General features: G+C 43.1%; 1 protein-coding gene and 9 non-coding genes across 10 annotated transcripts in view; 2 read left to right on the top strand and 8 right to left on the bottom strand.

Moving 5' to 3' along the window:
- Positions 1-2507: 2507 nt before the first annotated feature.
- On the bottom strand, positions 2508-2579 carry Trnaa-agc (transfer RNA alanine (anticodon AGC)). Its single transcript has one exon. It is a non-coding gene; the product is annotated as a tRNA-Ala (tRNA).
- A 4544-nt stretch (positions 2580-7123) lies between these two features.
- Positions 7124-7195, bottom strand: Trnaa-cgc (transfer RNA alanine (anticodon CGC)). Its single transcript has one exon. It is a non-coding gene; the product is annotated as a tRNA-Ala (tRNA).
- A 5130-nt stretch (positions 7196-12325) lies between these two features.
- Trnat-agu (transfer RNA threonine (anticodon AGU)) lies at positions 12326-12399 on the top strand. Its single transcript has one exon. It is a non-coding gene; the product is annotated as a tRNA-Thr (tRNA).
- A 5814-nt stretch (positions 12400-18213) lies between these two features.
- Trnaa-agc (transfer RNA alanine (anticodon AGC)) lies at positions 18214-18285 on the bottom strand. Its single transcript has one exon. It is a non-coding gene; the product is annotated as a tRNA-Ala (tRNA).
- A 2021-nt stretch (positions 18286-20306) lies between these two features.
- Trnaa-ugc (transfer RNA alanine (anticodon UGC)) lies at positions 20307-20378 on the bottom strand. Its single transcript has one exon. It is a non-coding gene; the product is annotated as a tRNA-Ala (tRNA).
- Positions 20379-29705: 9327 nt separating this feature from the next.
- On the bottom strand, positions 29706-29777 carry Trnaa-agc (transfer RNA alanine (anticodon AGC)). The gene has a single exon. It is a non-coding gene; the product is annotated as a tRNA-Ala (tRNA).
- Positions 29778-37963: 8186 nt separating this feature from the next.
- On the bottom strand, positions 37964-38035 carry Trnaa-agc (transfer RNA alanine (anticodon AGC)). The gene has a single exon. It is a non-coding gene; the product is annotated as a tRNA-Ala (tRNA).
- Positions 38036-47883: 9848 nt separating this feature from the next.
- Trnar-ccg (transfer RNA arginine (anticodon CCG)) lies at positions 47884-47956 on the top strand. Its single transcript has one exon. It is a non-coding gene; the product is annotated as a tRNA-Arg (tRNA).
- Positions 47957-52247: 4291 nt separating this feature from the next.
- Positions 52248-52352, bottom strand: Trnal-caa (transfer RNA leucine (anticodon CAA)). Its single transcript has 2 exons — positions 52315-52352; positions 52248-52293 (listed from the first exon to the last, which is right to left on the bottom strand). It is a non-coding gene; the product is annotated as a tRNA-Leu (tRNA).
- A 13268-nt stretch (positions 52353-65620) lies between these two features.
- The window catches only part of Trim27 (tripartite motif containing 27), a 19393-nt gene continuing 13548 nt past the window's right edge, over positions 65621-71465 (bottom strand). The window contains exons 7-8 of the mRNA XM_075970124.1: positions 71217-71243; positions 65621-66451 (exon numbers count right to left, since the gene is read on the bottom strand). Of these exons, the coding sequence (XP_075826239.1) occupies positions 65856-66451; positions 71217-71243 (623 nt within the window). The 3' untranslated portion in view covers positions 65621-65855. The remainder of the gene's footprint in view (positions 66452-71216; positions 71244-71465) is intronic.

Here is a 71465-nt window from a genome sequence, read left to right on the forward strand (position 1 = left end):
CTTTAGAGGGTTAACTAAGGAAAGGCCTACACCTCAAACATGGGTGGCGCCATCCCATAGACTGAGGTTTCAGACTACATGAAAAGGGGAAAAGGAGAAATGTAGCTGACTCAAGACAGGGATTGCTCTTGTGTGTTTATAACTGTTTAGTAGTTAATGGTTTATCAAGAAAAAGAGAATGAGAACAGAGAGGATGCTGGGCGGTGGTGGCCCAAGCCTTTAATCCCAGGACTTTGGAGCCAGAGACAAATATATATATTAGTGTGTAGCTCTGATTGGCCTAGGCATCTTTATGTAAACCACACTGGCCTTAAACTCACAGAGATTTGCCTGCCCCTGTCCTCAGAGGGTGCTAGGATTAATGGCATGTGTCACCATGCCCAGTCCTAATACAGCGGTATTAAGCAGGCCTCTATGGAGGAACAGAACTGACAGAATGCCCAGCATCTTAGGATTTATTTAATTCCAGATGTAATGAACTTGACAACCAAGATTACTGAACATTGTGATAACACTACTTTGGTCCTCCAGCCCAGGGTCATCATGCAGCAGCTGAAAATGGGGAGAGGATGCTTAGAAAACTAACTCTGGGGTTCTCTGTCAGGTGTTCTGGGTTCAAACACCAAACATCCCAAGGTGGACACAATGGATCTATAGCTAAATTTCAAAGGGTTTTCCTTGTGTGTTTTCAAATATCGGTAGACCAAAGAAAACCTTTATCACATTGATCATCATATTTAGTGTTCTCTAAAGGAACAGAATGAATAAAATGTGTGTGTGTGTGTGTGTGTGTGTGTGTGTGTGTGTGTGTGTGTGTTGTATTAAAGGGGATTTATTGGCTTGTCTCACAGGCTGTGGTCTAGGTAGTCCAACAAGGACTGTCTTATGCTGGAAAAACCCAAGATCTGGTAGTTGCTCAGTTCTTGAAGTTGGGAGGTCTAGCAATCCTAATCTGGCTCAGGAGACCTGGAGGATTCCTGGGGAACAGCTGGTCTTGGGTCTACACTGAAGTCCAGGAGAAGTTGGTTCTAACACCAGCGAACAACAGGATAGATGGAATTTCTCAGCAAGAGTGAGGGCAAGCCAGCAAAAAGCAAAGTTTGTTTTTTCAAAGTCCTTTTATCTGGGGTGCCACCAGAAGGTGCCACCCAGATTTGGCATGGGTCTTCCTACATCAAATAATCTGATTAAGAAAATCCCTCACAGGAGCGCCCAGCAGCTTGTGGTTTAGTTGAGTCCATATGCAGTCAAGTTGACAACGAAGACTAGCTATCACAATCGTACTCTACTGATGGCCAAGAAGGGACAACAAAGGAAGGCAGGGTGGGGAGTGGGATGAAGTGAAGGGGAGTAAGGAGTTACCACCGCCTGAGGCTAGCTACCAAGCCATTGAGGATAACCAGGTCTGTAATCCCAGATCCTTGGGAGGCTGGGGCATTTGGACCTGAAGTCAGAGGCTTGCTTGGGCCATTAAGTAAGACCTTGTCTCAAAATAAAAAGTAAAAAGAGGGCTGAGAATCCAGCTAAGAGATCGGAGATGGAGTGATTTCCGACAGGCACAAGACCCTAGCTTCGATCTCCTGCCCCACCCGCACCCCCCAAGTAAAACAAACAACACCAATAACAAAGAATGACACGAACACTGTTGAGCAGGCATGTTGGTGTCTGGCAAGTGCTGGTTAGACGGTAAAAGAATGACACAACGCAAGGCACAAGAGAGGAAAGGGTCCGTGCACGCTTAACCTGTGATGAGGAGAGCTGATCAGTACTTGGCCGGTTGTAAATTAGCTATTTACATCCTTGTATCTTTACTACTTCAGGGTCGCACCACCCAGACCTGTAATATTGGTCAGTTGTTCGCAGCACAGGGCTATTTAACCAGAAGCCCGGTCTAAGACTCAGACCTTAGTCTCCTCTTTCCTTAGGGTTAAGTTGCTCAAGCATGAGACCCTGCATGTCCAAAATGCTGCTGTCAGATGGAAGGAGGAGCCGGTACCCATTGTTGTCCTTAAGAACTTCACTAACCCCTACCCTCACCCCTTCACCCCCAGGTTTAAAAGTGGGGTTTAACTACAACCAGGCAGGCCGCCAGTAATGGTTGCTATAGGCTTGGTTGGGAGTGGGGAGGGAGGGGCGCATGAGCAAACTTTTCAAAACTCCCTTCCCTTGTTAATGTCACAGAGTGCCTCGACTTGGAAGCTGAGAAAGTTCAAAGGATGTATACCCCTTTGACAGAGGGTCTACCAGACAAAGCCCCTTACAGAAAGAAGTGTTACAAAATCACTAACTAAAGTGCTGAGTTTTCCAGTATGAGAAGTGAGGAGCGGGGGAAGTAGAAGAACCATCCCTCCGTGTTCAGAATCCGGGAATCTATTTGCAGTGATCACAGATATGACAAATGAACACTTTATCACAGGTATCACAATGCTGCTTTGTGCACAGCCTAAGTTTAGGCTAAGGAGAAAACTTGAATTCTAAAAGTGAAGGCAGATCGTTCTTCAAAAGCCTGGAGATGCTGGGGATCGAACCCAGGACCTCATGCATGCTAAGCATGCGCTCTACCACTGAGCTACATCCCCACCGTACAGTGTTTGAAATTTCCAAATCATCTTTATAAAATTCTAGATTCATTTTAGACTTCCTAGCTTTATCTTTTACTTGAAGTAACAAGAACAAAATCTAAAAAAGGATTCTGTTATCAGGGTATTCTAATTAACCTGCATTTTTGCAGACACTCAGTAACGGGTATAAACAATCTGGGGCCAGAGATCTCAGTAAGTGTCCCCGATTCTCCCTTCTTGCGCCTTCATCCCCTTCAGTACTAAGATCCCTCAATAAAACACGCACCTACGGATGTCCTACGGTCTCTGCATTCTGTTCCCGGACTTCGAAATCCAATGAAAATTAGGAGCCTTGGAGGACATGGTTCTCCAATGACAACCAGCCTCCCTGACTCAGCCCAGGGGAGAACGAAGGGGTCAAGATATTAGACTGCCACCCGCACTGCTCCAAGCTTTGTCCAAAGGATGCCGATGAAACCTGTAGCACTCGGAATCTCAGACTCCTCCATCTTCAGAGCGGGCAGGGATGAAAGCGCGCTTCCTCGCCCACTCAGTTTCTCTTCTCTGGGGCTTTACTTACTGTGCACAGTGGCTCTCGCACCTTCGGAACGTTCCCACTCAGGAAGTCGGATCTTATTCCTGTTGCGAGAGTTTAGGGAAATCCCCATATACACAGATCGCGGTGTGGGCAAACCGCGAGGATGGGAGCACCAGGGAAACTGAGGCAGAACTAAGGATTCAGAAGGCAGAGAGAACATCAGGAGAGAACAGGAAGACAAAGCCGAGGCTAGAAAACCTTGCTTGGCAAGACGCCAGCTTTCCTCCCATTTTTCCTTACCAAGTGAACCTAAATTCGGTGTTAAAGTAGACAATTTTGACAAAAGTGACTGGTTTAAATTAACTGCGCTCTTTTCCGTTTCCTTTTGCGGATGACTGTTTCACTAGGAAAATCATGACCTGGGGCCGTTTGCAGCTTGCTGTAGGCTGCCAGTGGTGGCTCTCCATGTAATCAATCTCAGCCTTGAGAACCAGGATTGCCACAAGAGTGAGACCCTACTATAAAAGACTTTATGAGATGTCGTCCCAACCACCTTCAAATATTTCAGGATTAAAAAGAAAAATCCGAGGGAAGAGGCGTGTGCTTCATTCTAGCAACGCTGCTAGATTTTTAACGACTGTGACCTATGAACTCTCTCTCTCTCTCTCTCTCTCTCTCTCTCTCTCTCTCTCACTCACTCACTGTGTGTGTGTGTGTGTGTGTGTGTGTGTGTGTGAGAGAGAGAGAGAGAGAGAGAGTGTGTGTGTGTGAGAGAGAGTGTGTGTGTGTGTGTGTGTGTGTAGGGAGGTGGGGAGTGCATGACACATGGACCCGGCAGGGGATGGGTATCTGATTCCCTGGAACTGGAGTTTTAGATGGTTGTGAGCTGCCATACAGTGTCAGAAATCAAACCCTCTGGAAAAACAGCCACGCTCTTAACAGAGCCATCTCTCCAAGCTCAGTTTCTAAAAACAAAAGCTAACCACTCTCTTAGCTGAAATTATACAATGTACAATTTGACGGGTTTATACAAATGTGTGTACAACTGGAACCATCATCGTGGTCAAGGAAGTTAGCACACTCATCAACTCCAAAACTTCCCTTCTATTTTCACGCATGCGTGCACTTATCTAAAGAGCGCTTGATTTCTGCTCTCAACGTTTCCAGTGTAAAATACAAAGTCGTTAGTCGTTCTCTCACAAATCTTAAAAGCAGGACCTCAAGGAGTCTTCTGAAAGAATTGCACACTCTGCACAGGCTTGGGGAGTGTGGAGTAACCCCAATTTCTCATAGTACACAGGCTACCTGCCCACTGTTGCCTGACAACTCACAAGGCTTCCTGGATCCCCTATCTAGACTGCAAAAGGCAGGATATTAAATGCACTGAGGATGAAAATATAAATAAAAAATTGCACCAAGAGGTGGGATTTTGAGTGGCTCTGTTTTGGAGGGTAGTATTTTCCTGTTTGGAGCAGCTTTCCCAGAAAGCTGTGACTGAGAATTGGGCCAGATCAGTAAGTTTGTGTCATTGTGTTTTGAAGACAGTTTTAGTTACTCAAAAGTCTCCACTGAACTGAAAGAGGAAAGGGGGGGCTATTTAGGTGAAGTAGACGAAGTAGACTGAGGTGTGTGTGTGTGGTGTGCATGCATATGTGCATGTTTGCACACAGATGCACCTACCTAAACATAAGCATGTAGAGGTTAGAGGTCATTCTCTATAACTCTCTGTCTTATTTTTTTATTTATTTATTTTATTCATGTCTATGTCAGGGAACAGTTTGTAGAAGTTGCGTCTCTCCTTCCACGTGGATCCCAGGGATTGAACTCAGGTCGTTGGACCTGGCAACAGGAACCTTTACCAGCTGAGCCCTTATTTTAATTTATTCATATTTATGATTTTACATATTATAAGGAGGAATTATTCGATGGACTTACATCTGAGCCCAAGTGAGGCTAAGGACCTGGTAGTCACTTAGTGCAAGTCCTTAGCCTCTGAGACAGGGTCTCTCACTGAACCTGGAGCCCGTCATTTAGGCTAAAATAGCCAAATACAGACGCGTGCTACCACGTCTGGCTTTAACATACATATGGCAGAATCCAACTCAGGTCCTCACGCTTCAGCACTTTGCCCACTGAGCCATCTCCCCAGCTCCAATATTTTCATTTCTTTGTCTTTTGGTTGATTGTTTTTGATGTGGATTGTTTGGCTGTCCGTTTGAGACAGCATCTCACTCTGTAGCCCAAGCTGGCCTTAAACTCATTCCATCAGCCTCCTGGATGCTGAGGTTGTAGGTGGTAGGCTTCCTAGTCCATTCTCCACTGAAGTAATATGTGAGTGATGAAGAACTGATCACATGCAAAAGCAGAAAAGGCGCATCCTGAAGATGAGGGGCAGACAAGGTAACAAGCTACATGGCAAGAGAATCTTTTGCAAAGGTCAGAATGCTTTAAAGTTAAGCAGAGTCTAGAGATCAGTATTTTAGGACTCTGGGAAAGGTGAATGGAAGACTGGGTTTCGTGTAACTAAGTGTGATGGGCAGGGGAGTGGCTCTTGGTTGTTTCCTAACAGTCTTTCCTTGGTTTTCATTATTAGTTTTATAACTTTGTTTTGGTCAGGCAGCCATGTACCCCATCACTGACGGTGACTGGTTGGCCACGCAGAGAAGCCATGCTTCTTAACACAGCAAAACCAATACCCTTCCTTTTCAACAAAATATTTTATAACTTGTTTTTTTATTATCCTGGAATAAAACACAGTTCTTTTAAACTAGATACATGAATTTTCTCCCAAACCAACAAATCCCTAGCTAGTACGAGAAATAGAAGCAAAATAGCTTGGCATACAGAATTAAAAAAACACATGAATGCTTAGAATGACTGTTTAGAAAACAGCATTGTATAGCCATGTTCTTGTGCCTTTAAAGACATTGTCTATGGATGGAGCAAATACAAAGAGGTGCAGATACTTGGTGCTGAATTAAAGCCAAGAGCACGCTCAGGCTGATTTCCAGTGGAGTCAGTGATTCTTAGTCAAGTTGCGAAGCATATTTCCACAAGTAAAGACAAGTTTGAAAGTAAATTAAAGCAGAAGTTGTATTCCTGGGTTATTTACTGATGAGAAAAAAATGTTTAGTAGAAAAGGAACATTGAGGTTACATACACGAAAGCTTTAGAACTCGAACTCTCTGCTCCAGTTCCTGCCTTATTGCGTAACCGATACAACACAGAACCCAGAAGCCTGAGAACGAGTAACTCAGTGTCCAGAATCCAAGCTCATTCGGGTTCTCAGGACCGCAGTCGTTTATGGGTTTCCAGCAGCTTGCTCTACAGCTGTCTTTCGGTGATATGACGGTGTTGGCGGGGCCTGAACCTAGAGCCTCCTGCCGGATAGGCAGGCAAGCCCAGCACCTGTGGACTATGTCCCCATTCACCTGGCTTTTAACGTTTATTCTAGGTTGCTCAGGCAGGCATTGTTCAATAACTTTTGATACTTTTGCCTCCGTCTCTAGGAAACTGGGGTTCCAGGCATAGCGCCACCATTTCCTTAGCTGTCTCACACTGAGCATGCTCAGCTGTCCTGTGCAGAAGCCATTAATAAGGCCAAAGTCACAGAGTGAGGAAATAAAATGGTACCTCCAATGTGTGAGAAATTCTCAATTTAAGGGACCGCTGAATTCCTATATACAATTCCCAATAATAATAGCAATGGATGATATTAGTACGTCTCCCATTCCCACTATTTCCCCAAAATAAATTGGAGTCATTTTATTTTTACTGACTATCCCCTTGCTGGGCTGCGGTGTACCCTTCTTTCCTTTGGGATGCTCTCAGTGGATGACTTTCCTCCTGTGTTCAACAACCACCTCAGAGTTCTAAGAAGGTCGTGATGTCTAGATAGTTATATAGAAACGAAATAAACACGAGGACACGAAAAACTTACAGAAGCTTTCAGGGCAAATAAATTTATCTGTGAATATTTATTTTTATTTACACATATATTTTATTCGAAAAGAGTAAAAACTACTGGAGATGCCGGGGATCGAACCCGGGGCCTCATACATGCGAAGCATGCGCTCTACCACTGAGCTACATCCCCCAGTACGGTTAGTGGTCGTACACAATTCCTATCTTTTAAAAATCCCCGCGTATTATACAGAAGTGTTGGTGGGGTGGGAGCCTAAGGATAAATTCCAGCTGTACCAGAGCCCCCAACCCCAGTCTCGGAATCGCCGAGAGTAAAACAGTCTCAAAACCTTCCGCACTGCCGATTCTTTTGGTGACCAATGCGCATTCCAAGTACAGGCAGTAAGGACTGAAGGAACAGGGATTCCCACCTCCTATTCTGGAGCATTTTCTGCAACTCAAAGGCCCAAATTAACAAATGTAAATAGGCCTGTCCCGGAGAAGGAACTGTGAAAATGTTATAAGATGGAAACATGAACATCTGTCCAGGTCTTTGTCCACACCGGCAAGGGCTAAGCCCACCTGACCTGCTCGCAAAGCACGAACCTGTGTCCTTCAGCGTCACCAGGGATCCTAGAAGGTTCTGCAGCCCATCGAAGGGCTCCGGCTGCAGCAACCTCACCCAGGATCCTAGCGACCAGGAATTCGGACAGGTTCAGTCGCCACTGACAGCCATTAAAGGCCACCTCTGCCCAAGGCTCCGCTACCGCAGCCGCAGACACAAAGGTTCGGTTTCTTGGTTCAGCAGAGAGCAGTGGCTTTTCATTAGGAGAAATGAGCATCAAAGACACGGTCTAAGAAAGCTCTCACTAATGTATTGGACTCCGCTAAAATTTAAAAGTGGCCTGTGAAAAACTCAAGACAATAAGACATGCCCCAGGCGGAGAAAAAAATACTGTTCGCTCACACTTGATAAATCTGATATCCCAACTATCCAATGCCTGGTGGTGAAGGTACCTCCGGAGCATCAGGAGTGCTGAGTTTGAAGAAGACTGGACCACATACTGAGTTTCAGACCAATCTGGGTCACAGAATCTGATCCCTGTAACAAATTAAGAGTTGCCATGACTTAGCCTGCTCTGTTGACTTCCACTGTGTCTGAAGTTAAGGACGCGTGCTTGAGTGCTGGTCTCTAAGTCCTTCACAGCCAAGATTACCCGGAACGCTATGGCAAATTCTCTGAAATCACATACATAGCTTTTCATACTCAGACTTTTATCTATAGCTTTACAATTGACTGATAAATTTTGCCCGACGCCGAGGATATACCTCTGTGGTAGAGTGCTTGCCTAACATTCATAAGGCCCACTCTTGGCACCAATACCCCTTACTGCAAAAATAAGCTTTGTCTGAATCCATTGTTGCATGGTGGTCAAAATTCCTTCCACATTTGCATATTGGCATGCCATCATAAGAAAAACTTGCCCCCCCCCCTTCCTTTTCTTTCTCTTTCATATCAATGTAGGCTCGGGTATTCTTGTTGTATTGTATAGATCATTGCCTTTTATTGTCCAATAACTCGTTTCATTCTTTGTGTTTCTGAAATCTACAGTAGATCCTGTGACCTTTTGAGCACCCATTATATTCTGAGCACCTCCTTATATTCCAGCATGGGATGATGTTCTAAGCTCAGATTGTACTTTCCCCATCCTAGCCCCTCTTGCAATGAAAAATTCCGCCAGAACACTGTTTTCGTTTTAGTGGTATTCATACTAAGTAATCAATATATAAGGCTGGCTCTGCTCTTTGTGTGCAATTGTTCCTGCACTGTTTCAGTAAACGAAGCTAGGATGGAGCGGTCCTTTGCCTTTGGGGAAAGTTTGTGTATCCTCTCTCTCACAATAATACTGGCTTCTAACATCAGCTTCATTCCTGCACACACACACTCACACAAACACACACACACACACAATTAAAATTACATACTAAACAGAACTCAAAATTCAAGTGCGGTTCTATTTTTATCTAAAAGGCAGTTGTGTCAAAGATCCACACAAACATCCACTTGGGCTCACCCTCTTTTTCTATTGTGTCATAGTTTTACTTATTCTTTGACAACTTCATACATGTATACAATGTATTTTGATTTCTATTTCATAGTGTTTTATTTCTTTGTTTTTTTTCTTATTGGCATTCAAATTTAAAATAGTTTCCCTCTCTCTGTGTGTTGAATCAATGTTTAAATATTAATGTGAAAGACATAAACACAGTTCCAAAAGCAAATCTATAGAGAACTGTCCAGTTACTCGAGTTGCAGATGATTACAGAATCTAGGGATGCCTTCAGGTGGGCCAGTGGGGGGACCCTTTTGGCATCACCTTGAGAGTTGACTTCAGGGCTAAGAGTGCAGCACCTGGACCTTGGCATTGTTACCCTTCCCTTGGTGTGGTTTAGAGATAGAACGCAGTCTAACAGGTTCGGAAAGAACCGAGCTGTGTAAAAGGGATCTAGGTAACCCACCTATTTTAGGTTCTGAAAACTTGCAGATAGAAAGACCATCCTGGGGTATTTATGAAGCAGGTTTTGATGTGGCTAGTGTAGCTCAGGAGAGGCATGCCTCTCATGCTGAGGCCCTGAGTCCACAGCTCCTCCATCTGCAAATCTGTCTTTAGGCTGAAGACCTTGTGTCCGGATTTCCCATCTCCAATTCTTAGTTTACTTACACGTCCGCCATCTTTCTCAGCATGTTTCCTGTTCCTTTGAGATTTAAAAAGCTATTTTTTGCTTATTTATATAAACTTGGCCTTTTTTCAAAAGGTGTAACATTTTTTATTTTAGATATATTACTTGTCTTGGAAAATTATATGCTCTTACCATGTACAATATGATAGTATGGAAAACATTCTATATATATAGAGAGAGAGAATGTACATGTACATATGTATATACACACACACACACACACACACATGAAGTTCAAAACGACTTAATAGAGTTATCAATATATGTGTCTTCCCTCTTGTGCTGACCTTCCTTCTTCCGTGTGTCCTTTCTGTGAGTGGTTGAGAGAAGGGTTGGGGGAGGGAGAGAGGGAGGGAAGAAGAAAAGAGGTAAGAGAAGGGGCAGGTGGAGGAGGGAAGGAGGAGGGGGAGAGGACAGGCTACCAGAGGCCTTGTGGAAGCTCAGAAGAGGGTATGGCCACAGGGCCACACTTAGCTGGGGCACTGGCTTTGTACTTCTGGATGATTCTACCATTCCCTACTAGCATCTAAACTTGTGATCCTAGCAATAACTTTTATGGGCCCACATAAGTTTGATCATACAGCTCAGTTATGAAGTAAAACTGCTTCTCTGTGTCACCCAAATGAGAAGAAAGTATTTTAGAAAGACAGAGTAAGATGAGGCTTGAGGAAAGATAACGAACCTTCCATTTCTAATATCTGACACTGTGGAAATGACAACGGCTTGGTCTTCTCTATGTAGGAAGAATTCACTATTGGTGATACCTACATTATCACTACTCGATAACAGGACACTTTCAAAGTCTCCACAAACTATCTTCTGCTTACATTTTACACTCACTAGCAGTCTGTGTTCAAAGAGTTTACCTCATACTTTCATGAATTACTGTTTCTTAACGTCTTAAGAACAGTCTCCTCATCTAATGTTGGGCCATATAGATTCACACGGTTGGCTCTTCAATTACGTTGAACCGTCATTGACTCTAAATGAATTCTGGGGTAATACTGGTAACTTCTTGTATTAATTAAACATCAGGGGAAGTCACTCCAAATCATTTGCCATCTGTCTAAAAACATTTCTCTGGCTGCTGAAATTAAACAAGATTTAAATACCATATCATGGAATACTGTTTGTTTGTTTACTTGTTTGAATAACAACAGTGGCTCATCCTTTTAATCCCAGCACTCAAGAGGCAGGCTGGCCTGTGAGTTCAAGGACAGCCTGGTCTAAGGAGCAAGTTCTGGACAGGCTCCAAAGAGAGAAACCATGTCTTGAAAAGCCAAGATAAATAAAATAAATAAATAAACAAACAAACAAACAAATAAATAAATGATAAAATCTTGAGTTGGGTAGTGGTGGGGCAGGCTTTTAATCCCAGTGCTTGGGAGGCAGAGGTGGGCAGATCACTGAGTTTGAGGCCAATCTGCTCTATAGAGTGAGTTCCAGTTCTGGTTGGAATAAAAAAAATGTCATTTTTTTTAGTTTTTTAGGGTATTTTTTTGTATTGGTTATTTTTTGTGTAAGTTTGAAATTTGGTGACTGATGCTCAAGCTGGTAATGTTTATATATCTTCTTTCAGCAAAGTTTTACTGACCGTGAACCCTCAGCATTTTGAAGATTGTGAATGACTAAAGTCCTAGCTTAATAGAAAAATGATCCTCAAGAAGTTTTTCTTCAGTTTTCTTAATTTTCTGAGTTGTGTCAATCAGCAAGGCCTGTGGGATTCCTGTCCCACTCTCTCATCCAGGCATCCTCTCCGCACCGCCAGGGGGCGCTCTCGTCAGCACTGAGGCCTTCAGGGCGTTCCCATGGGGAAGGTCGGGGCAGCAAATAGTTGATACATTGAAAAAGACAAGAGGGGGGGAGGGAAAGGAAAACTGACAACAAGAAATGAAATAAAAGCTCTTTCCGGTGGGGAGAGCACTGTGGCTAAGACCTGAAGGTTCTTGGTTCATTCCTAAGTCTTGGCAAAGCCGGTTTTTAAGGCCAACTTTACACATCAGATTGTGAGATCTTTCTTCTGTGAGATGGGAATTCCGAATGTTTAATCCAACAATCCCCTGTACTGTTGGTATCCTGTAGTAGGCTGATGCTCAAGTCTTCACCCAGGAATACTATAGCTTGATTTTGAAAGGATTTTTCTAACTCAGTAATGCTGTCTTTTCCTCTCCGTTCCACCCTCTCTTCCTTCCGTTACTTTTTTGTTTTTGAAATACTGATGATCCAGCTCAGGGCTCAGTAATGAAGACATTTGTAATTCAGTAATGAGCTTGACAAACAAAGCCCAGCCTTATTGTTTCAACTGTGCAGGCATTGATAAGGCAAAGTTAGAGTGTGGTGCACAGATATCTGTGACTCTGAAAAGGAGGAGAAGCAGCGCTCAGTCAGTACGGTTCAAAGGGCCCACCCAACTCGACAGGAAGCTATCACACAGCATCTCCAAGGAAGCTGAGCTGTCACTGTCCCCCAGTCGTCTGTACACGAGGAACAACACTATTCTAATTTCAGGCACTTACAGTGTTTGTCTGCAGCACTGCCTACCTATACTCTCTCTTAGGACGAAACCACTTTGCTTCATAAGGGCTCTGTGGCTTAGCTGGTTAAAGCGCCTGTCTAGTAAACAGGAGATCCTGGGTTCAAATCCCAGCAGAGCCTCAAAGTGGACTCTGGATAGTTCAGCTTTTAAAAGTTGGGTTTATGATGTTGTTTTACTACCAGCCCTACCACACACCCTACTATGTCCATAACTATCATCAACCTAAGGCTGTACAAACAAAAAACAAACCAAATTTGAAGCACTAGGCCCAACACAGACACCACTGCAGGAAAAAGCAAAAGGTGAGTCAGTGCCGTCCTGGCTTTGTGGGTGTTTATTAGAAGCGTTTGGGTTTTGTTGTTATTTGGGGTTTTTTGTTTCTGTTTGTTTTGTTTTGATTTGTTAAAAGTTTTCCAAATTAGATATTCCACTGGGATTTTCCCACTCAGCATTATCTTTATTATTCTAGTCATAATTTCATATAAAGAACTAAGAATGAGTAACTGAAATTTAGAAAAAGTCTGTAGACCTCACACATGGATGTTAGTGAAATGTCCAAAAATTGTTGTAGTAGAATATTATGAATGTTGATTTAATATGACTGGGTCCACAGCCTGTGTACCAGCCCAGTATGCCCAAAGCAAAATGAAAATACCAGTTCTTGTTCAAACAAAAATTGAGTTCTTTCTCAGTTTCCCCTCCCCTCCCCATCTCTGCTCTCCTGTCTCCCCACCTCTCTCTCCCTCTCTCTTCCTCTCTTCATGTCTCTTTCCATTGGTGAATTTAACTTTTGGCCCAAGACTGCCTCAAGTGTTCTCAGTCCCTTATTTCTGACTGAGATAAGCTTCAGGTGTTTATTATTTCTGAGGACGTGCCTGTGAGCGTCACTCACGAAGAGTGGGCTTTGTTAGATCCTTCCCAGAAGAGTCTCTACAAAGGTGTGATGCTGGAGACCTCCTGGAACCTCACTTCTACAGGTAAGAATGAGAGCTTTCTGTCACTTTTTAACTTAAGGGGACAAACCTTTCTTGGAGATTGTGAAGTAACTTTTGAGTGAGTAATATCTTCAAAACAAATCTGAATAGTAGGTGACCATCAACTGTGAGAAACCCTAAGATAGAACATAAAAGGAGGAAGGCCTAGTACACACACACACACACACAGTGCAGCAATGGGGCTCCAGCCACATGTATGAAGCCCAACCCAACTACACAGGAAATGCTCAGTGTGGCCATGCCCTAAATTTCAACACAGACAGTTGTGAGCGTATGAAACAAGTGTATTGTTTACAATCTCCTGATTTTCAGTAGTTTGATACATAGCAGTAGATAAACTGTGACTTTTCTCCAGTATCTTTTGTCTTGTTGACAATTTTGTGCACAGAATTAATGACAACCAAAAGAAAAAATGTTGACACAGAGCACATTCCGGTGCCCTCCTTATGGGAGGAAGGGATCTCAAAGAGTCACAGGAACAGACCTTGACATGGACTGACAAAGCGGAAGGAAGAAGGATGTCTTTTAATGGAGCATCCACAACTAATGGCAAGCGTGCAGGTGGAAAAAGAACTGAGTCTGGGTTTTATTTTGGAAATCAGGAATCCAAATCCTTCCTATCAAGCCTGAGAACAACTAAAATTGAGACCAATCACATATGCTGCTCAGTAGATCAGTCTGTTTGTGTGGCTCAGCGGTGGACTACAGGCTAAGCTTATGGGGACTAAAGTGATTTTGGACTTCACATTGTTTTTCTTTCCATCAACACTGTACATACCTCAGTAAAATATCCAAGTTTTCTATCTTTAAAATGTCTTTAGTCACATTTTTTTTCTTACTCATATCTAAAGCAAATCTATCCCTGGGCAGACTGTCTTTGAACGTATTTATTCCAAGGCTAGTTCCTGGCACCTCCAAGCCTTGCCCCGTCAGCACACATACAGGGCTGTATTCCTACAGCCCCCAGTTCGAAGTCTTCTGGAGTCTAGGAAAGAAACATGCAGGCAGTACAGCTCAGGGGTGTAGAGCAGCCTTCAGTACGAGAGGTCCCGGGTTCGATTCCCGCACAATGAAGGGGGTGCTGCGCCGTTCATCTTTGAAAATGCTTGGCTGTGCCTCTGTCAACTGTGTGACTCTAGAATGGGGAGAAAACACCTACTTCCCCTCCTCCCACTTCAGTCCCTCATTCACGGTTGACAGTAATTGGAACCAATTGCCAAAAGTATAGGAAGAGATGGGGATGCATGTACCTGAAATCCTAACGCTTGAGAGGTGGAGGCAGAAGGATCAGGGAATTTGAGGTCATCCTTTGCTACAGAGTGAGTTGGAGACAAACCTGAGCTACACATAACTGTCTCAGACAAACAAGGCTGGGACGCACAGTCACATCCAGGCCTGAGAGATGAGAGAATGAGAGAATGACTTCTCTAAAGGAATGCTATGATTTTCAAATTCCGAAGGGAAAAAAAATGTCTGTATGAGTAGAGATGAGGTCAAACTCGCTCATCTATGGGAACTCCAAGTGGTTTCAGCTCTGGGCTGAAATCAGTGATCTGGCCCTATAATCTGAAAGGTTCAAATTTTATGTGCAGAATGATTTCTCGAAGTCTACACCTCCACACTATTCTTCTGAATTCATCTCACATAAATCTCCGCAATAGCTGAGTAAGAAGGGCCAGAATTGAATATCTTTGATTTTTTTTCCCACTTTCACCAGAACAACCTTAAGTTCAGCATACTAAGCCATTAATGAAACCCTACCTAGCTAGGCTTGGTGGCACAGGCCTATAATCTCAGCCACTTTGGAGACTGAGACAAGAAGTTTGCAAACTCAAGATCCGCCTGGGCTACTGAGTGAGTCAAGGCCAGTCTGGAGAACTTAGTGAGATCTTGTCTCAAAATAAGAGGTAAAGAGAGGCCTACGGGTGAAGTTCAGTGGTCGGCTCAAAGTCCTATGTCCAACCCCCAGCACCAATAACATTTTTCACTAGTTTTAAAAAAAAACCTACTTAAATTCAGTTTCATTAACATCATAGGAAAGAGACTTGGGATTCTGTGGAGGTTGGCAGTCATGTACAGGAATATAAACTCCGTTCCAGGACAGAGCAGTTGCTACCTCAGTGCTGGCTGGCCTAAGGCAGTCTAACCTTATCTGCTTTGTGTTTTCTATGACTTTCTTCACAAATCTACCTTTCTTTGAAGGCACTTTATGAAGGAATTACAATTACATGGTTTTATTCTTTTAATAATAAAAGAATAAGACTGCTGCCTGTTGTCTCTCATGGGTTTTCCCATTGCCATGTTTTTGGCAAAGTCATCCACTGGGCTTTGGAGATATACACTGGTAGACCTAGGTTCACTTCCCTAATAAGGAAGAGTGTCATTTGTTTAGACAGTGGAAGGCAGGATACTTCCCAGCACCAGAAGGAGAAAATCATTTTTTTTAAAAGATTTATTTATTTATTATGTATACAGTATTCTCAGTACTCTGCCTGCAGGCCAGAAGAAGGCACCAGATCTCATTACAGATGGTTGTGAGCCACCATGTGGTTGCTGGGAATTGAACCTTTGGAAGAGCAGGCAGTGCTCTTAACCACTGAGCCATCTCACCAGCCCCGGAGAAAATCATTTAATTAGAAAATTAAATTTAATTTAAAAATAAAAAAATTTTGAAGTTGAAGAAACTTTGGTAATTTTTCCCCCTTGTGAAGAAACCTTCAAGGGAAGGCTTACCCCCAAACTTGCTTTGGTTACGATATTTCATCATGCCAATAAAAACCCCAACTAAGACACAGTCTCTTCTAGTACAGTGTTGGAGACATCAAGCTTCTAAAATGGAACCAGATTTCCTGTGTTTGGAGAAACCAGCAGTGTGTTATAATTCCTAAAGGGTAGAGTGAAGTAGAAATCAGTTATGTTTCCTTTAGAGTTTCCTTTTCAGAGTTTTAACCAATGAAAACCACAGAACTCCTTCTCTGGGCAACTCTGTCTACCCCTGTCACACTCTGCTGATTAAATGATTTGGGGCAAAGACAGAAGAATGAACTTCGGTTTTTTCTGAGTCTCCTTTCCTAAACGTGTCCGAGGATTTAAAGCAGAGACCATTACTGTGGCCCATTCCGCGTTCTGCCAAATCGCAAGGTCACCCTTCCCACCTTGTTCTTTATCACCTTGTCTTTGTAAGGCAAGGCCTACGGAACTTGACTAGCCCGGGTCACAAAGATCTGCCTGCCTCAGGGAGAGGCCGGTATGCTGGGTAATTTCTCCATTTTGATGGACAGCAAACTTTAGGGACTCTCCCAAGCTATTAAAACCTGTGGGAATTAGGTTTGTACATGTAACACAACTCTGACCATTGTACATCTCCAGAGAACCAACACTTTGGACACTCTTCCCAAGTGAAGGGAATAACTCAATATGGGAATCTTGGGGCCTCGGCATGGATAATGCCAAATCCAGTGGCCACAGGCTGGACCTCCTGGTAATCCCCAGTATTTTTAAACTGCAAAATTCTCACATCATCACACCAGTCCCAAATCACAGCTTCAGGCCATCAGCCCAGCAGAACTGCTAAGATATCAGCACAAAAGAAAAGAACCAGGAAAGACGCCCAGGGAACTTTGATACATTTGGCTTGAGAAGCTGACTCCTGAGGGGCTGACCAAGAGTAGTGAGGGAAAGACACACAGACACACGTGCAGAAAAGTTGGGATCCCCTGGGCTGTGCTTACTTTGATGGAGCACATCTTCTTCTCAACAACGGAGGCTCACCGAGTAGTTTAGGAACAGCACAAGGGGAGAGTCAGCTAGCCTTGGTAGAAAGTGTCTGGAGGCAGGCAGCCTCTGGTATAAACACCCTGGAGGAGCAAACTGCAGCTGCTAGTTTTTGCACACACTGATCCATCGTTAGTAGCACCTGTATAGGCACACTCTATAAATGTTTGCACTAGGATCAGAGAAGCCTTCGCCATTCCCATTCAAACATGCCAAAGGGATTGTGGTGCAGAAATTGTGGTGGGGCAGCCTTCACTCGGTAAGTGTTGTACTTGCTTCTGAGACCCACACAGAAATACAAGGGAAGCATTTCAGATCCCGAGGGAGAACTTAAAAGTGAATTAAACTTTTGCAATAATCTCCTCAGTCCTAGTCCCAAACTCCCGAACAGATTCTCGAACCGCAGCTGGCGCGGAAGTACAAAGAGATATTTCCTACTATTTCCAACACTTCGGGACTTTTATCTTTCTTTCATTTCAGGCTACTGCCATAAACATTAGGAGACCAACCTTTCCTCCCATCGCGGAAAACTCTCAGCTGAAGATGTGGGAAGACTCTTTTCTTGGGGCAGCCTCCTAAAGACTGGTGCCCCAGGGAAAAGACTGGTTCACCGAGTCTGGATACGTGTCGGGAAAGTCCTGTTCAATTGCGATCTTGGGGGGGGGGGGGGCGGCTAAGGAGAAGCGGCCCCGGGGACAAGTCAAGCAAGAAAAGCCGGGATGAGGGCTCCGAAACGGGTTAGGTTGACTTTTTACATCCACCAAGTATCAAGTCGGGGTGGGGAAAACAAAACTCGCGGGGATTTTCTTCTGCCTGTAGGTCTACTCATTATATCAGGACAGGATGCGGGGACAGTGAAGGCTAAAGGAATTTTCCAAAAGTCTTTTCTCCCTTCTTTCGGTCTCTTTCTTCCTGGTATCTTAATAATGAGAAATCACACCGGGGAATGTGACTTCTAGGCTGACTTGCTTCCTGCTTCTCTGCTTTCAAGAGATCTTGAGTTCGCAGTTTTACATGGTCTCAAAGTTGTTTCCTTGCGGAGAAGCAGTCATGTCCTGGAAAATGAGGTGCCATTGAAGAGATGAATCTCTGAGTGGGAGAAGCACAGCTAGGAGCGCACAAAACATGAGAAGTGTAAGAAAAAAAAAGTAGCCACCACACCAATGGAGGTGCTGGGGATCGAACCCAGGGCCTCGTGCATGCTAAGCACGCGCTCTACCACTGAGCTACACCCCCGCCGATAGGTACTGTTAGAATGTTGCTTCTTACTATAGTTTACACCTTTGCTTTTAGTTTGGCATTCCAGTGTTCTGGTTTGACCCCATGGAATTTTGTTTTTTTAAATTTTTGAATTGTCTGCTCTAGACAGAAAGAGGTGTTCTACACGAAAGATCTCCGACTATTCTTCCCACCGTTGTCACATTCTGCAAGGCAGCAGATCCCAGCGCCCCTTCAAGGAAAATTCCAAAATAGAATCTTGAAGTGGGTCTTCAGAATCTCCCTTCTTACAGATCTGCCGATGAGGCTCGAAAGGGAGTCAGGAATTTTTTGAAAAGGAGCCCATGGTTGTTCTGAGAAGTGTTGGGAGATAGGAAATCAACTAAAAATAAGGGTTAACAGTCTGGTCTACAGAGCTAGTTCCAGGACAGGCTTCAAAGCCACAGAGAAACCCTGTCTCGAAAAACCAAAAAAAATAAAATAAAATAAAATAAAAAATAAGGGTTAAGTCTACCACATTTAAGATCAAATTCTATGAAGCTCCTGGAAGAAAAATAAACTAAAACGTCTTGACAGGACTGGGACTAGGGTCCAACAGTACGGTGCCCGACCGCACTTGACTAAGACGTGCAAGGCAGATGGGGTGGGGGCAGGGGCAGAAGCCTCAGATAGAATCTCCCACAAAAGGGAAATATTTGTATGTGACAGCATACATGACATACTCTGAAAAGCAAACACTGTAGACAGCACTGTAAAAAGAAGTCTAAGGAAATAGAAGCACCGTGTCCGCTGTTTGCATGACTCCGGCGCACAAAGACCTTCATAAGTAGGGATAGTAAAACCCTTATCAAAGGCCGGCAAGAGTCAGGTATGTGTGTCAACGATAGGGTGCTTGATGAGAAAGCTCAAGGCACGGAATTCTATAATTCTAACAGTGTGTGTGTGTGTGTGTGTGTGTGTGTGTGTGTGTGAGAGAGAGAGAGAGAGAGAGAGAGAGAGAGAGAGAGAGAGAGAGAGAGAATGAGAATGAATATGGGTGTATTGCCTGAATGTCTGTCTGTTCCTGGTGCCCACAGAGGCCAGAAGAGTGCATTGGACCTCCTGGAACTGGAATTTACAAGGCTGTAAGTTTCTGTGTAGGTGCTGAGCACTGAACCTGGGTTCTCTGAAAAAGCGCCTCGTATTTTTATCACTAAGCCGTCCTCCCAGCCTCACTACAACTTTTTTTTAATCCAGCAAGATATTTTGTAGATATTGACTATATGATTCTAAAATGTGTGTAGAAAGTCATGATAATTCTAATAACTGTGTATGGAATTAGAACAACTGAAAACCTCTTACGTGATGTAACACAGGACCAGTGTGTATGGAACTAGAAAGCTGAAATTCTGCTAAGCCATAAAACACGGAACCAATCTAGCTAGTTTCTGTTTCTACGTTTGAGTAACTGCAATTACTAAAATTGTGTGGTAATTGTGGCGACTGGACACACAGGACGGAACAAAACAGAAAAATGAAATCACACGGAAATCCCCAACTATTTTTATACAGAGTAGCAGAAGAAATTCTGTTGAGGGAAATAGGCTTTTAAGAAATGGTGTTGGCAAGTTAGGCATCTGAGGAAATGAATGAATGAATGAACTCTAACATCTTATATGAGAATTAAACCTAAATGGATTGTGGGTATAAACTTAAAACTTTTAGGAAAAATGGAAGGAAATCTTGCTGTTTCTAAAGCTGAGCATAGTTTTCTAAATGAAATCAATAACTGATTCACTCTGCAGGCAGGGGGAGAAGGAAGAAGAAAAGAGGGAAGGTTGGGAGAAGGGGAGGAAGTGGAACAAAAAGAAAGGGGAGGGGAGAACAGCCTGCAACAGCTTTGGTGTTCTCAACAGTCACAACTACAAGGGAACTGTCAACTGAATTTGATGTCTTCAGCTCCCTTGTTGAAGTAATGCCATATTCAGAAGAACATTAGGGGCGGTGATCCCAGATTCTATGTCTCTTGCAAAGTTATTATCTAAGAACAAAAGTTGGAGTGGAGGTACCGGGGATCGAACCCGGGGCCTCATGCATGCAAAGCATGCGCTCTACCACTGAGCTACACCCCCTGCTCCTGAAGGACTGTCTTTAGTACTTCACTAAAAATGAATTCTGTTTTCCAACCTGCTCCATGTACTGGCGTACTTGGAACGCAGGACCCAGGAAAAGATCACGAACCTATGTTATTACACGAGGAACGAACTTTGAGTCGTAAGCATCTCCTACTGTGCTTGGCAAGGAATCAAGTGCTGGATTCTCTTCATGTCGTCCAGAATTCCTTCACCCAAGACAAGACACAAAGTGGTGGGAACGTCTCTTTTTTCTCACCCAGGCGACTTGATTTCTGTTATTTGCTCAGTGCAAATACAAGTGGCTAGGGCTGCTGGAAGAAAGGCACCATCAGAAAACACTCTGAAAGAGACTTTATTGTATTTTTTTTAATATAAGCTTCTGGATTAATTAATCTAATATAGAACACCTAGGTGATAGTACTAAAGAGAAGTTTGCCAGTCTCTAGGGAAACAGTATTGTAGTTTTTGTCAACTAAGAAAAGGGAATCTCAGTTGAGTAATTGCTTCCAACAGATTGGCCTTTGGGCATGCCTGTGGGCATTTTCTTAATTATTCATTGATATAACCGTGTCCAGGCCTCTGTGAACAGTGTCACATATGGGAAAGGGAGCTTAAACTGCATAAGGATCGAGCGAGGAAAAGTCAGTAAGCAGCTTCCTCCATGGTCTCTGCTTCACTTCAACTCGTGACTGCCCGCTTCCTGACTTGAGCAGGATCCTCCTGCCCTGGCTTCCCGAGATGATGGACTGTCACCTGGCAGACTAAGTATAAACCCTTTGTCCCCAGATTGCTTTTAGTCACGGTATTTTAGCACAGCAGCAGAGAGGCAAGCTAGGACACACAGCTTCAGGGATATAGGTAGGCGCTGAACACGGAGGACAACTGAAGATAGGATTGACGGGAGAAACACAGCAGAACGCTGGAAGCACTTGAGTAAAACCAACAGGACATCCCAACTGACGAAAGAACAGAAAGGGAGATTGTGATACCTCTTAGGGTTAAGGGAAGGTATAGCAGTTTTGGGGTACCCTTGTGAAGTTGTAACACCCCAGCACTCAAGCTATTACCCACTCTGGCCTGGAATCTTTGAAGAATCAATTTCTGTCACTGTCCACAGAGCTAATCAAAACTTACAAACTTAAATGAGAAAGAATCAAACAAACACCTTTGCTGCTCTGGCGTTTCTGAGCACCAGTGCTTGTTCAGATCAAAGTTGTGTTTGAACTACAGGAGAAAAGTAACAAGAAAATGTATTGGTGACTCCAGGTTCCTAGAGGTTAGTAACTTCCTTTTCGTCCTTACATGGGCCTTTGCTGGTGTTCATAATATCTGCCCCTTTAGAAACTGGCAAGTGAGGGTTGTCTGGGGCACTAGGCTTCCAACTCATTGTGCAATTTTTACAATAAAAACAGGACACAATGAATTGAAGGGTTTCTTAATTTTAAAGGAACAATTAGCAAAGTGATGCACACAGAATTGATAATGTGTGCTTGCTTGCCTCTGTGAGTACAAAGGCAGGAGAATTACCTTGGTGTGTTATCTTCGAGTTATGATGCAGTGAGATCACTGCTAGAAAGGTCTGCAGAAACACTTCGTTGTATTGTGTGGTTCCGGGAGAGAACTACCAGCTGAATTCTTAGGAATTCACAGTAAGAAGGAATACTTTGTGTTTGTTTTCTTCATGAATTAAGAAGTTAAATGTATTTAACTATGCGCAGATTGTACCAAAATTCTTTTATCTTTTATGAATACCAACACAGAAGTATGATATGAAAATTCTAGAAAAAAGCACGTACTCAAGAAATATCAACAAGAAAATTCAAGATATTCTTAGGACTGTTTAAAGTTCAGTGAGTTAAACAAATTCCCTTACTCCAGTAGCTTCTACAGGCTAGTAATTCTTTCCACACACTGGACTTTACTCAAAGTGCAAACCCAGAATGTTCTTATTGAAAAACCTTCTTTGTAAATGCCAAGCTCACCATACGTGCTGACACTGTATAATTATTTTTTATAGTTTTTTTTTGTTCACAATTTTTCTGGTAAAAACACTTCTTTTACACACATACACAACATCAAAGTAGAAATAAATTCTAAATGCAACAGCATATAGCACACTGGACTTCTTAATCCTAAAAGCTAACAATATCCTAGGTTTAAATAAAGCTTTAAGTAATACTTTAAATAAAGCTCATACTATGTCAACTAAGACTTTACAGATGTTCTTAGTGGGATGGGCAACCAAAGGTATGAGATGAACACACGTTACGTTGAATGAATTTTCAAAACAGTAAAATCTATAGTTTTATATATATATATGCATATATAGTTATATAGTATATACTTTAGGATGTGAGATACAAATATTAAAGGTATCATAGCTGTCAATTAAGAGACTACCAAACCCTGGGATTTAACCAGAGACTTTTAGATCATTATCCTCTCCGAACTGAGCTATTTCAACTATGCGGAGTCTCCTTTCTTAATATTCTCATAGAATGTTGAGACTTTCATTTGTAGGACCAGTGGACTTTTACTGTCTTATCTTTACATCAGGACCACCCACCATTCACACCCTGAATGTGGGTTCTGCCGGTATCTGTGTCTAAGAATAAGATCACCTTTGAAGAGAGTGGGTAGGTTCCTTTTTGCAGTTGTTGGAGATGGAACCTAAGGTCTCTCATGGCTTGGCAAATGCTCTGACCTTTGGCCTCCTTTCCAGACTCCTATTCTACCTTGCAGGGATGCAGTAGAAAGAAATGGAGAACCTATGCATCGTACCCTGAGGTGCTTCCTGCGTCCAACTGAAGACGCCCAAAGGTAGCAGGTCCCCTTGCTGTTGCTTGATTTTTCCTCTTCACTGCCCTAGTTGTGCTGACAGTCACACAGGGTGACGCAGAGTCCTGGGATTGACACGGGAATGGTTGTTCGCAGGAGTGCATGAACTACCACCAGACACACAGCTTCACCAGAAAATGTCATGAAACTCCTCCTTAAAATTTAGTCACAGTTCATGTTTCTTGCTAGTTGGGGAAAGAAAATGGTTGAGCTCTTGGGAACATTTACTTATGTGATTCAGGAACCTCTGGTTTTGGCAGCTCCTGAAGAAGCTGGGGGATTTCCTAATGTCTGGTGGAAAAGTCGGAATCATAGGATTGTATTGAGTTTACTTCAAGTGAAAAAGATAAAAACTTACAGGTTTGCTGGACTCTTAACTCAGGAATCTACTGATACTGAGTTTCACCCCACAGAACTCTTGTTAGCAAAACCCACCATCCACTCCCATACCCTGCTCCTGGCCCAGAGGGACTCAGAGGAGCTTCAGGGAGGTTAAGGCAGGCCAGAGGAGGCAGTGTCTCCCTCCTCCATCCTGGTATAGGCCCAGAGGTCACACAATTTGGTTCTCATGGCAGTCAAGTGCATTGACCTTCTCTTGCCCTTATTCTGGAAGCCCTCTATGGTTGCTTGTTCCCTGTCCAGGGTTGGGGGGATGACTACATTTCTGCTTTGTGGGTGTTTAGCTTCATATTTTTCTCTTTGACAGTAGAAATGGCTCTGTAAAAAGCATTACTTCAAATTCTTGTAGAGTGTCATGTTGTGACTTTACACTCCCCGCTGTGGTTACAAGATCCGGAACTACAAAGAGCTTTGCTTTGGTAATGGTCAGGAGTTAGGTGGGTATTTCCTGGAGAGTGGGTAAAGGAAGGTTCCGAAAAGTGCATTGTAAACCTGTCACGGTAGTCCATGCCTGTCAACACAACACTTGGGAGATCAAGGCAGAAGATGGCCTAAAGTTTTTAGTGAAATCCTGTCTCAGAAAGAAAGAGAGAGAGAGGGAGGGAGGGAGAGAGGGAGGGAGGGAGGGAGGGAGGGAGGAAAGAAAGAAAGAAAGAAAGAAAGAAAGAAAGAAAGAAAGAAAGAAAGAAAGAAAGAAAGAGAAGAGCCTCCTGTAGCTGAGTGTGACTTCACTCTCAGTTGTCTTTCATGAAGAGCTGAGAAGGGAGCTTTCCAAAGCCGAGCTCTAGAGCTCCAAGTGTGTGGGACCGCAGACAGTAGACCTCCTCAGGAGGGACACGGGGCAGCAGTCCCTCTCCTAGGCAGCTGTGACCTTTTGTCCTGTTTGTAGTGAATGATGAGCGTGTTTGTTCCAGTTTGCAGGTAACAAGAACTGAACCTTGGCAAATGAATGACTTGTTCTCTGCTCTGTTAAAATGTCTGGAAGCATTTGGAAAGGATGAGTGGACAGCAGAGCTGATAGCAGTAGCTTCAGTGAAGGAACACGAATCACTTCCCCGCTGCTACCTCAGCATCACTTGGCAGGGCTAGCACTTGGCAGGGCATTTTGCCAGCAAAAGCAGGAAGCTGGAGGTCACAGGAAAATGGAAGTCAAATGAAGGGAAAACAATAACAGATTATAGTTGTATCCAGATCCTTGAGTGAGTTAAGCTTGTGCTCTGCCTCTGAACCACACCACTCACAGGCAGGGAATAATTCAGAAACCTTTCTGATCAGCTACCACCTTTGCATTCTGGGATGTGTTTTAGGATTAAAATAAACTCCCTTTGTGTTTTGAAACTTCCTATAGTATGTTTTCTTAAGCATAGCTACACCAACTTTAGAGAAGGAGGAAGGGGAGGGGAAGAGGAAAGGGAGGAGAATGGAGAGGAGGAGAAAAAGAATATTGTTCTTGATCTGTGGTCAGCTGGTGAAAAGCTCACCACCAAATTTCTGGCTATTTTTTATATAATACAGTTGATATTATAGACACAGAACTGATGGAATGAGTGAATGCATATTGAAGATTAGAGTGGCTTACAGGCTGTGGATTGGGTAGTCCAACAGTAGCTGTTTCCTGATGGGAAGTCCAAGAACCCGTGAGTTGTTCAGTCCATGAGACGCTATGGCTCAGCAGTCACAATCTGAGCTGGAGTCTCAGGACTCCTGGAGAGCTGCTGGCCTTCAGTCCGCAGTGCAGTCTAGACGTAGGTTCTAATACCAGCGAAGGAACGTCTCAACTACAAAACAGATAAACCTGACAGCAAGGATGAAGACAGTAGACAAAAAGCAAAAGCTTCCTTCCTCCATGTCCTTTTCTATGGGCTGTCACCAAGAACAGCTCAGATTTAGAGTGTGTCTTCCTATCACAAATGATCCCATCAAGAAATCCCTCACAGAAGTGACAGATGCTTGGGGTTTAGTTGATTCCCAATGTGGTCAGGTTGACAGCCAGTTTCCTACACTCTGGCTGTGAGGTGTGTGGTGTATGTGTGTGGTGTGTGTGTGTGTGTGTGTGTGTGTGTGTGTGTGTGTGTGTATGTGTGTGTGTGTGCACCTTCTCCTCTGCCATGGTTTTGTGGCTCATGAGGTCTGTCCTCACTGCTACAATAAAACCATGACTAAAAGAAACTTAGGGAAAAGTGGGTTTATTACATCTTAGAAGTTAGACTCCATCATAACAAGAAGCAAGGACAGGAATTCAAGCAGAAACAGACCATGTAGGAACCAGTTACTGCCTTGCTCCCCGTGGCCTCTAAGATTACTTTCTTATATAACTCAGGACCATTTTCCCAGGGGTGGCCCAGCCCATCAATCATTAATCAAGACAAGCTGATGGAGCTGATTTCCTAACTGGGGGCTTCTGCTTCCTAAGTTACTTTTCTGTCAACTTAAAATAAATAAATAAATAAATAACCAGCACAAGGTCTAAATGGTGTAGCATCCTAAAGAATGGTTTGCATCATGTGTTGACTTCTTTTGTGAGCAGGTAATGGAAACCAAGAAGAAAATTAAATAACTAGCTAAATAAATACATAAATACCTGTGGGTGACAGTTATCTGGAGGAGCAGGAAAAAGGTCGAAGAAAACTGAAATTGTCCTTTGGCACTGAGAGAGCAAGAGCTCATTTTCTTATATCTATAAAAAAAATTTTTTTTAAAGTGAACTTCCTCAGAGAACCCTTGTAATTTACAGTGATTATCCACTCTGCCTTGGAATTTCAAACATAAAATACCAGGAGTCCATTTTCTGGGACAGACGTCTAGCGGGTGTCTTCTTTCCTTCATTTGTCTGTGCTGTGAAATTCAACCGGAGCCTCTTTTGAGCTTGGAAACACTGTACCCGCTTAATCATTTCCGCCACCACCATGAGTCTGGTACAACAGATAAGAGGAAACAGAAATCGAAGGTTTCACTGAAGAGGAAGGCTGGAGAAGGGTCACTGTAAAGCTGCAAGTTGTGTGTGTGTGTGTGTGTACTAGAAAGTAGGAACAAAAAGAAAATTATCTCTACATTGTGTGTGAAGAAAGCCCACAACTCAACTATGTTTCCAGATCTTCCTCACAATAAAATTTTGATTTGCTTTTCTGTTTTCTCCAAGGTACACCAACACTGTGAGAATTATTAATTTTCTGTGGCAATATTCAGACTGTTCATAGCATTATGGAAATACTCACCTACAGAGAAACAGTAAACTAAGCTCCAAATCCAGCTTCTTCTAAGAAACTGACCATTGATTGCAGAAGTCAGAGCCCAGGATCGGTGCGGAGTTCAGCAGCTGAGTACATTTAGCGTGGGGAGGACTGGGTTCAGCAGAGGGTCAAAACTAATCACATACTCTTCCTCTACTCAGGAAACTTCCAGTGCATCCGGGTCAGGGAGAAGATTGTGATTGTTGGCGCTGGTTTTTAAAACTGACAGATCAATAAGGTGGAATTCTCCATGACATTTCTGAGGAGACAAGAACAGACATCTGTTCACTCCAGATAGGGCTCTATCCACAGACCAAAGAAACGATTCCACCCAAGTCTAGCTTAGAGGTCCCATAAAGTTGCTTACAAGTCTGTGGGTAAGGAGTTGCTAGCAGGAGCAAGATCACTGAAGACCCCACCCCAGCAGGAACCGGGACTCACAACACTGCCTCCAGGCAGCTTGGCCAGTCAGGGTCTCTTCACCCCAAGAGTCCTGTAACTTTCAACTTTCTAGACTTGTAAGTCGTTCACTTCTACACTCTTACAAATCAATCCCCAGACTTCTAAAAGCAGTATTTCAATTCAGAGGAAACACCTACACACATGAAGTCCTATTTTCTTTGGAGTGTTGCCTTTTATTTTTTTAATGGTGTGTTGTCTTACAGGGTTGTTAGGTTACGTTGCCCAGAATCTCCCACTTTGTTTGAATGTGAAAGACAGTGTCTTTATAAGGCAAAAAAAGAAATACATAACTGTAAAACTGAAAGAGGATAAAGCACCACGTCCTGAGCTGGAGGCTGGCTTAATGACATTACGCCCACACAGCTTTCACCTTGCACAGGGTGGCCAGGGGCTCAGGACACCTTACCTTTCAGACCTTCTAAGTCTTGAGCTAGACTGTAGCTTAGGCACTTGCCTAGAATATGTGCGGTTCAGAATACAATAAAACAAATTAACTAAAACAACAAAAGCTTCTCAATCTTTTATTTCTCCTGGAGAAAGCAAAACAAAAAGATAAGCTCGTTGAAGGACAATCTCAAAATAAAACAGCAGGATGGGGTAAGTATGTCTCATTAAGACGAAAGTTTAGCAGGGTGTAGGGGCACATGTCTTTAACAGCACTCAGGCGGCAGAGACAGGTGGATCTCTGTGAATTTGGGGTTAGCCTGGTCTACAGAGTGAGTTCCAGGACAGCCAGGGCTACAAAGTAAGACCCTGTCTCAAAAACAAACCAAGAAAAATACACAACAATATATTTGGGATTTCTGTCTTATATTTCCTATGGCTTTCTCAGGCTAAATTTTTGACTTTTTTTTTCCTTCTTTACAGCTCTCAAATGGAACCCTGAACACCACTGTCTCCAGGCAAACTCTACCACTGAGCCATGCTCTGCCCCAGTCCTTGACCTTTGTCTCCTCTCCTCTTCTTCCTTAAATGTCAGAGGTAAGTGTCCCCCGTGAAATCCATCCCATGTTCTCGGAGCCCTAACAGGATACAGAGAAGCGATGACGAGAGCCGCAATGTTCCCGTTTTGACCATACTGCTTTCACGGCGCAGACTGATGGATCCCCTGACTGGAACTTGTTGGCGATTTTTCCTGACACAATGGTGACCACCGGAGGGAGATCCTGTGAAGCTCAACTTTGGAAACGAGGAAGAGAGAGGAATACAAATCAACGCTGGGAACAGAAAAACAGCTATTGGTTTCTCAGCCGCAGCTGAGCCTCCCTTCAGAGCAACGCATTCCAACGGTAAGACTCGCTGTTCTGAGAATGATTGTCTTTCGGAACTTTGCTGCTTTGAAAACTCCCTGCTGACGTCACAGGACGATGGTTTGATAGCGCTGAAAAGCAGGAACTTTCCCAATTCTGGAAGTATCCTTCAGCACACATTTCCATTACGGCTGCAAAAGATTTTAAATCAAAACAAAATCTTTCACAGCTTAAAACAGCGTTAATACAAACATTCCTGAATATTAGCTAGAGAGAACGCAAGCAACAAGCACAGGTTTTATCCTATTTATAAGCAGAGTACAAAGAAACAAACGTCCCAGATCACATTAGACGTTAGCACAATCTTTACTGCAACCTTTTCAAAAGTTTTTGTATTAAAAAGAAAATGAATTTCACATATTCAACTATGGTACAGTGATTCAGAAATTATAGACATCTTAATACCTCAAAATGGGAAAACAAAGTTAAAGACAGGAGGAGAAAGGTTTTCAGGAGTAGAAATACATATTGTCTATCCTTTTACTCTTTTGAGAGCATTAGGACGGATGCCTCTTAGACTTTAATGTGTGAGCGATCGTCATGGACTACAATTTAAAATGCGATTTTATTTTTTTGTAGACTGCGAGTCCCGATTGCGATTTCTCCCCAAGGGTCTGGACGCCACCTTTCCCACAGAGGGCGCCATTGTCTCAGTTGAATCGATCCCCTGGATCATTTTGGAACAAACTGGGAACCTCTGTCTTCCGTGGAATGAACTTCAGTCGCGGGCAGAGCGATGCTGGTGTTCGTCGGTGAAAACAACTCTCTCAGCAGAAAAGCGTTGGAGAAACTGTGCCATTCTCCAGTTAAATCTTTGATCCTTTTTTTCCCCCAAAAAATGCAAGTCACCTTAGAACCTTAAAATTTCGGAGTGGGAAAACAGCTCGCTCGCTACTCCTGGCTGCATCTTCAGATTTCCCATCTTCCAGTTCTGATAATAAGGCCTTGGAATGGTACCCAGCTCCTCGGCTGCTGCTTTCTGGAATCTATATTCTGTGAAATCGTTTGGCTTACTGTTTGAGCAAGGAAAATGGTGAAATTGTGGGGAGAAAAGAAACTTGGTAAGCCACAGGAGCTGAAAACAATGGAGGTGCCGGGGATTGAACCCGGGGCCTCGTGCATGCTAAGCACGCGCTCTACCACTGAGCTACACCCCCTGATACGGTTGAGCTCTCGGGAATACATTCAAGACAGAAATCTGAGTTTTCTTAGGTTTTGGAAGCATCAGGGACAGAAGCCTGAGGCCACACTATTTTCACCCTTTAAAGGCCAAGCCGAAGCCGGGCGTCTGCCTAGCACAGAGAAACGTGCCTACGAATCTGTACCAATGCCGCCGTTCGCAGCTCTTGGTCCTGAGTGCGTGCAGCCGCCTCTCCCAGCCCGGGAAGAGCCGGATGAATACTTTCTGTCCGTCTTTATTCCTCTCTTCCCGCTTCCTTACTTTTAAATGGTTGCACAACTGGGAACGAAGGACCTCCTCTGTAATCCCAGCACTTGAAAGGCGAAGACAGGAGGATTGCCACGAGCTGCAAGACAAGCCAGACTACATGGCGAGACTGTTTCCAAAACGGAAAGAAAAATGAGAGAGCTGGGAGAATTGAAAGACTAAAAGTAGTTTTTCAGATAGAAAGTTGTGGCTGCAGATAAAAAGATCAATGTGAACAAAAGACATAGACATAAATAATCAGAGGTGACATAAGAGTGGAAACATGGGTTGGGGGGATGGGAGGGGACGAGCCAGAGGGGATTGGGGCAATGGGGAAGGGGTGAATTATATGAAAATGCCATAATGAACCTCACTAATTTGTGTGCTAATATAAAACTTAATAAAAGCAATAAAGTATAGTAATGCATGTTGCTTCTCATTTCTCTTCTTAAATGATTTATAATGCAGCTTTATGATTGAGAATATAATACAGGACTGATAAATGTGTGGGATACATTTGCCAAAGACAGTACAATGGATGTCATCAGAGCAAAGCAATAGTAGGCTAAGAAAAAGACAGGTACTAAGGCAATTAATTGTAGCAATATAAATTTTAAGTTACAACTGATAGATGCAATGTGTATCACATTAATGTCACAAAAATAAACTAGAGCTTTGTAGACCTTACTTTTCTATAGAAGACTAGAGTTAAATTATTATAAAACAAGGTGATCCCAATAAATGAACTTGTATACTGTAAATGGAGAAACCACCCCCCAAAAAGCTTAAACACAGTGAATACATTAATTAAATTTAAACGCTACAGTCATTAGAAAGTATTCACTTACTACTAAAAAGGAGTTGAAAAGGAAAATAGATATGAGAGACGCAGAAAACCAAAAGGCAAAATGATGACACAAACTCAACTATTCCAATAACATTAACTATAAATGAATTAAACAATCCAATTAAAAGGCACAGACTATAGAACTGGATTTTAAAATCATGCTCTGAGTGAGTGATACCAGCAAGACAGTGGAATTTAAAAGCCCTGGACCAACCTTCTCCCATGAAAGAGTGAGGTTAGCATCAATGCACAGGACAGTATGTCTGAAAATGATAGGAATCAGCTAACAATTTCCTACCAAGACTAGCACCGTGCTAACTACCTCAAAAGCAGTTGTGTGTGTGGTGGGGGATCATAGCAGTTCTTTCGCTCTGCAGCCGCTCCTGCTGGCTACTCCCTACTCCTCTATAATAGATTGGTCTTTGCAATGAATGAGGAAATTTCCAACTTGCCTCTTCTTCCTGGGAGTGAGGTGGGAGTGGTTAAAGAAAACTTACAAAAATAAAAAAAAATCAATCAATGTAATGCATACCATTCATTAAACAAAGGTCAAAGACACCTGACCATTTCAAAGATACAAAGGAATATTTTTTTTTCATTCAACAGTCTTTTATTTGCTTTTATTTTCAATTGGGGATTGAGCCCAGTGACCTACACCAAAGTGTACCCTAAGCCTGCAACATCGTTTTATTGTGCTGGTCTGAGAATATCCCCTACAGGGATTATAGGTCAAAGGAACCACATGCCTGGAATTTCGTGCAGATGGGAGAAACTATGACAACTGAGCAGATCTGAGCCTTAGGTAGTGTGGAGACCAGAGTCTCCAGAAGCTTTCTCCAGACATGAGCTCCTGCAGAGACCCAGACTGGGGTCTATACTGAAACATGGAAATGGGTCAGAGGAGAGGGAGGAGTAATTTGCTTGAGGTAGGACAACAGGATTATCCAGTGTTGTGCAACACTGTTTTACACACACACACACACACACACGCACACACACACACACACACACACACACACTCACAACACACCAAGAAATTCACAAGGCTATATGAATTTTGTGGTCATTTGGGGTTTCTCACTAAATAACTAAAAGGAAAATTTGAGTTTAAACCCCACCTAGCCCTCTTGAGCACTCACTCCTAAAAGTGACTTCCAGCATTGGTGGGAATGCTTTTAACATACACGATTCTCACTCCGCTGCCCTAGAACTCAGAGCAGCATCCTGTCCCTAGCTGTTCATCTCCCATTGCTGCGTTTGCTATTCTCAGAAGCTTTCAAAGATGGCACCGTTCTCTTTCATGGCAAGAATAATGTACTAAATTACAATTTAGTAGTTAAAACCAATTGTGGTGGCCCAGGTCTGTAAATTCTAGAGGTTGGGAGGCTGAGACAGAGGGCTGATGTGAGTTCAAGGCCAGGCTGGGCTTTCTTTTTAAAGGAAACCAGGTGACTGTCCTCAATCTGTGAGATTACTGGATCCCACGGGTACTTGTGCCCTGATGAAAAATGGGTTCATTTTATCATGGAAATTGGTTCGCGATGAGCAAAAAGGAACCATGTTTCCTTGTCAACAGCTTGGCTAGGGACATCGTCAAGACGAACAGAACCATGTGATTTCACTGCTATCTCAGTAGAACCACATTGCATAAACCAAAATGATGATGCACACAAAACTGCCTAGCACCACTGAACCCTCAGGACCGCCACACCCCTTTTTGTGTCAGACTGAGCAAACCAGACCTCCACGGTGGGTTGTTCTCTTTAATTTTAGCTGTTTTGTTTTTATTTTTGACACATTGCTTTACATCTTTATTGGCTAGTTTCTAGAGGGGATTTAAGGCTTCTCTCAACCACATGTCTTAAACATGAGCTAGCGAAGGAGCTGACACTGTGAAATGGCTAGACTTGGAAAGTGTGTGAACTTGCAATACCTCAGGGAAAGCTTGAAAATCACATGCCAACAATGACACACCCCAACTTGGAGCTGGCTTGGTTAGGCCGCTGAAGATGCAGGCTACACTGGTTCTTAATGCCTGCTCCTTCTGCCCAGCGTCTCCTAGCTATTTTTCTCTAACTGAGACAGAATGCTCTTTACCGCCACAAGACTTCTTTGTTTCATGTGTGTTATCTGCTTTTATTGACTGAGCACTGGGAAACCTTGCTTTTTGTTTTTTATTTTCCAATTATGATGACATAGATGAGCTAAGGAAAGAAACAGTCTGATGCCGTTCCTTTCCAGGTTCATTTAGATGCTATTGCTTTCTGGATTCCTTATTTTTAGCTTATGGGTCCTAAAAATGGGCAATAATAAGTTAAGCAGTAGTGGAGAATGCCTTTTATCACAACACTTAGTAGGCAGAGGCAGGCAGATCTTTGAGTTTGAGGTCAGTCTGGTCTACAGAGTGAGTTCCAGGATAGCCAGGGCTACACAGAGAAACCCTGTCTTGAAAATCCAAGTAATAATGTTGATGATGATGATGATGATAATAATAATTTAACAAATAGAATAACATAAAATAATAAAGCATAAAAGACTTGACAGTAAGTCCATGGAGAGGAGAGAAAGGACAATCTGCCTTAAAAACCACTCACAGTAACTCCAGCATAATAGTTTAGACAGGGCCGCCTTAGCTGAGTTCCACTGGATGTTGTAAATACCAATTTGATGATTTCTTTTATGGCTTATTGCTGCTTTTCTCTATCGGGATTTTGAACTCATTCAAAATTAAAAGCATGAAGAACCAGGTGTAGTGGTGCATGCCTTTCAGCCCAAGACTACATATAGAGAACTTGTCTCAAAATATATAAATAGAACAAAAAAATGAATAAAATCACTTGAAACAAAAGCACACAGTAGATGCTGAGCAGATGGCACTTTCTTGGGAGGCTGATGATTATTGTGAGCTCCAGGCCAGCCTGGGCTACATAATGAGTTTTATTTAGGGTAGCTCGAGCTACAGAGTGAGACCCTGTCTCAAACAAACAAACAAACAAAGAACAAAATAACAGACTAATAGATATAAGAACAAGCAGAGACATGTAAAAAAAACTACACTGTAACAGTATTGTAAATATTGTTTCTTGATATGGTCTTATGGACCAAAAAAGATATATAGAACCCTCAAAACTCATACTGAACAAAGGGTTTATACTCTCAAGACAGACATTTGATGGGCTGAGTCATTCTCCAGAATATTAAAGCATGTGTTAAAGGAAAACACACATGAGGGCAAAAACAATTATGTCTCAAAATTGCAAAATTATTATCATAAAAATTTTATCCAAGCAGCTGACAGTAATTACATCTCCCACACCAAACAAAACAAGAATTCTAAAATTGGCCAAGATGACCCTCTAGGTCAGCAGTTCTCAACCTAGGGCCACGACCCCTTTGGCAAACCTCTATCTCCAAAAATATTTATATCACAGTTCATATCAGTAGCAAAATCACAGTTATAAAGTAGCAATGAAAATAATTTTATGGTTGTTGATCACCACAACATGAGGAACTGTGTTAATGGGTCATGGGTACTAGGAAAGTCGTGACCACTGCTGTAGGTAAAGGTGCTGCTGCCAAGCTGAAGACCAGAGTATAATCTTCAGGACTGTCAACACAAAACCCACAGCTCTCACTTTAAGGGAAATAAGAGTTTATTCTAAAGCCATTTTGAGTGATCATGGCTTGGGAACAGAGACATAGATTACCCTGAATTCTATGTTCCAATGTAGAAGCGGTTTCACAGTTTTATCATTTACAGAACAAATCAAGGCAAGTTTAAAACACATTGGTAGATATATCAGAGAGGCGGTTACCAAAAGATGGGGGAAATTTTTATATAAGCCTATCATGCTGTATGACTGTCTTAGCTTTTGGGTTGGTGGAAGCTAACAGGTCTCTTAAATGATTCCAACTTTGTTGTTGTTGTTATTGTTTCGTTGTTTTTTGTTTTTGTTTTTGTTTTTTTTGTCACAGGATACTAGTCACTACAGCAAGGAGGGCAAGGAATGGCTGTTCCTGGGAGCCAAAGCTAGAGTAAGATAAGGTAATTAGCCCCTGGACCTGCAGCATTCCGGTGTCCCGACAGTACTGCCTGAACTTCTCACCAGTCAGTCAGTGTCTCCACGCACAGCCTCTCAGGAGCTCTCAGCCACAGGCTCCAGCTGTTGGAAAGAGAACTCTTCTTACAGGTTGTACTGGGATTTCCATGGGACTGCCTCCCCCAGTTCTCACACACTAAATAAAGAAATGAAAGAAAAACAATTTGAAACCCCTAAACTCCACTTTTCTACCTCAAGGACTATTTAGACAGCTATGACTGGATTCCATGTAGTACTTTAAGTATTTGAAAAACTGATTGTGCTTATGGCTAGTGTTCTGGTTTTATGTCAACCTGATACGAGATAGAGTCATCTGAGAGAAAGAATCCTTGTTTGAGAAAATGCTTCCATAGGACTGGGCTGTAGGCAAGACTGTAGGGCATTTTCTTAATTAGTGATTGATGGGGGGAAGGCCCGGCCCATTGTGGGTGGTGCCATCCCTAGGCTGGTAGTCCCGGGTTCTGTAAGAAAGTCAGCGGAGCTAGCCATAAGGAGCAAGTCAATAAGCAACATGCCTCCATGGCCTCTGTATCAGCTCCTGTCTCCAAGTTCCTGACCTGTTTGAGTTCCTGTCCTGACTTCCTTAAGTGATAGATTATGATGTGGAAGTGTATGTAAGCCAAATGAACCCTTTTCCTCCTCAGCTTGCTTTTGTTCATGGTGTTTTATCACAGCAATAGTAACCCTAAAATGGATACTGAGCACATTTCTTGATGTTCAAAAACAAAATTAATCTCATTTTAGTTGTATTGAAATCCCCTTTAAAAGATGAACACTGTTGTCAAATATAATTTTATTACAGTAATTGCCTACGATGTCCAACTGGTAGCTCTTATACGCCCCATGGAGCTATTTATTGCCCCTTTGGAACATGATAGTGCAGTAGCTCTGTGACCGGACCTAGGAAATATAACTGCACCCCAGCTAACCAGGTTAACACCTGTCCTCGATAAGCCCTTTAAAGGATCCAAATTAATGGTACCAGGAGAAAACGGACATTTATCCACATTGGGAAGTGGGACAAAGGGAAATAGTGACCCACCCCAAGTGCATGTTGGGGTCCTGAGAGGAGGGTAGGATTTAAACAAAAATATGCATAAGTAGGCAATCTGGCCAAGGTGTGGTCTCTTATACACTGTCACCTCAGCTCCAGCTCTCTCTTGCAAGGTCAGTCACTACAGTGATTAGCTGTAGAATATTTCTCTAGGAGGCAAGTTCTTCCTCTGAATACTCCCAAGGCTTCAACCGCTTCTCCTAGCAGGAAATTCCTTAGGGGCCATTCTTTCAATAGTCTGATAGCCAAAGAGAGAGCACAAATGTCTCTTTAGAATACATCAATTCCTGCCAGATAGGGTGGTTATAGCTGTGTTAACAAAATCAGTAATCACAGCACTCAGGAGGCAGAGACAGGTGAGTATCTATGAGTTCGAGGCTATTCTGGTCTGCAGAGCGAGTTCTAGGACAGGCTCGAAAGCTACAGAGAAACCAAGTCTCGAAAAACAAGACAAACAAAATCTACCTTAGTTGGGTGTGGTGGTCCGTGTCTTTAGTCCCAGGAGACAGAGGCGATGGATCTCTTTGACTTTGGAACCAGCCTGGCCTACCTACCAAATTTCAGGCTAGAAAAGTCCTTGTAGTCAGAACCTAAAACAAATAAAAGTTAACATGTTCAAGCCCAGTGTGATGTCAAATTGCTCTGATCCTACTACTTGGAAGGTGGAGTCTAGGATCCAGAGTTCTAGGTTATCCTCAGCCACATGCTCAGGGTGAAACCAATCTGAGCTGCAGAAGGCCTGGTCTAAAAGAAGGAAGAAAGAGGAGGAGAAGAAAGAGAAAGAAGAAACAAGTATTTTTAAAATAAATATAAAATTATTTTTCCTAAAAGACTATTTTTTAATAACACACATATGTGCATGTGTGTGCGCCAGTGGGGGCCTCAGCCTGAGTGGCTGATCTCCCCGAAGCTGTGGAGTTACAGGCAGTTTGAGCCAGCGTGGGTCCTCTGAAAAGGCAGAAGGTGCTTGGACAGGTTGAGCAGCTATCAAGCTCAGTCTCAGCCCTCGGCAGTTGTTTACTCTTTTTTTTTTTTTTTTTTTTTTTTTAACTGCTAGGTAAGGGCCCTCAAGAATCTTTCAAGTTCCAGTTTTGCCCTAAATCTCCTAGGCTCCTCTTTCTGCCTGGAGCAAATGTTTCCATTTGGAGGGAATGCTGCATGTTCTGAGGAACATGCCCAAAACAGTGGGTCTGTGTGTTTTGAAGTCAGCAAAACCCTGTCTCAAAAAAAGCAGGGGGTATACATTAACATCACAAACCCGGGCCTGGAGTGCACCTCTTTGTTTAAGCTCCTAGAACTACCTGGGCTGTCTTTGCAGGGTCAGTGCAAAGAGTCCCTGGATGCTCCGATCCGAGGGCCGCCGTTCAGTGTTGGCGCCCCTCATCCTGAAAGGGGGCCTATGTTGTGCATGAAGTTTGCAAGTGTGTAGTGAAGTACTCACACTTGCGTATGGGAGGCCCTTCAAAACACGAGACGAAAGCAGGAAGCGAGTGACGTGTGGCCCAACCAAGCACTTTTATCTGGATGGAAACCAGCATTATACTTTTTAAATTACTTGAATGCACACAAGATATAAAAATGGAAGATAGGAACCAAATGGAGGATCAACGAAGGGGAAGTTGCCGTGGGAGGAGTGGGGAAAGGAGAAAGTTTCCGATTTCCCACTGCGGATTGCTTTCTTCCCTCTCTCGTATTTCCTAGTCCCTGCCTGCTCCCAGACTGTCCTCTCTGCTCTCTGTATCCAGGCATTTTTGCCATGCTGTGTTTTGGATTGAAGCGCCTCGACATAAAATGCGAGAACCAGTGAACAGGCTTTTTTTATTCCCTTGGTCTTGGCTTCTGTTCCTGTGGATTGGAATTGACAGAGGACACAACCAGACTCGGAAAAAAAGGTACTCTGTACATACCATAAAAAGTGGAGGTGCCGGGGATTGAACCCGGGGCCTCGTGCATGCTAAGCACGCGCTCTACCACTGAGCTACACCCCCTCGTGGACAAGCATTCTCGAAATATTCTTATGACTGGATATTGCCATTCCAGCCGGCAGGTGTCCTGCAATTAATTTATAATGCACGCTGAGCATCGCGTCTCGGATGCTGTGTGGAAGACAAGCTAGAAGAAGAAAAGATAAGGTGACCTGCAAAGTCTGGATCTCCACCAGGGAACCTTCTATGATCTGTCACCTAGGGCGGATCGCAGGTATTCTGCCAGGCTGCTCCAGAGAGGGGTTTGAATGGTGATTTCTGATGTGAAAGGTGGCAGACCCCGCAGTGTGGTGACAGGTGAAGAGAACAAAGCAGGCTGGGAGGAAAGCGTACTCGCCTGTGGACTGGCCGGCAGCCGGGTGCGGGCTCGTGTAGACCCTGGGAAGCAGCAGGCGCCAGTGCACCCGGCCCACTACCCACTCCACTCACGGCGTGGACACTACTTCTCCCCCTCCGACCCCCCCCCCCCATGAAGTCTCCATCAAGAAAAAGACGCAGAATGGAAGTCTGCACAACCCTTCATGCTCCGCAGCGTCAGGGTCCTTTGGTGCAAGCGCAAGCACTCCCTACCTCTCTCTCAGCCTTGGTACAACAGTAAAAATGGGGCCAGGAGTTTCTGGCGGAACAGAAACAATAGGATGCCTATATTATAAAAGAAAATACACTGGATCAGCCAACAAGCCCCATACTGGGTAGTCCAACAGTAGCTAGCTGCATGCTGAAAAGACCAGTAGTTGTTGAGACCATGAAAGCTGGGAGTCGTTGGTTTTGAGTCCATGTTGGAAGTTGAAGTCGGATGGCACCAGTGGACACCAGCGGTAGCGATAGTGTCACTCCCTCAAGGGGAATCTGAGGAGGAAGGTGCTCGCTGCTTTTTCCTTGGACCTCTATATCTTGTCTTGCTCTTTAGGAAGATCCATGTTGAGGGTATATCTTCCTCCCTCAATTAATCCAGAGGCGTGTCTCCTATGTGGCCAAGCATTCCTGCTGACGATTAAGAGCGACCACGCAATGTAGGAGGAAGAATGGAGAGTGGGTCCTTAGAGCTCAAGACAGGAACGACAGATTTCATCAAGCTCCAGGTCTCCATTGTTCCCGCGCTTTCTCCAAGAATCAGAAGACCGGCTTTCTAAAGCGTGGAATCAGAAAGCTGGTCCTTCTAGTCCGTCTCTCCCCGAAAGTAGGAACACTTGGGGTCCCTAGGAAGGTTTGGGACCAGAGTCTCTGTATCTGGGTGGGCCATAAAATCTTGCAGTTCTAGCAAGTTCCCGGTGGTAAGAAACTAAAATGTCCAAGCATCAAGTAGGAACGTGGAAGAAAGTGAGGAGACTTCACTGTATTCCAGAACCGCTCCAAGAAGAACGATCCTTTCAAAGGATGTAGGTTGCCAGGCAGTAGCGAAGTCTCTCCCAGCGCACCTTGGGGAAGCAGATCTGCGATCGCTATCAGCCTGGCTGAGACTTACTGCTTGGTTATCCACATCTCTAGATGCCCGTCCCCAGCTCTTGCAAATGCAAGACCTCCATCTTGTATTCTTGCTGGGGCCATTTTAGGTTTAACTAGAATTTAAACTCTTTGATGGAGAAGTCCATGGAAAATTACCCAACTCTATTTTCGGAACCCGTGCTCAGGATGTCCTAGCTAACTTAGCTTCTGTCAAACCTCCTGCTTGTTCAAACCTCCCTCTCCAGTTAACTGATTATCTTAGCTTATATCAAACTGCTTGCTAACATAAAGTCACCCCAACCTCCTTAAGTTGCCAAGAAAATGCCAGGGTAGGTAGGGTATCGGCCTTCAAAAACCCTGTGTTTTGGACACTCTAGGCTACACATAGGTCTGTAAATACCTGGGTGTAGTCCCAGCCAGCTGGAATAAAGACTTCCAGTTGGCTATAAGATACCCTCCTGCCCATAGATTATGAATTATGCAATTGCACCAGACTGTGAGATTGAGCAGTGGGGTGAAGCAGCCACCACTGCATTAGAATAAGAACAATGATACTCTTAGATCTGTAATGATTCCCAGGACATAATAAGTACCTTGGTGACCAGGCAACTGTGTGCACAGCCCAAGGTAAGAAATACTGTGAAGAATGGCTAAGTCTTTGGTGATGAGAACATTCCAGTAGTGATTTAAAGTGAATGAGTGACTTAGGGTAAAAGAATCCCCTTCCCTAAGGTAGGAGCTGAGACCCTGAGAACCTGAATGGGAAGTAACCTGCCAAAACCAAGCTCCAAAAAAAAAAAGAGAGAAAAGAATGGATCCCCAAAACAGAGGGCAACCAACTCCTCTGACTGGTCCAGACCCACCCCACCTCCCGCGCCCCAACAAGATTTAGTACCCTCTGGACTGACTAAGGAGAGACTGGACAATGAGAGAGAGCCCTTTGAGATTTAAACTTAACTCCATATCCTCTCTCCCTAGGCCCGGATTTCCCTTTCTTCCCTTCTCGGCATGGTTTCCTCTTGCCGCGGGTTCCTCAGAGAACCTGGGAGACTTTAGATCAGGTTTGGTGGAAAGAAGGGAAATAGCCTCTTGGTATGGTAAAGTCCAACCCTGCTTTGGACCATTAGCTCCTGAGACAATTGCTTTTCTAACTGTGCCAGGCAATGCTACTAAAGCTTTAAATCAAAATTAAGTATTTTTAACAAGTTGGTTTCTAAGGGACTTTAGTCAACACAGAGGGTCACAATGTGCACTCAATTCATGCCATGCTTGAGTTGGACAAAATGGTATCAAGGTCATGTTCTTCCCACTGTGTCCTGTGCTTCCAGGGAACAGCGACACCTATGGGGATTGAGCACACCTCCCCATTCCTTCCACTACACAGGATTCCTTTCCAGCTAAGAGGAACCAAAAAAAGATCAAGTAAGATTCAGGTGACACAGTTTGGTTGTCCCAGTTGCAATTTATGAAAAGGTGTATGAACTCCCTTTCACTGGGTTGAGACCAGAAGATTGTTTCTTCTGTTCTTTATTATTTAGGGCCTATATACTAGAGGATTATATCGCTTATATCCATGTTAATCTAACCTGGATGTTTATTTGGGGAAAAAAACAAAAAGGTAATTGCCCATAACCAATTTGTGAGGTGTGTGGATGCCACAGGGACTTGTTCCTGATGGAGGTTGGGCTCATTTCATCATGGCTCACAATAAGCAAAAGATAAGAATATGGCTTGAAACCATGTTGGCTGGTCACTTGGTCACCAATCTTGGCTAGTTACATCATCAAGATGGTGAAGACAGGGATTTCACTACCATCTTGGTTCATGAAACTGTGTCGTATGAAACAGGATGGTGGAGCCCTTAAGGGAATCACTGCACCCCTAGAATTTCCTACACCACAGGCATCAGTTGCACGCCCCAATCTTCTTCTCCTTTTAGGTTTTTACCTTCTTGGATGGAATCATAGCAGTAAAAGATGCAGAGATCCCTCCAACAGAGGCTCTCATGCCAGGTGATAAACTCAACACATTTTTATAATGAACTACAGAAATCATACCAGACCTCCGGGGTGGATTTTTGTTTTAACACTGACAACTGTGTTGCCTGATGTATTTACTGGTTATAAGAGGAGGCTTAGAGTTTTCCCAGCCATGTGCCGCCAGGACTGGCCGTCTGCCAGTGGGAGCTAATGAGTTGAGATGGCTTGCCTGGAAAGATTGTGGGAATTTGCAGTGACCCAGGGAAAACGCAGGAAGGCACATCGCAACCAAGACCCATAGGACAGATTATCAGTTTCTAGAGACACTGTTGCTGCGTGAAGGATGTAAAAATGGAATTTTCTTTGTAAAGGATTTCCATCTGAAGAAGATGACTGCATGAGGCCAGGCATGGTAGAGCACACCTTTTATTCCAGCAACTGCCAGGCAGAGGCAGGCAGATCTCTGTGAGTTAGAGGCCAGCTTGATTTACAGAGTGACTTTCATACTTACCAGGACTATGGTAAGACCCTGTCTATAAATAAATGAATAAATAAGCAAATAGATAAATAAATAAATGCTAGATGATTTATTACAATGGAAAAGAAAACTAGAAAGCAAGGAAGATATGCAGGTCTACGGAAACTATATCTAAGGAAAGCAAGAGATGAGAGTTTCTGTATATGAAACGCCTACTTAAAGAGTCATTGGTCTACAGAGGGCCTTAGAGCAGAACAGGCTGCGTTGGGAGAGAAGGGGGGAAAGCTGGCAGGCTGACCAGTCCAGCTGACACTCAGGCCTAGGACCGAAGCTGTGGGTTGACCCACACCCCAACGTCCATCTCATCTACGGACTGTTATAACATGAGAAGGGGATGAACCCACTATCTCAAACTGCAGGATCTCCATGACACAGGACAACGGCAGAAGTCTGGGGCAGCTGGTATGAGAGCCTGTTATCAATGGTGTGACAGAAGATAGAGGCCTCGAACCAGAACTCAGGGCAATGAGCATTCGCAAATGAAGACGAAAGGACTGAATGTGCCTGCAACTCAGCGGGCCACATTACAGCTTCCACAACGAAATATTTTTCTTTCTTCTTTCTTGTTCTACTTTGTTTGTTTGGTTGGTTTGGTTTGGTTTTTTTTTTTTTTCAATTTTGTTTTGTAGTGGTAGGTTGCAAGGGCAAAGTGCAGATGGGATGGGGAGATGGTGGGATCAGACACATGATGTGAAAACCACAAAGAAAAAAAGTTAATAAAATAAGGGAAAAAACTATTAAGTGACATAAAAAAGAGTTGTTGGTCTGATCTGTGTAGTAATTACAAGGATTGCTTACAGAACAAAAATGTATGTACAATTAAAAACTATTTAAAAGTGCTCATTTCTTGCCCAAGATTTATCAAAATGTTACACAGTAATTAAAAGTACCGGACTGGTGTAGGTGACCTTCCGAGTGTTCAATAATCGTACTTGGAGGACTATAATGTTAAGTCAGAGAAATTACAAAGGGAACAACAATATTACTTGGAGTCAACTAGGTCCGGGGAAATTGTAGGGAGGCACCTGTTATCTTGTTCAGGGAGGTCATAGGGACCCCACCCAGTGAGCTGTAACCAGTGCCCAGTCTACAAAGAGCAAGGTCTACACAGAGGAAAAATTTCAATGCAAAGCCATAGTCAAGTGAGGCCTTTGACCTCTCCTCACACAGATGGAACAACAGGCAAAAGAAAGGCTAGAAGGAGCCAACATTTCCTCTCAACAACAAGTGACCTTCATATGGCCTTGATAGTACCCCCCAAAAAAGTGATCAGTTTCGCAACCTGCATGTTCTTAAACACAGAACAGGAAAGTATAACCAAAAATTAAAATGATTGGTATGTTTCCTTAACAGTCCAAGGGCTCACACTCCCTGGACATTAGACTTAAAGCCAGAGACTTATCCCGACAGCTATTTTTCATTAATGATGTTCTTCTTGATAAGAAAAATGCTGCCCAGGTATAAGACCTTGGTTCATTTCTGTGCTTACCTGCAGCCAAGATAGACAGGCTCCCAATTGTTTGATCCCAAAAATTAAATGATGGCTAAATGTATCTCTCCCTATCTAGGAGCCATTCAGAAGGGACATCACTCTGATTCTAGACACTTTAACAGCTGTCAAAGTTCCTAAAAACAGATGCTCAGTTCTTCACTCTGGAGAGCTGTCTTGAAGGCCAAAGGGAAATGAGGAGCCAGTAGATGGGGCGCTTGTGAGCCCACCAAGAGATTCTAATGGACTTTGTGTTATGCCCAGATCATGAAGTCCCCCCAAAACCAACAGGAGACTGAGTCCTATATGTAAAATTATTCTTACACAAGTTTGTAATCTCTGACTCTCTCTGTGTCCAACATATTGGAGTGATCAGAGAGCCCTCAAGCTCAGTTAGGGTTGGGTTTTTATAGTAGCAAAGGTGGGGGTGAGGGATTTCTAAGGTTCAGGACCCCTGATTGGCTGGCATTTGTCTAGGGGTGTTCTGGTAAAAAGCGATGGCTGTGTGCTGGCAGGGGATCCTATCTACAATGGTTGGAACATTAGGAATTTCCTTTGGATGGTTTGTTTCTGGGGGGCGCCTGGGTGGTCTCAGTTTGTGGTCTTTCTGGAACCAGGTATTGCCTTAGGGTAAACTACTGAGACTCAGGCCTCTATTGAGCTTGTCACAGCTGGGTCCTACTTTTCTGCCTTCACAAGTACCAGTAACAGGACCCAGTCATGGGTCCTGCTTGCCCATGGGTTTAAGGAGATATTATTGGGACCTAAGAACCATTAGCTATCAAGATTTTTCCAGGGCAGTGACCAGCCTACCAGGCCCTGCAGCTCCGATCTCTTGAGTACAACCAAATTGTAACTATAATCCTGAATGTCCTCTTTGGTTCTGTGGTTCTGCATAAAGAACCAAACTGTCTTTTTATTGTAGACCATTTCAGTTCAATAAATTCACTAATTGACAACTCTGTGTCTACTTTTTCTTTTTGGTTATGTCAATGGGCACAATAAGTAGCCATTTTTGTCCCCCATGCCAGGGAGTTCCCTTTTGTCTCAGCATTTTAACCTATTTTGGGCAGGGAGCATGAGATGATGTGTTCTTTTCTGAAACTACTTTGAACTAACATTAGGGCATTCTTATTAGGGCCCAAGTAGGCTGAAAGGCTAGCCAAAGGTGAGGAGGGAATTCAGGCCATGGGGCACTCATCAGAAGCATCTGGTTCGCAGGCTCTGCTGAAGAGACAGGGAGCATTCACATCAGCTGGACTGGTCCTCCTCAGCTTTCACCAAGTTCAGGGCTGACAGTCATTCGGAGCAGGTTGTAGTCAGCAACTGACGCTTAGATGTGTCTGCCCATCAAATGGAAACCTATTGAGTAAGTTTAAACTAGAACCAGAAGTTACAATTTATGTACTCAAAGAAAACTGACGCATTTGAAACGTTAAGCCCCATATTGAAACCCATATCATATAAAAAGCAAACAAAATAGAACAAGAAAAAAGAAAGAAGCTTGTTTAGAGTCTCACTGAAGTTGCCCTCACCAAATAATCCCCAATCACTTAACAATTTAAGGTTACTAGAGATTTCAGAAAGTTAGCATATGTTGGCTGAATTTTAAAGAAAAATTAAAATGTATTAATAAAGAGGGAGGGAATTATGAGGTACATTTTTTTTCTATGAAGGTAGGCTAGTCTACAAAGGATCAGTAGTTCGTAAAGCTCCTCTCTCTTGAGAAACCCCGTACAGCATCTGTCTGCTTGCCTTTGAACATTCCTAAGACTCGACTCTGTGACATCCTTCTACTTCGGGTTGATTGTGAATTCACCAACTGTGTCAGATTGTGAGACCAAGCTTCCAGTAATGGAGTGCGGTACAGTCACCGCGTAGTGCGTTAGAATAAAAAGTGAACTCCCTTCTGCCGTGGGGTTGCGTGCCTGGTTTGGGTCACAGCCTTCCCTATTTTCAAAGTGAAACTGCCTTACCTGGTACCTGTCATTTCTTTTGTGTGCTTCTTTCTGTAACAGTAGAAGATGACTTTCCTATATATCAGCTTCCTAAGCTTGCTACCATGTAGTCATGTAAAACTCTTAAATGTCTTGAACTTTAGGGAAAGAAAAGCTTTATTGTACCCCCTGTGGATTCAGTAATTGCGTCTGAATTAAGTTTATGGTTTGAGGATTAAGAGAAGAAATGATACCCAAATTTATTACATACGTGGGAACTACCGCAGGTATGGAAAGTAAATATGCCAAATGGAGCGAGTTCTAGAAGCGTCCATTCTTTCTTCACAGGGGATGGGGAGGAGATAGATGCAGGCAACTTGGAGAAAGGAATGATTTGAAGAGAGATGAAAAACCTCGGGAGGTTTGCATAGCATTTGGAAAAGCCTGTCTGGTGTGTAGACCGTTGGCCTCCCATAAAATGAATTAGTCTCTGCTTGATGAGATTCTAGAAGAGGTTCAGGGAAACTCTTCACTGTTTTAACTTTTGGAAGGTTAGGTTTTACGTAGATAAGGAAAATTCAGAGAAAGCTCCTCCCTGCATTTGCTGTTTCCTTGTGAGCTCTTTGTCGATCCCTACCTCCGGTGTTTGAAGAAATTAACTTGGAAAATTATTGAGAAAAGAGAACACGGAAGCTTGGGTAGAAAAAGAAAATTTGCAACCAAATTTAAGCTCCCTGTTTGGGGCATCATGGCAATGAGTGAACGGGGAGTGTGTGGAAGAGCTCGAGGGGAAAAGGCGTTTTAGACGAACGAGTTCAGTGTGTGAAAGGTCAGGACAGCAGGGGTAGAGCAGAGAGAGCTCTGGTACTCGGATGAGTAGCGAACACTGTGGTTATTGCTCACCAAGCTTCGTGGCTCTTGCTTTATTTTTCCAAGAGCGGCCGGAAGAGAATCCACAAGGAAATAATTCCAACTGTCTTAGGGTTACTATTGTCGTGATAAAACACCATGACCAAAGCACCTTGGAGAGGAAAGGGTTTATTTGGCTTACCCTTCCACTTTGTGGTCCATCACTAAAGGAAGTCGGGGACAGGGACTCAAACAACGCAGGAACCTGGAGGCAGGAGCTGAGCCAGAGGCCGTGGAGAATGCTGCTTACTGGCTTGTTCTTCCTGGTTTGCTCAGCCTACTTCCTTAAGACTGAAGACCAGCAGCCCAGGTGTGTCACCAGCCCAGGGCTTAGCCCTCCCCCATCATTACTAAAAAAATAAATGCCCTACAGGCTTGCCTACAAGCTGAACTTATGGAAGCATTTTCTTAATTGAGGCACCCTCTTCTCAGATGACTCTAGCCTCTGTCAGGCTGACATAAAACTATCCCGCACACCAGCTAAACTCAAGATCTAATCACAGAATAGTTAGCTGTGTGCTTATGTGTTCTACCAAATATAAACAGAACAAATGAAAGTAAACACCCCAAAGTAATAGATGTCTTCATGATGATGATGATTCATGTACCCCCAATTAGGAGACAGAGACTATAGCCTAGTCTGAGACTCTGTCTTTCATTGGTCTTTTTAAGTAAATTGAGAAATTACTTACAAAGTAATAAACAAAGGAGGGCGTCCACCAACAGGCATCCTTTGTGTGTTTACAGCACTCAGCACAATTCCAATGTGTCCTGCACAGACGCCAATCTCTAGTTACAGGGGACTTTTAGTCTGTGGGTTGGATATCACTGGAGTCAACCAATTGCCCATTAAAATATTCCAGGAAAAATAAAAGTCAAGAAAGCTCCTCAAATCAAAATAAATTCATGACTGAGCGCTGTGCTGAATTCACAAGACTCCAACAGCAGCTAAAGAGGTGATGGCTTCAGATCGTTGGAGTCTAAAAGTAGAAGGCTCTTGTATTTCATCTTGCTTTTTCTTTTTGCTTTGGAGACAGGATCTCTGTTAGCCCAGAAAAACCGCGAACTCTTGGTATTTGAGGATGACCTTGAATTCTTGGTTCCCTACCTCCACCTCCCAGCGATTCCATTCTTTCCATCCGTCCTAAACTGACTTTGCAAATTTAGTAATTTTTTTTCCAGTCTTAAGCCAACTTTTTACTTTCGCACAAGCTTTCTTTAAAGCTTGCCGGCTGAGAATCCTTTCTGATTCCCACCCTCTAAACATCGGGGCACCTCCCTTCCTCATTTGCGTAATAAGGTCCTCTGAGTTCTGGCTGGACATCTCTATGGTTCTAGGGTCGTAGGAAACAGTAGCGTTCACACGGAGGAATCATTGACCAACCTGCTTCTTTCCAGCTCCTCAAATCTACATTTTAGAAATCTCTGTAAATTTTGATTCCAAATTAGTAACTTTTTTGTTATACTGAATCTGTTATTTTTATTTAAAAAACCCCACCCCTATTCCATCAAATTTAGTTTGACTGTTACGTGATTACCCCTCCCCACTGTCTGGCCGCGTGGCCTAATGGATAAGGCGTCTGATTCCGGATCAGAAGATTGAGGGTTCGAGTCCCTTCGTGGTCGTTGTGTTTTTATGAAAATTTTCTTGTTTTACGGTTCTGCTCTCATCTTTTAGGGATTTGAAAAATCTTTTTCTTCCTGTAACTCTCATGTCATGCTCTGGAGCTCTTGTTTAACTGTGTACTTGGGGTGTTGACTATGTGATAAGTGCTTTGCCAAGAAGAAGGCAAAACTATCCCAGGATTTCCTAGACAAGACCGAGCAAGACACCAACAGACATACAAATATGGAAAGGAGAAACTCACCTGGTCTCAACGCTAGGAAAAGACCTACAATCAACTAAGGGATGCTGGGGGCAGGAGAAATAGTTTTCCTCAGAGAAGAGACCCCTGCTGGTTATCCATTGTTAAGTGGTCAGTCCTGAAATAATAAGCGGTAAAGTAACATTATGTGGACTGAGCAGCTGGTAATTTAGACAGTAATTTGAAGTAGCTAGAACATTGAGAAGTGTGTGTATAACAATTAAAGAAAAAGAAGCCACGAATTTGCCCAGGGATGGGGGACAGTACATGGGAGGAGTTGGGTTGGAGGGAGGAAAGAAAAGGGAAAATAGATGCAATTATATTTTAATTATATAAATAAAATCAATCAGGTTCTCAATGAATCTCTTTCTTGTGGCTACATCAATAAAACCAATGGGGGAATGAAGAATTAAAAGGTTTGTAGTCTTCTGTAAGAGGTGAGCAAAAGGCTGAGAAGGAGCTGGGGTAGTTCACTGAGCCTGCGGAGCCCAAGTTTGGTTCTTTGATAGCCCAGGATATCCCAGAACTCACCAATCATAAAAATCTGCCTGCCTCTGCCTTCCAAGTGAGGAGATTAAAGACATGCACCAAATTCATTCCTACTTTTATTATTGTCTATTATTATTTTGAGACAGGGTATCATTTTGTAGCCTAACCTAGTAATCCCATCTCAGCCCTCCAAAGTTCTGGGACTATGTGCATGAGCCAATCTGTCTGGTTTACATTGTGTAATGTTTAAATGAGTTTAAACATTCAAACTCTTCTATCATTTGCCACTTATTTTTGGTGAATACATGCAAACTTCTTTGTTCTGGATATTTTAAAATGTACAAAATGCCTTATTCATCATCTGTTGTAGTAAGGAGGCCCCCTTGTTTGTTTACCGGCTGCCCAGAAATGGAAATAATCACATAAAAACTGTTTTAATTAAATATCTCTGACTCTTTCTGGAGGTTCGGCTATGGAGTCCTCTCAGGTTTTACATGGATTTAGCACACTACGTTAGCATGCCAATTCGTAGTAAGTAGGCACCTTGTTTATTTCCCGGCTGTCCAGAAACTGAAATAATCACACAAAAACTGTATTAATTAAACAACTGCTTGACCTATTAGCTCTAGCTTCTTATTGGCTAACTCTTACATATTAATTTAACTCATTTCTACTCATCTGTGTATCACCACATGGCTGTGGCTTACTGGCTAAAATTTTGGCATCTGTCTCTGGCAGGACTACATGGCTTCTCTCTGACTCCACCCTTCTTTCTCCCAGCATTCAGTTTAGTTTTCCCTGCCTGCCTCTATTCTTTTGCCCTATCAGGCCAAGCCAGTTTTCCTTATTAATTAACCAATCATATTCACAACATACAAAGGTGAATCCCACATCAGTCCACAGCCATCCTATAGTCAACAGAACTCTAGAATACCTCCGTCCTCTCTAATACAACTTGGTGCTTCTTCTCATCCTTGTATCTTCCCAGACTCAATTACCTCTATTCTGCTGCCAATTGCCAGAAGTTCAATATTTTATATTCATCACGGAGTGAAATCATATGGTACATATGCATCTACATTATTTGCTTAATATAATGGTATTAACTAGGGACAAGCATGTCGACTGCATTGCAAGGCCTTGGGTTTTCTTTTCTAGCTCTGCAAGAAAAGAAGGAGGAAGGAGGAAAGGAGAATGAGGAGAAGAATTAAAAGGAGGAGGGCTTATCCTATCCTTATTGTTGCAAATGACAAGACCGAAGTCTTTTCATGACTGAACTCTCTTTTATGGGGTCAGTGTATCACATTCTCTTCATCTGCTCATTGCCTGGTGCTTAAATGACTGTAGACAAGCGCTCCGGTCCCTCTAACACGCTCATCTCATTTCCTTAGGCAGCATACCCAGCTAGAGGACTGCTAAGGAGACTCTTGTCTTCCCCGTTTCCAAAGAATGAACAGCTTTTTCTCACATCACCACACTTGGGTGGGAATTTTCACTTCTTTGTCTGTCTCTACCAAAAAACCCGACCTGTCTCTGTTTATCTAACAACTTTCCTATTAACCCGGTCTCCCGGAATGAAGGTAAGTGGTTTCACAAATATTGGGGAACACAAAGTCTCACTCCGTAGTCAGGCTGGTCTAAAAGCCAAGAGGAATTCTCCCTAAGCTTCCCAGGTGTCAGTCACCTCGCGTGGCACATTTTCTGTGTAACAATGCAACAAACTGAGATGGAAAAGCCAAAGACTGTGTCTCCTAGGAAACTCGGGGGAAAAAAGAATGGAGCGGAAAATCTGTTGCTTAAAGCTCCTAGCTGTGACCCATTCTCTTCCAGGACCCAGAGAAATAGCAGGGGCCAACTGTAGTCCAGTCAGGGTCGAGATGAGTTTACCTGTGCAGAGTCGGCAGTTCTGACCCACAAAGGTGTTCAGTGCCCAAGCCACGGCGTCCGGAGCCACCTCGCCTTACCCTCCTCTGCCCAACCAGACGACAGTTCCCAGTTTTCAGGTCACTGAACTCAGGAAGGAGGAGTAAAAATTAACTTTCCCCTGGCCAGATACAGCGATTTGGGGTGGAGTTACAAGTCAGACACCAAGGCCACTCCCGGATCTCTTCTGGCACGCTGGAGGGCTTAGTGATTTTTCCTGGACCAGAAAACTGCCTCAGGGCTCCAGAGTTGGCCTTTGTTCGCTTCTCTTGGCAGCTTTCGGGACGGAAAAAGGCTTGGTGTTTGTCTAACAGGGTCACGAATACCGTTTGTAGATGTCTTACTTTGTGTTGTGAACAGAAACAAGGCACCTGTATTAAAAAATTCTGCAAGATCGATTGATTGATTAAATTTCTGGAGCCATGAAGATGTGGAAGGCTGCAGGTCCACAGCCCAATTATCGTGGGCTATCTTTATACCTTAAACACCCATCTATTGTCCTCTTACGCGTGTGTTCTAACATCCATATTCATAATAATTGAATCTTTTTTTGGAATGTACAAACAGAACCCTAGCTGCTAGTAACCCAAATCCACCGGCAAAGGCTAATGTCATCAGATAGCCAATAACTAGAGATTCGCTGCCTTGTTGTAAGCTACCTACCTGATGTTATCATCAATGTTTGGTTGTTGTAGCGTTTGGGAAAGTTTGTGAGGAAAAGTGATTTAAAAACAGGCATCACCTCCACGCCACCACACAAATACTTTACTTTTAAAAGCAAAGGGTTTGGGGAGAGGCTAGTCATCTCACAAGCTTTGGGAAAGCTTTTTCAGAAGGTAATCAGGTCCTAGTCTAGGAATATGAGCATGCAGGAAAAACAGGATAAATACAAATATAGGATAGGACCTAGAATAGAGACCACGTGCGCTAGAGTAAATTCTGACCGGAAGTTAAAATCTTTCTTTTACACGATCTGCTTTGTTTTCTTGGGGAAAAAAATAGTTTTGTGGAGGCAAAATATGCAGAGCACGCAGTATTTCGGGGTCAATAGGACTGGAAGGGAAAGGGAGAGGTAGGAAGACAGAAAGAAGGAAAGAAAGATGGAGAAAGGGAAGGAAAAAAGGAAAGAGCGATTACAAGACAGAAGGAAGGAAGGAAGGAAAGAGCAAGCTTTTGTAGGGAAAATGGAACCAAGTAGCTGACTGCACAGGGGCCTGCAGGCCTGCCCTGTCTCAAGCCTGAGCGACTAGCACAGGTGGGTAGTTCGTGCAAGGCTATGAAACTATGATTTATCTCGCGACTCCTGCAGGGGGCGCTGTGTCGCCCGCAGGACTTCAGGGTTGGGACACTCGCTGCGGGCAAGGCGCGTGGCCAAACGCCGCGGGGTAGGGGGATCTCCGGTGGCCGGACCCCCGGGACGCGCCCGCCGCTCGGTTTTCGCTCGGTCCGCAGTAGCCTGAGTCAGATAGAGTCTCGGGTGCTCAAAACCATAGCCGTGCTTCTGCTTCTAGCGTCAAAGTCGGCTGAGCCATTAGAAAGTTTTCAAAGTCAATTTTTAAAGATGTGTGTTTCGGTACTTCTTAATTATGAGCTCAAAACGGTGTCTGTTTTTAGAGTGAGGGGTTAAAAAAAAATTCCTGTGTCAGAAGTGGGATTCGAACCCACGCCTCCATACGGAGACCAGAACCCCCAACCAGGGAAGCTGAGCTTGAGTCTGGCGCCTTAGACCACTCGGCCATCCTGACACACGGGAGCCGCCTGCAGATTTTTTCCTGATATAGAGAACGCCGTGGCACCGCCTCTGACGTGGCAGTGTTTCGATTTGTTGGTTAACGGTGACGAAAGATGGCCACCTGTAGACTGAAAACGGAAAACCCTTTTGCTCGTGAAAAAGAAGGGAAAAGTCCGTGTGTTAAACGGAATGTAACTGTTTTGAAGACAGAGCTTCTCTGTTCTCCACCGTCTCATTCGCCAAGATTTTGAGGACGGAAGGAGGAAAGAAAACAGGCTCAGCAGTCTGGGTCTCGGCTGCTCTGTCGCTTCCGGCCCGACTCAATGTCGCACCCCAGTGTCCTGGGAGGCTCTCGGGGCACAGCACGGGGCGTTCAGTATTTGAACACTGGTGCTTTAACTGCTGTATTTAGAGCTAAGTTCAGGGAGGAGGCATAGAGAATTGCAAATTTTTATTAACTCTGATAGGATTTTGTGTTTGTTTTTATTAGCACGGAGGCTTTTTTTTTTTTAAAAAAAAAACTTTCTGCAAATATTAAGTACTTTTCTCTGCACGAAGAGAATAATTTGGGGTCAGTATACTTTATCCTAGCTTTCCAAACTTGCTTTTACAATCTACTTTTAATTATTAGAAAAAAATCGAGAGTACAGTCAACACGGAGCCTCCCTCCAACATACAGGGTCTGTTGTGTGTTCTTTCATAAAGCATTGCTCTTTGTAAAGGAAGTTATAGGAAATGAAACCCAACAAGGCATCGATATAATTAATGACTATAGTTAAGGCACCTCTTATAATTTTTTTCCTAATTGCAAAGTCCATATGAATTACAGAAAATGGGAAAAATCAAAGCTGAATCACCTTGTCCATTTACTTTTCAAAGTGACACAATACAAACACAAATACATTGTAAGTCAGTTCTGAACCCCTTTGTCAAACCTTTATCTCCAAAAATATTTACAATTCATAACAGTAGCAAAATTACAGTTATGAAGTAGCAACAAAAATAATTTTATGGCTGGGGTAACATGAGGAACTTAGGAAGGTTGAAAACTTCTATGTTGTCAAATATTCTTGTGCACAGATTTTTAGTGACTGAAGATGTTCCACACATGTGGAACCTATCTTCTGAACTCCATAGGCTCCAGGCATGAAGGTCGTGCACATACAGACATGAAGATAAAAAACTCGTACACATAAAAAAACGTTTTAGTAAAATTAAAGCAAAAGAACACACACATCATCATCTTTGTGTGAATCTTTTGGGATGGTCTGAATAAGAATAGTTCCTATAGGCTCATATATTTGAATACATATGTGATCCTCAGTTGCTTGCGTTGTTTGGATTAGGGGATGTGCCTTTGTGAAGAGGTGTGTTACTTGCGGCGAGTTGGAAGTTTCAGAAGCCTGCACCATTCCCAGCCAGCTCTCTCTGCCTCTTAGCTACATCTCTTAGCGCCTGCCTGCTTCCATGATCCTGGCCATGGTGACCATGGACTCTCTCTAGAACCATAAGCCCCAATAAATGATTTTAGTAAATTGCACAGGCCATGGTGCTTTGTCACAGGATTAGAAGAGTAACTGAGACAGTTTTCAATGACTCATCATTTCTTTTAGCTTGGAAATCACCAGATCAAAATTTATTGACTTAACACTGACCAACTTGGAAAATCAAAACATTCTAAGAGATGAAACCCCACCCCCACTCCTTGACTCCAGGCAAGGTTTCTCTGCAGCTTTGGAGCCTGTCCTGAAACTCTCTCTGTAGACCAGGCTGGCCTCGAATTTACAGAGATCCACCTGCCTCTGCCTTTCGAGTACTGGGATTAAAGGCATGCACCATCACCGCCCAACTTGGATTTTTAAGTAGATTTATAAAGTTTAACTTTTACACTGAAGGATTTTTTTATTTCCTCAGTAAATTGCTTTCTAAGCTTTTATTTTTAAAATATTTATTCATGTGCAGAGGTGTTTTGCCTGCATGTATATGTTGCTGCTGAGGTACCTGCATGTATATGTTGCCGCTGGAAGCCACAATAGGTTGGATCTTCTGGAACTGGAGTTACAGACAGTTGTGAGGCACCATGCGAGCATCTCGAATCCAACCCCAGGGCCTTTGAAGAGCTGCTAGGTGCTCTTAACCACCGAGCCACCTCTCCAGTCCCTTACTACGTTTTTATTGAAAATTCATCTTTCCTCACTAATTCGTTAAGACTCTCTTTATGAAAAGCAAACCCTTGTGATACAGTTTCTACTTGTCAAGAGCCCAAGTAGAAATCCTTATCTCTTTCTTAATAAGAATTTCATCAAGTCCCTTTGAACACCTTCCATCTGGTGGAACTATGAGCTATATGATCAATAAGAATTTTGTTAATCTTTTCCCTTCCCTTCTCCTCTCCTCCCCTTCCTATCACCCCATCTTCCCTTCTCTCCTCTCTCATCCTTTTTAAAAATTGCAAATAGATCTTTTTAACAATATATCTGATTACAGTTTTAACTCCTCCCAAGTCCTCACCCCCCCTCCCATCCACACCGTTTCTTTAGAAAGCAGATGGCTGGGTAGTGGTGGCCCATGCCTTTAATCCCAGCTCAGGGGAGGCAGAGACAGGGATCTCTGTAAACTCGAGGCCAGCCTGGTCTACAAAGCAAGTTCCAGGTCAGCCAGGAATATTTCTTGGATCCAGGCTTGATTTGTCTCCGTCCTGTAACCAAAGTCTGTCATGTCTTCAGCAATAGTGCCTTGGTATCCAATTACAGTGGCCCTGATAGCAGTAGTCTGTGTTCTTTGGGGGCGATTTATAGAGTGCCCCCAACAGCTGATAGGGAAGTTATCTCACACCTGGCACTGAATCTTCACTTAAAAACCTGTCTTTTGGAGAAAGCATTTTCCACTCGTGCAGATTTTGTCTTTTGAGACAAAATCTTTTGAGGGTTTCTCTGTGTCCTGGCTGTCCTGGAACTCACTCTGTAGACCAGGCTGGCCTCCAACTCAGAGATCTGCCTACTTCTTCCTTGTAAATACTGGGTTTAAACATGTGCACTACCACTGCTTGGCTAATATCATGTTTTAATTAGCTTATAAAATAGCAATCCTCCATAAGGTTTTTCATAAATTCTTCGTTTGGTTTAACTTATTCCATATTTACTCTTCCTTGTCCCCATCCCCAGCAATATAAACTTTTTAAGATTTATTTTTCGTTTCTGCGTTTGTTTTGAGTGCATGCCATATGTGTATGGGTGTTCATGGAGGCCAGAACAGTGCTGGAGCTACGGGTATTCCTAAGCTGATGGGGGGCTGGAAGCTCAACTCTGGTTCTCTGCAAGAGCAGCAAGTGGTCTTAAGCGCTGAACTATCTCTCCAGCCCCCAATCCTCCATTTTAATGAAAGCATTTTACCAGACGGAATTTGGAAGTCTGGCAGATTACCGGAAGAAGTGGTGGGGACAGGGCGGAAAAGCAAGCTGACAAGTGACCGCACAATTAAAGTGCTGGGACTCACTTGTGCTCTCTTAAGGCTGTGGCAGGAAGATCAGGAATTGACTCTCAATCTGGGCTACATGGACAGTTCAACGTCAGTTTATATATAATGAGACTTTGTGTCAGAAAACGAAACCAGCCAAAACAGCAAAACCCCACAGCCTTAATTCTCTTCTCTGTCACATAATGACGTATGGGGGCTGAACCCAAGTTCTTGCACAGGTAAGCAAGAACTTAGCACTGACCCAGCACTGACACCCACGACCTTTAGAGAGTACCCAATTTCCCCATATTCTGTCCAGAATTTGCTAGGGTAATATGAGAAGACTGAAATTAAATGAAGTGAAATTCAAAATGGGATTCAACATGAACTGGTAATTGTTGAAGTTGGGAGATGGTGCAGGAGTTTTAGTGTATATATTCTTAATTTGTGTTAAATAGTTTTACCAAGAAGGCCGTGGGTTTGATTTCTAGTGATAGACAGACAGACAGACAGCTTTCACTTCCCCCTACTCTTCTCTTCTTTGCAGCTCATTAAGAGGTCCTGCCACGAAACACTTAAACGGTGTTGATGAAAAGCTGAACGCATGCTTTTCGGTTTTCAGCCGTAGCAGGAAAAAAGCTGTGCCGCTTAAAAATGCCGGCTTTCTGGGCCATCCTGCCAGGGCAAACTCTGACTGTTTGAGGCAGGAGGGCCGGCTACCGAGAGAGGACTTGAGTGTTGTCTGTTGTAGCTCGCTGGCTGGCAGGGACCTTGAAACGCCAGTTGTGGCTATAAACATGGCTACAGCCAGTACCTCAGCCATGAGGCTGGAAAGCTAAGGATCCAGCCGGCAAAGCCACGCCTTTAGTCCTCCTGAGATTGCTTGGTAAATTAAAGACTCATGTGGTCAGAAAAAGAGAGATATACAGTAAAGAGAGATTCAAAGACAATGAAAATTTCTGAATGGTTTAAAGTGTGTTAAAAATATATGCAGACTAAAAGTTAAAATTCTTAAAGTAAACCTCTGTGGCTTCAAGGTGTGGTAGCACACGCCTTTAATCCCAGTGCCTAGAAGGCAGAGACGAACAGATCTCTATGAGTTCAAGGTGTAGTAGCAAACACCTTTAATCCCAATGCCTGGGAGGCAGAGACAGGCAGATCTCTGAGAGTTCAAAGACAGCCTGGTCTACAGGGTTATTCCAGGTCAAAGATATACGCTCAAAAAGCAAAAAGTTAACCTAGGAATGTCACAGCTTAGATTCTTAAGCGCCTAGTGATTTAAAGGCACAAATCAAAAGTGCTCCTGGATAGTAAAAAATTGCAGATTCACAATAGGACAGATTCAGACCATTAAATGAGTCACACTGTTGGATGAATGTACGTAGGCTTGGGAGAGAGAAGAAAAAGAATATAGAGAATAAAGTTAATGGTTTTAAAAAAAAAAAAAAGGTAAAGTCTTTAAAGAGACAGAATAAAGTAAAGTGATAGAGTAAAAATAAGCCACGTAGAAATGGAAAATTCACAGAGAGTCTGGATTATGTACATTGTGTTTTCTTTAAAATTTTTGACTGTAAAGGAGCTAAGTACAGAGAGACATTTCATTATATGGGCTGCCAAGTGGAACCAGAACGGATATCATGAGGATATGATTTCAGAATTTGGATCTAAGGATATGATACTTTGGAAAAGAGATTCTTCTTTTGTTTTCACAGAGGATCAGACCTTGTGGATTGCATTTATCCCGATTTGGTATGATGGGCCATGCCCTCCTGAAGGGTTGGTGTGAACACCTTCAGAAAATTGCTTTGCTCAACTGCCAACTGAGATGAAACTAGCACACAGGTTATACCATGAAAGACCTAATTAACGACGCCCCCATTCAGCAGGAAGCAGTTTGGAGAGAAAAAACTGCTCCCATGTTCCCAAATTATTGTTTATAAATGTTCTTTTACATTTAAAGGGGGAAATGATATAGGTATGAATAATTTGCATTAGTATAGATTTTGCTTTATTGATAGAGATTTAAGGTCAATTTTGTTATATGTATAAGTGTTTCTGATTTTGATTAAGGTATTGTGATTGTGTAGTTCATTTAAATATGTACTGTATAATTAAGAAATATAGATTGTTAATGGATAATCATCGATAATAGTAAAGGTTGTAGTCATGTTAGTTAGATTTTCTAGATATATAGAGATATTTTAGATAGACATTCTTCATGTCTTTCAAAGATTACAGAATAGGACATTTAATGTTTGAATAACTTAGGACTTTTCATGACAATGAGACACTCTGCTCCTGGCAGCACCAATCTACTTCAGGAAGAAGATGGGCATCGAAGAGGATCTTTATGGAGTTTGATAGCCATTTGGGCAAGAAACTGTTCTTGCCTGGACTATTGCATAAACTGGACACAGAGAACCCGCAGAGAGAGGACTACTGAACTTGCCTAAGGTGAGATGATCTTTCGGGGTTCCTGATTCATGAAAGAGTCTGAGAGACATTCTGCAGGACACAACAGATAGTGACTGAACTGACCTTGAATTTTCCTGCTTTATGGTCTGCTGGATACCATGGGCCTGAAGGCTGAAGATGGATGCCCCAACGGTACAGAGGAACTTTGGGTGACTGTCCAGGCAGCGAAATGTCTCTGTCATTTCTAGAGTTTTAAAAGTTGCTTTTTTCTTATTTGCTTAGGTAGTATTGTATCTTTCTGGAGTCTTTGATGGAGTTAAGAATAGTTAGTGATAGTTATAGTTTTCCTTAGTTATGATAAAGATTATTGTAACTTTTACTTGATAACTGTTTCGTTATATGTAATTTTGCTATGTTAAAGTTAAAGCCTTTTTTGTTGTTGTTTAAACCGAAAAAGGGGAAATGATGGAGGAAGGTCATTGGTTAAATAAAAAGAAACTGCTTGGCTCTCATTGGTTAGGAGATAGGTGGGAGGAGTAAACAGAACAAAACGCTGGGAGGAAGAGGAAGTGAGGTCAGACTCCACAGCTCTCCTCTCCGGAGCAGACGCCTCAGAGAGACACCATGTCCTAGCTCCGACCCAGGATGGACTTATGCTAGAATCTTCCCGGTAAGACCGGTGCTCACAGATTATTAGAGATGGGTTGATCGGTATATCAGAATTAGCCAGTAAGGGCTAGAGCTAGAGGGCCAAGCAGTGTTTAAAAGAATATAGTGTCCGTGTAATTATTTTGGGGCATAAGCTAGCCGAGCAGGCGGCCGGGGTGCTGGGAACACAGCCCCGCCGCAGCTCCCTATTACTACAACTTTTGTCCGGGTACATTTTTTTTTTAATCACAGAAACTGTCAAGTAAAGCAGGGCAACACTGTCAATGTGTGCATATCCCTTAAAATCGAAGATAATGTAACAACTTAGGAGAGTCTGTGCCTCAATAATAGTCCCACCACTTTGTGTACTTCTCATTATTTTTCACAGAGATCTCATAAAGGAGGAAGTTTGGGGTTAAATAAGGGACAAGGATTTAGTAATTTAATCACGACATTTTACAGTTGGACTTAGCTACGGGTCACCAGTCTCATGGGCTCAGAGCACAAGGACCTATGCATGAGCTCAGTGGTGGTGGTCTTGTCTTGCATGACTATGGTTTTGGGTTTGACAGAGTTCAGGAAGGTGGAGCACAGGAAGGGCATACAGAAGTGTAGACCTAGCATTTCTGTGTCCTGGTTACTGTGACACAAAGGCGACCTACAGTCAATGATGTTTCATTTATCCCTAATTCTTTAGTTGTGCTCACTTTATTATCCCTGGTCCTTGATTGACTTCAGTTTTTTCAAGGACAGAAAGTTATCCTGTATTTTCCTAGGAGTCAGGTCCAGCTGCAGCACTCAAAACTGGCTAACTATGGATTTGAGTCAGACTCATTGTCTTTCATGGAACAAGAGACAACACCATCTTCGGCACACTAGGAACCATTTAAGATTCATACTGGAGAGGGGGAATGGTGAAGGAAGTAATTTTTCTATTGGTGTGGACTTGAGATAAACGGTAGTAACAAATTACCATTACCCATCTGACAGCTATTTGTCCTTAATTTCATAGTGCCTTTAAATTGTTGGAAATTATGCATATCCTCTGTTTTCTAAATGTATTGGTGGAAGGTAAGGGCCATGTTTAGTTTCCCTTTATACTCTAGGCCTCCTTTCCTCTTCAAGGTGATGTACCAGGAAGAAAAAGAAGTGGCCGAAGGCATGTGTGGACAATTTCCTGCGGCAATAAAAGAATGAAAGGCTTCTAAACCCTAATATATAATTAACTAGATGCCCCAAGGACCAGGTGCCCAAAAAAACGGACTGACCCTCATGTCTGCCATTAGAGCTCATATTCTGACTCAGTGAACGAAGAGGCTACTTACCATTCTGAAGGTGAATACATTCACAATTAGCTTCCGGTTCACTTAGATTTTTTTTTTAAAATTATGTATTTGAGGGTTTTGCCTGCAAGTATGTATGTGCACTCCATCCGTGCCTGGTGAGAAAGGCATCAGATTCAACAGGACTGGAATATGGAGAAGCAAACCAGGGCCCTCTGTGAGAACAAGTGCTCTTAACTGTTGCACCGTCTCTCCAGCCCAGTCTGAGGGCCATTTAATCCCATTCAAAATAGCAGGATTTTTTCTTTAAAAGTTAAAATCATAAATACTCATGAACTCACCACCACAAAAAAAAGACCAATAACATCACCCTTGCTGCCTCCTCTTGCTCATCTTCTCACACATTTAAGTAATGACAATCTTTTTGTTCATAAACTTAAGACTGATATTTTCACTCAGCATTAAATTCTTTCTACCTTTAACATTCAAAATTCCCTTTTTTTATATTTATTATGTATACAATATTCTGTCTGTATGCCTGAAGGCCATACAGATGGTTGTGAGCCACCATGTGGTTGCTGGGAATTGAACTCAGGACCTTTGGAAGAGCAGGCAATGCTCTTAACCTCTGAGCCATCTCTCCAGCCCCTCAAAATTCCCTTTTTATAAAATGATTTGTGCAAATGTTCACACACACACTCTCCCTCTCTCTCTCACACCCACCCACCCATAGTACATATAGAGGTCAGAGGACTTCAGTTCTTTCCTTCTACAAACCCAGTTTGTCGCTTGGCAGCAGAAAGTTACCTACCGAGTCATCTTGCTAGCTAGCCCTACCTAAACAAATGTTGAATTCAGTATTGTCAACTCTACATGAGTATATAGGTGGGCATGCATGCCTATGGTGGATGTGTGGAGGTCAGAGACAACTCTGTGGAACTCTGAGTGTCAGGGATCACATTCAGGTTGCTAGGCTTGCTCAGTCAATGTCTTTCCTCTGAACCATCATGCTGGCCCAAGTTCACCTCTATCCATGCTTTTACTCACCTTGGGAACTTTATTAAGTACAAGGCTACTTTGCTGCTCCAGTTTTGCTTCTAGTAAAAGTACAGTGAGAAGCTGCAACTACCGTAAGCAGTAAGAAACCTTGTGTGAGATCCTGTCTGCCTGGAGACTGCCCCATTACTGGGCGTGGTGGCACACGTCCTTGGATAGGTATGAAATGTCCTCTCTGGGTTTTTCTTTCTCTCTAAAGACTAAGTGAAAGGGCATGTAATTTTGAGTTAGATTCCACCCATTTTTCGATTGCAGATCTTCTGTAGTGAACAGTGCTAAGGCAGGTATTCCAAACCAGCAAATCAGCACTTCCAAGTTCCCATTCTGCACAATACTTCACATGTAGAGAACAGTATACACACACACACACACACACACACACACACACACTGGGCGGCAGAAGTTGATGTATGTGGTGGCCACATCAAATCTCACTTTTAGATCCTGGCTCTGCTGCTTCCTAGCTGCACACCTTAGATAAATCATTGATCCTTTCTGCTTGTTTATTTGCAACACGAGGGCAATTGTATACACATCATTAAGTTGTGAAGAGTACTAAGCTACTGTGCAAAAAAGTGAAGCAGTGTCGTCAAATACATGCATATCATTCTAAGCATTTACGTATCAGTAGAAGCTAATTCTACCTTGTGGAAGCACCTTGGTCGCTGGTTGGTTGTACTATTTTCCTTAAAATCTAAAAAAAAGGGGGAGGGAAATGGGAGGCGGGGAGGAGGTGGAAACTTGTTTTTTTTCTCATTTTCTCAATAAAAAAAAAGAATTAATTAAAAAAAATCTAAAAAAATGAATATAGAGTTGGGGCATTTTTCATTCATCAGGACACATCTAATGGTCTTCGGCCACAGAAGCCCAATGTTAGACCAGGAGTAAGTGTGTATAATGTGTATACAACCTAACAATCTGGTATTCTGGGACCATGTGCAGAAGCAGCTAAAATACAAATTCCTGAGACTTTTTTCTCAGTCTCATGATGGAGGAAGGTCATTGGTTAAGTAATAAAGAAACTGCTTGGGCTCATAGTTTAAAACATAGTAAACAGAACAGAATGCTGGGAGGAAGAGGAAGTGAGCTCAGACTCGACAGCTCTGCTCTCTGGAGCAGAGACGCCATGCTCCCCTCTCCCAGGCAGACACAGGTGATGAAGCTCCGATCCAGGATGGACATAGGCTAGAATCTTCCCGGTAAGACCAGTGCTACACAGATGATTAGAAATGGGCTAAATTAATATGTGAGAATTAGCCTAGAAGCTAGATAGAAATGGGCCAAGCAGTGTTTAAATGAATACAGTTTGTGGTTGTTATTTCGGGGCATAAGCTAGTCAGGCGGCCGGGGTGCCGGGGACGCAGCCCCGCCGCTCCTATTACAACAGTCTCATCCTCTGCAGCACATGGTGACATCACGCACAAGCTTGGACTGGGTATTTAGTGCTGGGAATAATGTCTGTAGCCCTCCAATCTGTTTCACTTAGGGCTGCATTGTTTCTTAGCCAATAAAAAACCACCCAAACAAGAAAAAGGTGGGCATATGGCTCCTGTCCTATAATCTAGCACCCAAAGGTTCAAGGCAGGAAGGGCATACCAAGTGAGCCCGGTATGGGTTCAAAGAGATTCTGCCTCAAAAACAAAACCCCACAATAGTAATAACCAGATGAACACACACAGGCCTGAAAACATTCTCCCAAGGATCAGACAACACAAGGGCTACAGGCCATGGATATACACTTTATCTTCTCATCATTAGAAACAGAAACAGGACACTGAGAAACTAGCTCTATAAACTATTCGGAAGGAAGCTACACAGTAGGAGGGGATTATGAACCCATATTGGAAAACGTGTTTCACCCAAATACCTCCAAAGAACAGCAATGTAAACGTACACATTCACTTCATTTTTAAACAGTAGTGTCAGGAAAGGAGCTGTGCAAGGGGAATTCTGAGTGCTTGTGAGAAAATTCCGAGAAAACAAGTCTCATGACCTCTGTTTCTTCAAAAACACCGACCCGTTCTTGGAATGTGGTTTCATACTCCTCCCAGGTGTGGTGGGTAAGAGTTTATTCAATACAACTGGATATCGTTGTTTATATGATGCTGCAGAAAATGTTTTTGCCACATGTGGTTTGTCCTTGTGATGTACATTTTACTCAGGTGAGTCTTCTTAATCCTCAGAGTATAAACTGTCTGGTGCTCTGAATGAAATTGTAGAGTGGTAAACACAGTAGGGCAGGTACCCAAAGGGAAGCAGCACTAAGAACCATGGCAGGGATTGTACAAAGTGGCCTTAGCCTCTGACTCCAAAGACTGGATGCAGTTGCCTCTAATGGCACACACCAGGAAACACATTGTACCCCCACTCCAAAGGGATGCAGTGAAGTCCCAGAGTTCTGCCTCTGCCTTCTAGAAATGGAGCATGATAGTCACCAGCTCACAAACACTCCACGGACATTCTTAGGTGATCTGCACATGCCTAGCACAAAAACAAGCCTTTCAATAGCAGGGAATGAGCAAACAGTGCCATTGGAAAATCACTGAGACAGAGACACTAGTTAAAACTTTATGTCACTACACAGGTGGGGTCATTTATCACCAGTAGTGTAAAGTAATTATAACCAAAACATAAACTGGAATAATGGGGTTAGTAAAATAACTGGAAATCAGGGTAGAATTACTGTTTCACGAAAATAAAGTTAGGAGAAAGGGAGTCATTCAGTCTGTGGTTCCATCCTGGGTTCTGAGAAGGGAGACACGGTCCAAAAACTGTCTTATTCTCTACTGCTATGATAAAACATTGACCAACAGCATCTTGGGCAGGAAAGGGTTTATTTGGCTTACACTTCCACATTACAGTCCATCACTGAGTGATGTCAAGGCAGGAGCTCAGGGCTGGAACCTGGAGGTAGGAACTGGAGAACCAGAGGACCAGTGCTTATTGGATTGCTTCTTTAAACAGCCCAGGACCACCTGACTAGGCATGGACCTGCTCAGTCAGCTGGTCCTTCCCCATATCAATCATTAATCAAGAAAACGCCCCATCAGACTGGTCTCCAGACCAGTCTGCTGGGGGTATTTTCCCAGTTGTGGTTCCTTCTTTCCAGATTTTAGCTGGCTTCTTTTGTCACTTGCACTCATGAACACATACACTCACTCATACACCCAGACAAACAGCAATAAAAATATGTTCAAGTTCTATAGGATTTAAAAAATTCAAACACTTTTAAACTCCAAAATCTCTTTAAATTGTCCAAAATCTCATTAAGTGGATTCCTGTAAAATCAAAATACAAGTTACATACACTTCAAGAGAGCAGAACCAGGGCATAGTCACAAACAAACCAAATTAAACCCAATTTGAATAGTTAAATAACCGTCCAACATTTGGGACTCATGATCTTCTGGGCTCCAAAGGGCTTACATAGCTTCGCCTCTCGGGTTCCACCTTATGCAGCACAAACTCATCTGACAGGCCCACACCTGCTGGTGGACCAGCTGGCCATCCTATCGTCCCATCATCGCCAGTATGCCGGGCTCTCCACTGCAACTGGCCACACCTCTCTTCAGGGACTGTGTGGCTACTACAGGATGCCAAATCTCAGCTTCTCGCCATGTTCATGTAGTCAAACCAAGTACCACATGGGAGATGTTTACACATTACCAAGTTTTGCTACTAGCTTGAGATGCAGGATTGGCCTCCTCTGGACCACAGTCTCTCTGTGCAGACCTGGAGGAAATACTTCCCAGAAGATTTTGGCTCAACAGGGCTAGCCTGTTGTTAATCAGCTGATCTTCACCCGTTGACCAGTATCGACTGTCCCAATAAAGCAAAGGTTTCACATCAGTGGTGCTGGCCTCTTGCTCACAGCCAATTCTTCAGCCCCAGCTGTCCAGAAATCACACATTCTTTTTGTGGTTTTTTTAAGATAGGGTTTCTCTGTGTAACAGTATCAGCTGGGTGTCCTGGAACTCGCTTTGTAGACCAGACTGGAAAACCACACATTCTTAATTCAAGCATATCACACAAATGACCCCAATAGTCTTTGCTTCTCTGCAGCTTCACAAGTTGGATCTCTATCATCTGCGTTTCTCTCAACACTCTTATTTTCTGAGACCCCGCAGCCCATTATACTTTTAATATTCAATGGCTTTTCCAAACCAAAGTTCGAAACACTTCCACAGTCCTTCCCAAAAGAAGGCCGGGACTATCACAGCATTTTCACCAGCCTCGTAACAATTTCTCTCAGCTTCTCCGCTGCTGTGATAGACGCGGACCAAAAGCACCTCGGGGAGAAGCGGGTTTATTTGGCTTACACTTCTACATCAAAGCCCATCACTGAGAAAAGCAATTCTCTAAATCCTATCCATAGTCTTCATCTATTCAGTCATGTGTAAAAACCAACAAAAGTGTAAAACACAGGAGGAGGAATCTGGTTTTTATTCTGGGAAACAGCAATACTTCTCATTACATCTCACAATCTGCAAGGGAAGGGAAAGTGTAGTAGAGACCATGAACACACTGTCTCTCTCTGTAAGGGCATGGGAAATGGTAAGGACACCTGGCTTTGATGGACAGGAATTGACAAGTCGACAAGATCCTGTGTGCCTGGTGTAGGATTACAGCCAACAGCACTTGTGGTCTCAGTCCACTTCCTCAAGGGGAGGTCTCCATGGAATGACCGTGATTCCCCACATGACCAGAAAACCCATCAATCCCACTCATAGGGCAGATGATCAAAGGAGCTGCGCTCTTCCCTCCCGAGTAACTGAGGCTGAAGTAGGGCCGGACTGGCCCACAGAAGGTAGCATGAGAGAAAGTAAAGGTATGACATCTCTCTGTCACATTGTAGAAGGAGACCTCACCAGCATCATAGTCCAAGAAAATCCCTACCCGCTGAAGAGGGGTCCGAAGGGGGAGGGCAGTCATCGGGGAGGTAAGAGCCCAGTATTCTTTCCCATACCACAATGACACTGCCCAGAATCCATTCTGGGGCGCTGAGGTCACCCCACCTTTTCTGCACACCGAGTCTTCACAGACACCTATGGTCCACTTGGCTTTATCTCCCACCTCTACCTCCCAGTAATGTCTCCCAGCGATGAAACATGGAGAGCCCAAGACACAGGGAAACAGATTGAACCGCTCAGGATTGTCTGGTAGATCCTGCTGGAGGTAACTGTACCGCACTTGACGAAGATTATCAGAAAGGATCAGGCTGGGGTAGGCTGTGTCTGGGTCCAGAGTCACATCCACTGTAGAAACAAAGAGGGGTGGTTAGCTGAAGGTTGGAGACACTCGAGCCCACCTGGCATTTCACCTACTTCCCTGGAACACAGCAGAGATGCCCACTAGAGGCTGTACTTATTTTATGATCAAACACATTGTAAGCTGCATAGTTCAAAAATTACTGTTGGACCCAGGCATGGTGGCACACTAAGGAGACAGAGGCAGGAGTATCTTCACGAGTTTCAGACCAGCCTAGGTCACATAGCCAGTGCTATACAAGACCCGGTACCAAAACCTAAAAATTTATCATTACATTAGCTAATTACCCTCTCTGTGGCTAACAATGAAACCAATACAATTTTACTCCCACTCTTCTCTCACATCTACGGCTCAGTCCCCACTGACTGCATCTGAGATTTCTGTACATATGTCTAAGTCCTGAATTTGAAAATTCTGGCATCAATAGAAGTGATGGAAAAATATACATAGTCACATTAGAACAGATAGAGGCTCCTGGTCACAAAAAGTTGCTAGATTTTTTTAAAAACATTATTTATTTATTATATACACAGCATTCTGCCTATATGTATGTCCACACAAGAAGACGGCACCAGATCTCATCAAAGATGGTTGTGAGCCACCATGTTGTTGCTGGGAATTGAACGCAGGACCTCTGAAAGAGCTGCCAGTGAGTGTTTTTAACCTGAGTAATATCTCCAGAGCCAGGAGTTGCTATTTTAATTAATTTACTGAATAACATACAACAAAATTTTAGTTTACAGACATTTTAGAGTTCAGAATTTTTGTTAAAGAACTGAATCTGCCCAACTTGCCATCTTTCAAACCATTCTTTCATTTCTGAGATTGTCTTGCATATCTACTCTCTGTTCATGTTTCCCCCTTCCCCCTTTGAGACAATCTATGTAGAATCAGATACCTTAGCCTCAAACAATGTGGCAAAACATAACCTTAAGATCCTGATTCTTCCTGCTTCAGCTTCCCAACTGCTGGAGTTACAAGCATACACAATATCATATCTGGCCTCTGCATAGAATTTTTTTTTTTTTAAGACAAGATCTCTCTACATAGTACTGGCTTCCCTGGAACTCACTCTGTAGATGAGACTGGCCTTGAACTCAGAGGTTCACCTGTCTCTGCCTCCCAAGTGCTGTGATTAAAGGTGTGCACCACCTCACCTGGCGGCCTGGTTTGTCTTGAACTCATTACTCCATTACTCCTCAACTTTTAATTGAACATTGTGGATAATTCGCGACACCCCTGGGTAGTTGGATATGGGGTGTTTAAGAAAGCAGACTGGGCTCAGTGGTAGAGTGTTTGCCTAGCAAGCACAAGGCCCTGGGTTTATTCTTCAGCTCGGGGGGAGGGGGGGACACACAGACTGAACAAGCCATGTCTAGTCAGTAAGCAGCTTTCCTTCATGGCCTCTACATCAATTTCTGCCCTGACTGTCCTCAGTGATGGACAAAGTGCAAAAGAAATAAACCCCTTCTTCTGCAAGTTATTTATGGTCATGGTTGTTTCATCCCAACTACAGAAATTAGTAACAGAAGCGGGAAATTGCTATACAGTCTGACCATGTGTTCTTGGAGGACTGTGACTGCATTTGAACTTGAGGCTGGAAAAGCCTTTGGGTATTCACAGCACAGTAGGCTCTTCTGTTTGCACTGGGAAAGCAAGAGTGTTCAGAGAAATGCAAATGATGGAGGCCTGGCTTGTGAAGCTGCCGGAAGAAGCGGACTTTCCTGTGGTCGTCTGTGTGGTATTTTTGTGTTAGGAATGAGTGATGTCTGGTCAGGTGGAGCTGAAGAAACAGCTGTGATTAACCAGAACCCAGTACCGATGGAGTACAACCTTTACTTTGCCAGGACAGACATCTCCTTTCTCCATACCTATTCAGTATAGTACTTGATGTCTTAGCTAGAGGACTAGAACAACCAAAGGAGGTCAAGGGGATACAAATAAAAAAGGAAGAATTCATCATATTCTTATCTGAAGAAGACATAATGTTTTAAGCATAAAAGACCCTGAAGAGTATATCAGGAAACTTCTACAGCTCATAAACACGTCAGCAATGTAGCACGATATAAAATTAACACACAAAAAAATAAGTAGTCTTTCTATGTACAAACAACAAGCATCCTTAGAAAGAAATCAAGGGAATAATCCCATTACTATAGCATTAATAAATTGTTTTTAGCTGGGTGGTGGTAGTGCAAGCCTTTAATCCCAACATTTGGGAGGTAGAGACTGGCGGGTCTCTGAGTTTAAGGCCAGCTAGGTCTACAGAGTGAGTGAGTTACAGGACAGTAAGGGCTACACACAGAAAGAAACCCTGCCCCTCCTCCCACCCCCAAAAACAATGAAAACAAAACAAAAAGATAAGAGGGAAATTAGGAGGATTAAATGGCATAGGTGATGGGAGTGAAGGGTACAAAGGGTTATATGGGGAAAAGACAGCATTAAAGTCGTTAGGAAAGTCACATGGAATCCTAATACTCTAGAAGCTTCCTAATACACACACACACACACACACACACACACACACACACACACACACACACACAAAATTAATTTAAATGAAGTTACCATATAGTGGGATTCTGGGGACAATATTCCAACTAAACAAGAGAAACTACCAAATGACCTCCTCCCAGGACCATGAATGGGGTACATAATTGTTTGAGTTGTTGCCCAATGGTGTCTCAGACACTACCCATCCCTTCACATTACAGGCCATTGCCAACACTATTGGCTATGCTCAACTATTTGATGTAAGTCCCTGTTGCTGAAGACACCACATAGTTCTATCACAGAACAGGAAGAAACTGAGTTGACACTCAACGTGGAAGCTTCACCCAACCTGCTAGTTTAAAGGAGCTATACCTGCTACTGGAGGAGAAAAGTCATCATCAATCTCACTCAACTCAGAGTCCTGTGAACTGCCTGGAAGACACGTCCACTAGTTCAACGGTAGCACACACGTTATGAGAGTAACCAACCACTTTATATTTTTGGCCTGCTACACAAGATGGAACCCATACTTGACGATGTCAGTAAGATTAAGAATCTGAGGCTATATAGGTCAGAGGTCCTAGGGAACAGTTATTCTGCTAAATAAACAGTCCAATAGAGTGACTACTAATAACATATGCTATATGCATAGATAAGTGCATTGTTTAACCCTTATCGAGGAGTTTCTTTTTGCATTAGAACTGTAATTAACACAGTGTAATTTGGAATGCTTAGTCTTAAATGGGATGTCTGTATAACACTCCTCCTCTCAAGGCTTAGGAGTTTACTATGCAGAAGAGGGGGTGGAAAGATTTTACAAGCTGGAAGTGGTAGATGATTTCAACAGGGCAGATGCACATATGAACACACACACAATGTGATAGCATGTACAAAGTCCTGCACAAGCTCAAACCAGACAAAATCATAGCATGGAAGAGGGAACGTGGGCCCAAAGTGTCACCCCTAGAAGAGAAGCTATTCACAAAAGACAGCTGCTTGGAAAGGGAAAATCAGTTTTCTTCAACAGAGTGATACTGGGTATATCAACCACATTCCAGGGTGGCTCCATGCGCAGTTATCAGCCAACACAAATTGGAACACATGGTTTTTGCTGCTGTTGTTTTTTCTTTGTTGTTGTTTGTTAGTTTTAAGAGAAAGAACATGTAGTAGGATGGGTAGGGATGTAAAAGAGTATGTGGGAGGAGATGGAGCAGGGGAAAAACAATATCAAAATATTGAATAAAATTCTCAAAGAATGAATAAACATTAAAAAATTTCATGATAGGTAACAGGTGAGATGATCCTTGTTTTCAACTATCTGTGCACAAAAGTCACCTACTCTCACCCACTTTCTTTTAGTGCTATAGATCTAACAAAGGATCCTACCCATACACAAAGTCTACTCACCCTGCTGATGAGCTATATAACCAGCCCCAACTTGTCTTTCTTGTGCCATGGGTATACTTCCAACCAGACTGTAAATTCCAAGGGCATAGTACTGCTTTCTAAAGCATCTTACGTGTGACATACTCAGCCAATATTAAAAGAACCAAATATCAAAGGCAAGAGAGATGGCTCAGCAGCTGAGAGCCACTGCTGCCTTTGCCTAAGACCTGGGCTTTGTTCCCAGCACCTACATGGAGGCTCACAATCGCCTGTGACTCTAGATTAGGGAAATCTAACCCCATTTTTTGGCCTTTGTGAGCAGCAGACAGGTATGTGGTACACATATATACTTGTATTCCAAACACTTAAAATGTTTAAATAAATAAATATTGATAACAGCCTTTGTCCCAATTAAGGAAGACCTAATAACTAAAGGCTGAAGTAAGTAAACATACCTCAGATTTGGGTTTCCTGGAATCAGACTGACTCAGTCTCTGAATCATAACTTAAAGATGGATGTCTAGGGTTTGTCAAATTTTTGCCCAGAGCATACCATTGAAAAGAACCCCAGACTCAACAACACAGGGGAAAAAAAAAAAAAGCTGATTAAATCATTTCTGTTGGGGCAAACAAATAGTACACTGCCCCAGATACTGGTGGGAAGGTGCATACTAGAGGGGATTTTCTGCTTCTGGGGAACCATGTGTCTATAGAAAGCACATAGAAACAACCAGAGGCTTCTGGCTGTATGTTATTTTGCATATATGCAACCAAAGGATCCAAACTCAGGCAGCCTCGAACCACTTCTAATAGTGGTTAGATTTATAGGGCTTTTACCCCTTTCTTCAACATTGTTCGTCTTCTAGCACGTACCTGAGTATAACTGAGCCTCTCTCAATTCTGAAAGAACAAGAAAGAAAAGTTACTGAACCTCTGTGTCTTTCTAGGAAGCACGTTAAGTGAATTTAATTTGGTTAAAAATCATAAAGCAGTGGAATCTATTGGCATTCCAGAACCCTTACGTCAATGGGGCACTGATTTATTTCTAAGTTCACTGTTAGAACTCCATTATCTGTTTATTTACCCAGTAATTTTTTCTTTCTCTTTCTTTTTCATTTTTTT

This window comes from Microtus pennsylvanicus, chromosome 4 (genome assembly GCF_037038515.1).
Source record: "Microtus pennsylvanicus isolate mMicPen1 chromosome 4, mMicPen1.hap1, whole genome shotgun sequence".
Taxonomy (NCBI): domain Eukaryota; kingdom Metazoa; phylum Chordata; class Mammalia; order Rodentia; family Cricetidae; genus Microtus; species Microtus pennsylvanicus.